The 72,089-nt window shown below is 45.9% G+C and overlaps 2 long non-coding RNA genes across 2 annotated transcripts in view; both read right to left on the reverse strand.

Moving 5' to 3' along the window:
* Positions 1 to 22,243: 22,243 nt before the first annotated feature.
* Positions 22,244 to 49,579, reverse strand: LOC116449560. Its single transcript, XR_004242434.1, has 7 exons — positions 49,178 to 49,579; positions 45,319 to 45,407; positions 42,192 to 42,268; positions 33,737 to 35,215; positions 25,756 to 25,955; positions 24,595 to 24,717; positions 22,244 to 23,979 (listed from the first exon to the last, which is right to left on the reverse strand). It is a non-coding gene; the product is annotated as an uncharacterized LOC116449560 (long non-coding RNA).
* Positions 49,580 to 64,455: 14,876 nt separating this feature from the next.
* Positions 64,456 to 72,089, reverse strand: part of LOC116449642 — a 15,202-nt gene continuing 7,568 nt past the window's right edge. Inside the window, exons 2-4 of the long non-coding RNA XR_004242480.1 lie at positions 71,582 to 71,726; positions 67,862 to 68,022; positions 64,456 to 64,504 (exon numbers count right to left, since the gene is read on the reverse strand). This is a non-coding gene — a long non-coding RNA (uncharacterized LOC116449642). The remainder of the gene's footprint in view (positions 64,505 to 67,861; positions 68,023 to 71,581; positions 71,727 to 72,089) is intronic.

Raw genomic sequence — 72,089 nt, forward strand, 5'->3', positions numbered from 1 at the left:
CCCTCTCCCAGCCTCTCCCTGAGTCAAAAAGTCACATTTAACACAGGTTGAGCCCGTAATGATCAAAGGTCCTGAAGACAAATTAACCCAAATGTCAGTGCCCCTGTCAATCTGTCCCTCCCCAGGCAGGGCAGCCACAGCTCCAGCACAGGGAAGTTTCCATATCTCTGCTTATTTATGCACTGAACAAGAATATTTGCCCAAAGCGAGCCAGGAGCCAGAAAAACAAATTTGGGTGCACAAACTGGGGCGTGTGGGAACAAGAAACTCCAGAAGGAAGAGCAGATAGATCCATTCACCAGAAAGCAAAGGTTCAAGGTGGACATGGCTTTTATCCAAAGGAACTGAAATCCCCATAAAACAGGACAGAAATGTTAATTCTTTGAGTAAAACCTAACTATTTCTCCAACATGCAAAAGACAGCTGTGATTTGTGCCACAATGTGGAGCGTCAGCGATAGGGATTACAACTGCAGCAGTTATACACTCACTTTTAATGACCAAAGAGAGAATTTGGCCATCTCCTCACAAGTCCCATTGCTGCTAACTTGTCCCATCACAGCCTGACTCTGTTTTCAGTGACTTCTCAATTCTTTCTTCTCATCTTCCCAAGGCAAATCTGCATTCTGCAGCGTGTGCCCGTTCAGTATCTGCTCTAAACACAAATATTTTCTACTTCATGGGAATTACCTGAACCCTGAGAGCCAGCTGTGCCACCACAAGTACAAAAACACCCGTGCAGGTGCTGTTCAGATCCCAAAGCCTGCAGGAATGCTGTGCTGGGCCAGAACAGATTCACCTGGAGAGCCTCACATCCCCCCCGTTTAACACAAGGCTTGGGACCCCGTTTGACCAGGCTGATACACGTTAATAAATATGGTGATGGGCCAGCTGATCAGCAATGACATCAAAGTGTTCAGGATGGGAAGTCCTGGAAGGTTTGACTGCTGTGGGAGGGCCTTGGAGGAGCCAAACACAGCACTGGATGTGTAATTGCTGCTCCTCCTGTCAGCCAGGTACCAGCAACAGCCCTTCATGCCTTTCATTTAAGGGCTTACCCCCAACCAATTTCTGATTTAGGCAGAAATTTAAAGTTCTACTGACTGCCATCCCCATCATTGAAGTATTTTACAGGCCTTGACTTTTCTCTCCCTGCTTTTATAACCCTGGGTGTTGCTTTCCCACAGAGCCACACAGCCCTGTGTGGCCTGAGCCAATAAATCTTCATTACTGAGACACTGATACTCAACTACAAGCACCTTCCAAGGAGAAAAAAAACCCCTTACTGCCACTGAAGACAAGGATGGCTGGCAGAGCATGATTTAAGGTAATGAGCAAGATTAAGAACCACAATTAGACAATAGAATATTAAAGGTGAAAAACTGCCAGGCAGCAAATAAACCCATGGCTGAAGCAGAGCAGATCCTCCTGAGTCACAGGCCAAGGGACTCCTTCACAAGTCTGTCATGGAGAATAATCACAGCAAAATCCCTTTCAGGGTTGAGGTGACACCTTTGCAGATGCAAGATGAGCAGATTTCCACCTCTCTGAGGAGGGAGCTGGTGGCACTGAGCGCTCAGGGAGTGACTGAGCAGCACCGTTTGCAAATAAAAAGAGAAATGCAAGATGTTTACAAAACAGGTGAGCTCTTATCCCCTGGGCTGGGAAGGAGGAGACAGAAAATGTGTTGGTAACACTCCAGGGGACAGTCCTGGAGCCTGAGCCAGGCTTAGCTGGTCCTTGGGCTGGTGAGCAGAGCAGGGTCTGGCCCAGGAGGGAACAGGAGATCACACAGGAGGAACTAAACCTTTGTTAAATGCTTAATGTAGGTGCTGGTTTACGCCTTTTCCAGAAGGCAAGAAACCAAAGCTGCTTGGGATACTGGAAGAGCTCTTCTCTTTTGTAAACATCCTGCATTTCTCTTTTCCAACCTTTAGAATGCTATGATTCCAGCCCAGAAGCTCCTGTGCTCTTACAGACTCCACACTTCCCTGAAAAGGCCCACCCCAAATGCAGAACCCTCTCCCCACCCAGCACAAACCCTGCAGTCACCAGGTTAGCAGCAGCAATCAGCAGAAATGAGATTTTCCTCAAATCCAATTAGAATATTCCTCTCCAAACCCGAGTAATCCAATTCAAACCCCACAATGCCAAGCCACAGAGTGACTCAGTTTTACTGCTCTGTGTGGAGACACAAAAACCTGTCTGCAGCTCAGTGAAAGATGCTGCTCTTTGGAGGCAACAAGAATTTCTGTTAAATACCAGGAACTTAGAAGTAAAAGAAGAGGAAACCAAGCGTGCTTTACATAGAATGGGAATTTGCAATTAAAAAAGTTAAATCCTATTACACATCATTTTTTCCAATAGGCAGAAACACAAAGAACTCAATTTTCAATCTCATGTATAATTTTGTACGTCTTTGCTCAAGACAGATGAATTGCAGTGTATACAAGGACTGCATGGATGATCAAGAAGTGGGAACAGAGGATGAGATTAAAACAAAATTGCTTATTTAGCCTAGGAAATTAGCTGGATCTTGTGCCAGTAAATAAATAAGGAAGAGGGAAGAAACAGTTCTACTGTAAGACAAAGTTACACAAAGGAGAAGTGAACTGGCTGAGAACCAAGGGTGAAAACTCAAGGTTTTTAACAATGGCAAAAATTAAGTTCTGGAGTAAACGTCACATTGTGGGGAGGAGGAAAGGAGTGAAGAAGTTCTGTGACCAGGCTCCATTGGTCACCCCCTTACTTCACTCCTGCATTTCTGCTGTCTGCACACACAGAATCTCTGCAAACCTGGAAGATTATGGCCTTTTAATGCCTCCCCTTGAACTCCTTGTTTGCTCCCAGAGGTCGGTGCAGACACAAACACACAAACACAGCCCAGCTCAGGCAGGAGAAATGCCGAAACCAGAAAACAGCCCACGAATTAAAAAGGCTTTGATAAAATGTGTCATATCTGGAAAAACCCAGCCCTAAAAGGCAGGAACACCTGGTACCAGGGATCAGATAAACAGCCCCAGCCAGGAGCAGGCGATGCTCAGACCCAGTGGGGTGCAGTTTAACAAATTCTGATCCTGCTAAAGCAGCCCCCGGCCAGGGAGCCCTGCTCTCCTCAGGATGTGGAAACCAATCTTTCTATACTGGGTTAATTAAAATAAAAGTCACTGTGACAAGACTCTGAGTCAGCCAGGGCACAGAGATAAAACTTTATAGAAAGACATCAAAGACATTCCTGTCTCTTCTGTTAAGACAGAAAACCACCGCAACAGAACTCTCCAAAGAGGAAAAAATGCACTCTACTAAGATAAAATATATTTAAAACATATAAATAAACCTACCTGCTTGTTATCTTCATTCTCCTCACGCTGTCTGCTCATTCCAGCAGCCTCCAGAGGCCCAGGAAAGTCTCTTTTGTGACCTCGGGGTGTTGGTCAGAGCCCTCCTCACTGCAGAGAGATTCCAAACTCCAGCTGAGCATCCCTGGGCTGCCCCACCCTCCTCCCAGGTGAGCAGACCCCAGCCCCACCTCTCAGCCCTGCCAGCCCCTGATTTGCCACCCAACAGCTGCAGAATAAATGGTGCTAAAGCCACGAACAGCTGCAGGGTAAGTGGTGATAGAGCAATAAACTCAGTAAGCACCGTGTCACAGAGATGTGCAACCCACAGAGAAAGGGCTGCCTCGGGGGCTGCGGGAATTCCCAGTGTTCGCAGACAGAAATAAACAATAAAATAACATTTTATTTACAAAATAGTCAAAAACAGCTGTGCAGAAACATTCCATAAAGGGAGCAGAGCTGAACCTTACAGATTATAGAGCTTCCCATGTGCTTCTGGGATGAATTAAGGATTTTTCCAGTCCTTAATACACCAAAGGCAGACACGAGCTGTGCCCAGGCAGGGGACGCGTGTGTCCCTCAGCTCTCTGGGCACCCCAAGGTGTGAGCACTCAGCCACCTCATAAAACCTCTCCAGTTCCAGAGCCACAGGGCTTGAAATGCCTCTGTTGCTGCTTTTTAGAAGCCAGCAAGTACCGACTGGGGTCCAGACTGGTTTCAGGTGTGATAAAGCATAGATGCAAACCAGAAATTTGTATGGCTTCATATTAATCGAGCTGGGCAGAAACCCTGAGAGTTTTCTTACACATAAAAAACCCCACAGAATTCACATTTATCTCTATGAGATAAAGATGAGATATTTGCTTTACTGCCTTCCCCTCCTTTCCTGCTACAACTGCAGCATCCCATGGTTTAATTACTGCTAAAATTTTTAGTTTACATCTGACTTTTCCAAAGCCCCACAAGAATCCTCTCTGCACAACAGCAAAGAATTCTGGGGTTCACTGGGGCTTTTCTGTGTTACAGGGATGGAAATGAAGACTTTTAGGACACTCCTGCAAATATCCTTTACAGCTACTGTGGGGTTAACTTGAAGCTCTGACAAGTATTTCCACGGGCTGGGAAATGCTGTGATGGGAACTGAGCCTGAATTCCCAGGTGGTCCCAGCTCATCTGCATCTCTCCCAGAGATCTCTCAACTGACATCTTGAAAAATGATGATGATCTGCTACAACTTGCCTTAATTAATTGAACTGTTCGGCCCCCTCCTCCCCCACATGAAACACCTGATGTGCAGAGTCAGTAACGGAGTAATTACAGTGGGAGAGCAGGGACATGGAGGCAGAGGGCAGGAAAACACAAGAGAGCGATTTTTGTTAAAAAAAATCAGTCATCCATAGCAGAGAGCCCTGGATAAATTTAACACATAAACCCCGTTTTTGCTGTGTCCAATAAACCAGCATTTGAATAGAAATTGTTCATAAAATAGAGCAATATTCTGCAGTATCACTTCAATGGCTTCCCACTGCCATAGGGCAAGGATGGATGGGATATTGGGAAGGAATTGTTCCCTGGGAGGGTGGGCAGGCCCTGGCACAGGGTGCCCAGAGCAGCTGGGGCTGCCCCTGGATCCCTGGCAGTGCCCAAGGCCAGGCTGGACATTGGGGCTTGGAGCAGCCTGGGACAGTGGGAGGTGTCCCTGCCATGGCAGGGGTGGCACTGGATGGGCTTTAGGGTCCCTCCCAACCCAACCCACTCCATGATTCTGTGACATCAAGGCTTCAGTACAGAACTCCACTGATACTTTTTCCTCTTCTCCCCACACACGCTGAACTGGGATATAAAATCATGCTCAGAAGTACAAAATTCCAGGGGAGTCCAAGCAGATCCCTCATTTCTGCCTCAGGATACAGGACTTTGTGATCCCCCTGAAGACTTCCAGTTTATAGAGTCCAAATTAACCTTCCAGGATGCAAATGCTTAGAACTGTAACCTAAACAGTTCAGAGCCACTGGAAGCATCCTGCTTTTAATTAAGGCCCTGTGCGTGCAGCCAGGCCTGCTGCAGGCACAGGTGAGGCTGTTAATGATGTTGTGCAGGGAGCAGAGCTCCACACTCCCCGGGAATGATTTATGAACTCCGGCCACACAAAATCCTCTCCCAGCTCTGGCACGCCGAGACAAAGGAGGTAATTACCGTGCCCAAAGCACTTCAGCCTTGTTTGTGCTCTGGACACCACGAGCACAGCACAGGCCCTAAATCACAGTGTTGTTATTTAGTCCACAGCAGCCTTTGCAGGGGAGATTCCGGTGTCATACTTTGCTGGCAGCTCCTTTGGGGCCAAATGCGATGTAACAGATGATTCCTGCACTGAGGAGATTCCATACATAACAAACTTGCTGCTACAGGAGAATTCACTGCTCTTTCAGGCTCCAGCAGCAGTTCTCATGGTTCTCCCAGTGCTTGTAGAACATGAATTACAGAAAAAAATCAGCTGAAGAGCTGGGTTCAGTGCTGTGTACAATTAATTTATCAGTGCTCCTAACACTCACATCTTTCTTTGTACTCTTCTCAGCTCTGGAACATCTTGATATGCCTGAAGTGAATATGAAATAATGTCTTCTAGATAACCTGCATTTATTTAAATTTCTGTCTCCCTCTCCCTCCCTTTTGTCTTGTCACCTTTCCAAGCAAACAGATAAAACACGAATGTGTCAGGGAATAAAATCCCAGCAGCAGGATCTGCTCGGGAGAGGCCTGAGGTGTGAGTGCCCATCACAGTGACTCCTCACTGTGGCACGTGTGTACATCACTCCCCGGAGTCTGCATCTCTCCCAAACCGACAGGAATAGACAAACACCTCAAAGGGGGAGGAAAGCTGCAGTTTTAAGGTGAAGCACTGGCAGAAGCCTTGGGGCTGGTGTCACTTGGTGCCTCTTTGCAGGGCTGGAGCAGAGGGAAATGAGAGGCAATCACAGCATGAGAGGCTTCAAGGGATCCTTTCTCCGCTTCAGGAGCTTAAAAGCTGAGCCTAAAAGCCTCGCCTGAATAAGGCTGAGAGCTGGCACAGCACCTTCCCTGCTCACGCGTGACTCACGTTCCCTTGGCCAGGTTAGCCAGGGCAGTGCCATCCCAGCGGAGCGGGGCAGAGCAGCCGGCCCGCGGTGCCAGGGCTGGGCTCACCCCGGCTCCGGGCACGCACAGCCTGAGCCTGGCCCCTGAAATCCAGCAGTGATTCGCTCCGATCCGGCTCTCCCGGGGGGAACGTCAATAAGCATTTCCCTGAGCTATGTAGGTTTAAATACCAGGGTAATTCGAGCGGTCTGCAGGTGAGGGGATGAGCAGTGCCCAGCTGATCCCGTGTTTACCCAGGCGCAGCATCCCTCAGCTCTTCTGTTTACCGCCACCTTGGCCGACCCTCTGTTTGCTCATCCAAAGCAGCCGTGTGGGAGAGGTTCGGCGTGGCCCAGCCCTGCCCTGGACACCGCAGGTCACCTTCCCTGCCTGTCCAACAGGCTCCACTGAAGGTAATTAGACATAAGGAGCTCTCTTCCCTTTTTTCAGAGAACATCATTTGCTGCTTGATGAGCTGTGGACGTCACTCCAGAGGCCATGAACAGGGGAGGTAGTGAAATCTGGTAGAGTAGAGGAAATGGGTGTAAAACACAGGGAAATGAGAGCAGGTTACATAAGATTAAAAATAAGAGGGTTCTAAGAAGATAGAGAGTGCCTTTTTTTGCCAAGTGGGGTTATATTAACTACTAAAGCATGAGAGCAGCACAAGTTCTCTGTTTTGTTCAAATTAACAAGAATAAAAATCTCTCCTGGTAAATTCATCTCTCAGATGCTGGAAATTCATCACAACACACCATTAACCTCTCATTTTGTCTTTCTTATCATAGAATAGAATCCCAGACTGGTTTGGGTTGGGAGGGACCTTAAAGCCCATCCAGTGCCACCCCTGCCATGGGCAGGGACACCTTCCACTGTCCCAGGCTGCTCCAAGCCCCAATGTCCAGCCTGGCCTTGGACACTGCCAGGGATCCAGGGGCAGCCCCAGCTGCTCTGGGCACCCTGTGCCAGGGCCTGCCCACCCTCATGATAAAAGATTTTTCCTAATATCCCATCTAAACCTACTCTCTGGCAGTTTGAAGCCATTCCCCCTTTGACTTGTCAAAATGTATTCTCCTCTCCGAAGAATTACCAGAGAGATTTTGATTTTATACCCAGTGGGTGTGAGGATGTTTATGTGGGCAGAAGTTGACCAAAGGCAAACTGAGCAACAGATGCAGAAATCAAAAGTGAAAGAGCACCTGGAACACACCGAACTCTCTGAAGAGTCTGTGGCAGCTCTTTAAATGTTGTAGAACCACATGGGATCACTTGGGATCAGCTGCTGGTGGGGTTTGTAACCTCCCATCAGTGAAGAACTCGAGGGTGGCATTGCTCTGGAAATTCCTCTCTGTGCTCTCCTGGTGGTTTATGCCTTTATTTTCCAGTGTGAACCCCATCCTGGGAATCTGTATGACAGTGTTACTGGACAGCAGCAAATTGGTTCTATTAATCTAATTTTATTTTGAGCTCCTGAGAACTGTATTGTGCTGGAATAGGTCACCTTGCCCTAATCAATACTGATCAGCTGCCAGGCTCTTGGAGAACACAGCACTTGACTCTTACTCAAGCCTTACTCCTTCTGCCTGCATGGGGATTTGCTCTCTGTTGCTTTTCAAGAGGACAAGATGCTCAAAAACCCAGGTTATAATTTATTTTCATCTTTAATTCAAGCACAACTGGTGCAAACCCCCGGCAAATAAAGGGCAGCCCTGGCAAAGGCACTCAGTGCTCAGAAATAAGAGTTGATACCAAACTCTGCATTGATAGAAGCAGAGTGTCTGCTACCTTGATGTTGCATTTATAAATTAAATATCTTCATATAATTAGGTTTTCCCTCCTCACTAAACTCCAGCCTGTTTGCTTCTGCTTTTATTATTTCTGCTTGGCATTGAGCTGGGGCTGGGCACAACTTTAGGGTGATGGGTTACCAGTGTCACTCAAGGGATGCAGCAGAGAGCAGAGGTACCGAAGGAGTGCAGCACCTCCTGTCCTGTGAGCTCTTGTCACCAGCATTTACTGTTCAAGGCCTTTGTTCTTCTGTCCATGCAGAAAATAACATTCCCCAGTGCCCTTCCAAAATCTTCTGTGTACTTTGCTCTCCTCTGAGCCGTTTTAATGCCTGTGCACCCCTGCAGCTCCTGCCCCCTTTGTTATCCCAGGACTGTAACCAATGCTGTCCAGGAAAGCAGAACCAGAGCAAACAATTGATGAAAAAATATTTGGCAGATTGCTCTGCTCTTCTCTTCCCCTCTTTCCAGCAGGGGAATTAAGTCACCTTTTCTTTGCAAAATAATGGTTTTATAACAGAATCCCAGGATAGTTTGGGGCAGAAGGGACTTTGAGGCCCACCCCAGACACCTCCCACTGTCATGAACCACAAATCTCATTCACCAGCACCAAAATGTGCAGGGAAGAGAATTCCCATCCCTGCCTGAAGCCCTGGGTGCTGACACGGAGCAGGATTTGGCTGCACCCCCACAGCTGATCCATGTGGAGTCCAGCCAAGGGGGCAGCTCTTGCTTGGGCTTTTATACATATTTTTGCTCACACAGGCAAGAATTATGTTTATTAATAGAACAAAGTAAGTAACCAAGTGTTCCCAATATGTCCAGGACGACCAGGAATGTGGAGACACCAGGACAACTGCTATCTGCAGCTGAGTCAGGTGGATTAAACTCAGGAGTGAGGTGCAAGTTATGCAAGCAGTCTTTCCTAGAATTAGGGAATATCCTGAGTGGGAAGGTATTACAGCTGATGATGGGGTCAGTAGCTCTGACCCAGGAAGAGATGACCGGTCCGGGGAGATGGTCCCTAAAGGAATCGCCTTCCCGACGTCCGGTGTCTTCCTCTCAGCTGCTGGCAGAGGGGCCCTTGCAGAGGCTGTCAGCTCTTTAGTGATTATCAGCTCGTGATTCCAGCTCAGCTCTGCAGGGCAGCCTCCGGGCCAAAACCAGACCAGAGAGAGAGACGAGAGGCTCGTGTGGCTGGTTCCACGCGAAGGAAGCTTTATTGTCGGTCCCCTCTGGCGAAGGGGAAAGCCAGGGACGAGAACTCTCTCTCCACAGGGGCAGAGGGCGTGCTTTTATAGGGATACAGGGGATGGGTGAAGGCCAATGGGTTACGAAGGATCTGCATAGGGTCTCCTAAAGGATTGTGGGTCTGTGTTTTCTCGCCGTGACCACAGAAGTGGTTGCCTTTCTAGGGAGTCCTGCTGGGCGATTGCAAAATCTTTTCTCTCAGCAGAGATCCCTCCAGGGCAGGGGCTGGGCACACCCCACAGGAAGGGACCCACAGGGATCAGAATCCAACACCCCAACAATCCCACCCTGTCCTGAGGCGTTGTCCAAGTGCTCCTGGAGCCATGATCACACTACAATCAATGAGGATTTATTACCTGAGTGCCCAACTCTGCCTTTGTTTCTGGGGTTGGCATCTCCCCCCAATCCTGATCCTCACGTGCACTGAAAGCACACGTCCTTTCTGCTGCTTGCTGGAAGACATGTCAGGAGGTGTTTTACTTGGAAACACTCGGAGAACATATTGGAAAACCAGAAAACATAAGGAAAAGCCTGCTCTTGCCAAGAGATTTTCCTTTTCCATCCCACTGCAGAGCGGCACCCCCCGCCCTCGGCAGCGATGGCAGATGAGTGAAGAACCTTGGGGTTTGCACAGTCTGAATGCCACAGCAGCTCCTGACTGTGGGATTCACAAAGAAATGGGTTCCCTGCTCTAAGTCTTTAACACCCATGTTAAAAGTAAAAACCAAATATTCATATTTTTGTAGACTTCTTAAAAATAAAAAAATAAAATAAAAACTCTTTCAGAAGCCTAAAGCTGAAACCAACTCCCAGCTTCAGCTCCCTGCCCCTTGGACTGCAGTAATTTCATATAAATACTGCAAAGGAAGATTTGTTACTACCCCTCATCACTCAGCACCTGCAAGTTTATTCCAAATCCCAAAATACTCTGGAATGTGAGCTGGGTCCTGCAGGAGAGCAGCAGGGAAGTGGGCACTGTCCCCACCTCCAGGGACCAGGCTGGGGCTGCATTTCCCTCCAGGAGCAGGGTCCAAAATCCCAGAATCCCACAATCTCACAATCCCAGAGTGGTTTGTGTTGGAAGGGCCCTTACAGCCCATCTCATTCCAACCCCATGCCATGGACACCTTCCAGGTCCATCTCCCAGAGAGGACTGGAATGGAAAAGTTTCCATCCATTCTCAGGCAATATTGCAGCATTTTTCAAGCAAAACTCAGCTGATGTTGCTGCTGTCACATGAAAAACAGTTTGAACTCCTTGTGCCTCTTAGGCAGAATAATCGGTGTCTTAAAACTGGCAAAGGAAACAGAGCCATGGAGAGATGGGAGGGAAGGGATGTGGGAGCTGGAGAACAGGAGCACAGCATTAATTACACACAGCCTGACAGGTGGAGGAGAAAATTCTACACTGCTCAAAAGGTAAAGATTTAAGAGATGATGGAAAGCAGGGAAAAGTGGTAATTTCTTTGAGCTGTTTAAAGAGTTTATCAACCTCTTACCAGAGTTCCATGTGTCAGAAAGAGATGGAAAACAACCCTGGACAAGAGGGAAATCCAGAAAATGCACAGAAGTGAAATTCAGGAGAACAGGAAGAGACAAAAGGGAAAAAATAAGAGTGTGAAGGGAACTTGAAACTATTTTAGAGGTCAAAATCAGCTGGAAATCCTTGAGATTCCAAGGAAAAGATCCCCACAGCTGGAGATACTCTGGCCCTCACCTGCCAGGGAGGGGTTAAGTACAAAAAACACCTGTGACAATTTCAACCCAATATTTTCATTTAAAAATCCAACATGCACAAACCAATGTTGTTTGTGGGAAAGGGCTGATGCAAAAAGTCCTGAACTGGCAGAACACAAAGCTGAAAAATTCATTTCATTCCAAAATATAAAGAAAGAAAGTTAAAATTCAGAGTTGATACAGATCAAAGTGCCCTGAAATGCCCAGCAAATTGAGCCTATTGCTTGCAGGAGAAGCAGCAATAAAGCCTCAGTTTGGGGAGGGAAAGTTTCTGAAGTGTTTTGCAGGACAGGAAAACAATTTCACTCAGATGCTCCTGAGGGAAGGCAGGGGAGAACTGGATATTCAATTTATAAAAGCAAGAAGAGAACACATTGCAATGTTACCTTTGGCTATGACAGAAATGGGAACAGGGCCAGGTACAGAGGAGCAGCTCCCAAACACGCTCCCACTTTTTATGAGTGACATGGAAAGAGCTTCATTCAGTCCCTCCTGCCACTCAAAGCCCTTTGCATCAGTAGTTAAATGCCAAGGTCCAAAAGAAAGGGTGTGGAACATGAAATGTGGTAAATTAAAAACCTCCCACAGAGAATGATCAGGGAATCCCAAATGGGTTGGGTTGGGAAGGACCCTAAAGCCCATCCAGTGCCACCCCTGCCATGGGCAGGGACACCTCCCACTGTCCCAGGCTGCTCCAAGCCCCAATGTCCAGCCTGGCCTTGGGCACTGCCAGGGATCCAGAGGCAGCCTCAGTTGCCTTGGATAACCTTATTGCCCCAATATTTTGTCTAAAATCCCCTGTTCAGGCTGCATTTGTCTCAAACTGGTGAGGCAGTGCTGAAAGACTTCACTCTGAGGAGGGAAATGAATTCACACAAACATCCATCACAGAGACTGGAGAGAGAGTTACCACTGGTATTTTGGGAAAGGGAACTGCTAAATGACTCAGGGTGGAGAAGGGCTATAAAAAGCAATCAAAAAGACTGTGCAGGGATCCCTGGATAGTTTAAAACAAATATTTTAACTCCACTCTATTTTGAAAGTATCTTAAAATAATGTGAGAGTGGGTATTTTTATGGTGAAAGCAATGGCACATCCTGCTAATCCAAGTTATTTGTATGCAGACAGAATGCCAATCTTGTGCATTATGGATTTGGAAATGTCCTTCCAGCTCTGGTTTATTTAACTCCTTCTGTACTCCCTAAAGAAGATCCAGAACACATCCACTGTGCTTTGGTCCCAGAGTTATTCCTGCCTTTCAGCCTGGTGTTTCAGGCACACAGTGGCAGGAATAGTCACCGTCTCCCAGGGCTGATGGAGAGGATTATCAGCATTTAAGCGCTCCACATCTACAAGGAACCGCTGAGAAAAGCTCTAAATAAAACAGAAAAACTCTGGAAAAACCGGAATTTGGGCAAACTCCAATGCCAGGCAAATACACCCCAGCTGCAAAAGGAGCAGAGGGGAAGCTTGAATGGCAACAGCAAAGAATGGAAAAGAATTTAATCCCAGGGATGCCGATCCCAGCACATCAGTGTTCCTGCTTTCCTCTTGTCACCTTGGGAGGAGCTGGCAGGGGAGGGATCCTTCCCACCTGAGCTCAGGGTTCCATCCAGACTCCTCCTGGAAGGTTTTCTTGCATCCCCATGTGCTTTCCCAGCTATTTGAATTTCTGTTTGATATAAAATCTCCTCTTGATTTCCTGCTCCTCTCTCCTGTTTTTCTGTATCCACTGAATCTGTATGCGAGGCCCGACGCGCTCCAGGCTCTTCCTGAACAGATGAGAGACAGGAAAGTTCTTTGCTGCTCTCCAGATTTCTCATGGACAAGCAGCACTTTTGGCATTACAAAAGGGATCATATAGATTGTGAAAAAGGGGAATTAAATACAGCTTGGAAATTGGATAAAGGAGCCTTGTTTTACCAGGGCAAGATTTTAAGCAGAGGAAAAGAAAAGTGAACTGGATGAGCGTTGTGATTCCTGGAAAATTCAGCAGGAACAAATCATATGTACCAGAAGGAGATCAGAAGGATTAAACTGTGTGTCTTCACCAAAGGGTTGTCCAGGCTGTCCAGGGCAGTGCTGGAGTCCCCATCCCTGGAGGGGTTTCAAAGCTGTGTGGATGTGGCACTTGGGGACATGGGGCAGTGGTGGCCTTGGCAGGGCTGGTTGGACTCAAATCTTAGAGGCCCTTTCCACCCTAACTGATACAATATTTTGATTTCTTTGTTTGTTTGCATAAGATCCATCCTGTGACATATAGAAGAAACAATTCTAATTCTTCTCTTTTTTCCCCTGGTTGGCATGAAGAGATCCCCAGCATTTACAGAAAAAAACCCATCCAAACCATTCCCAAGGAAGATCATTCCATCAAGTGGGGTTGATTTTTACATGTGAGTGAAGGTTCAGAGGCACCGACACCTCAGTACGCACCAAACTTGTATTTTATCAGCACAATATATTCAGCACTGGTACTGGAATATTGAATAAAACATTCTTGAAACAAAAAGCTTTGTGGAAACATCTCTGTTTGCTCTCAGGTACCATCAGAGGTGAATGACAGGACTGTGTTTGTCTGTTCCAGTCTTAAAAATTGAAACAAAGAGCAGTTGCAAAGAAATTTAGGGAAAAATGTCCAATTTGCCCACACATGACTTGAATTCCATGAATGGATCTGTCTCTTGCAGCAGGCACGAGGCGATCAGCCTTACATAAATGCCCTACATCATCCGAGTAGTCACTTTCTGATCTTCCAAATCCAACAGAATTATTTATAGCTTGCCATGAAATATTCATGGAAAAGTGTCCATTGCCTGAAATTTCTGCTAAAGAGTAATTTAACTTGGGTTTTTGCATTTCTTGCTATCAGAATAATTTAGGTCAGGCAAGAACCAACAATATCATTTGCCTACAAACCCCTTGTGATGAGCATTACAAAGCCTTTAGGTTTGGAGTAGGTATTTTGTAATAACTGCGGTGAACAATGGGCCCAATCCAGCTCAAGTCAATTATTGGCCCAATATTTCCATTTATTTCCGCCTGATGAAGCCTTAGAAGCATTTTTAATTACCACAGCTAATTGTCCCCATATCCAAATCACTGTTACACAGCATCAGATCAGGCAGCAGCAAATCTGCATTTCCTGGGGCCAGGAATAAACCAAACCCACCCTGCCACATCCCCTCCCAGGGCCTGCAGCCTGCATCAAAATCCCCTTCTGGTTTGAAACTCCTCAAATAACGACTCCAAAGGCACAAGAGCAGCGTGACTCCTGCTTTGGGGCTGAATGCAGCCAATGCTGGCAGTGAAAATTGGTGGTGTAACCTCAAGTGTTGTTGAACAGGGGCCAAATAACTTCATCTTTGTGCTGACATATATTTCACATTAGCACTGAATAAATCCCCTGGCTAAATAAATATTCCTTTTTCCACATCTTTAATATTTTATAGATTTTTTTTTTTTACTAATATGCTCATCTTTACCGGCAGATAATAAATATGCAAAAGTCCTGCAGCAATAGAAGGGGGGAATGTTAAAGTCCAATACAATAAATACCTATATGTGTGTGTAAATGAAAGCTGCATATCCAGATATACATTTATTTGTGTCCTACAAGGAATTCCTTTCTCCACAGGCTTTGAAGTGCCATTTTCACTCAAAGGAGTTGAGATTTTATGGCCACCAGATGTCATAAAAACATCTCCATTGCCACTCGCCAGCGGGAGCTGCTCCCACCCCTCACTCCAGGCTCTGCTTTGAGCCGCTCTCCTCCTGGACAGGGAGAGCTCTGCGGATAATGGAATGTCACTCGGGCTGGGAGAAACAAGGAGTGGAAGTGTCTCCCAGCATGGGAAGCTGTCCAGCACCTCGGTGTCCCCACGTGGGCCCGGCCTGTCGCAGCTGAGCTGGGGTGGCACAGGGACATGAGCTGCTCGCTCTCTGCTGGGGTTTGGCCAAGCCACTTCTGTCCTGGTCCCCTCTCCAGCTGCTGACAGCCCTGGAGATCAGCCCACGTGTGTCTGACCCCGGCCTGGGCAGCTCCAAGGCCACCCTGACCCTCCTTGTCCTGCCGTGGTCACTCGCAGCTGGACAGAGGACGCTCCGTGGGGTGACAGGAGGCAGCTCCATGCTGAGCATGCCCCCCATTCCCACCCTTCCCACCCACCCAGGACCATCATCCTGGCAGGAACACTCTGCCTGACATCCCCAACACAGCCATGGAAAAAGCCCCATGGCCAGTTCAGCTCCTCCCTTGGATTGGATCTGCAAGGAAAGCAGGAGAGTGCCACTGTTTGTGTATTTCACTTTCCAGACACCATCATATTGTAAAAAATCATCTAAAAAACCCCCAACCAACCCTATAAATCACCAAATACTATTGAAACCTACATATAAGAATTTTAAGAGGGTTTTCTCATGATAAATTTAAGTATCTAAAGAACTCCTGTATCTAGAAAAACACATGACAAATATAAATATTACATAGCAACTGTTTAGACAGTCAGACAGAAAAATGCCTTTTCAGAATAGCACTGCCTGTCAATCGAAATGTCACATTTTTCAATCAAATTAAAACACACCTCTGAATATTATAACACTAATTTTCCAAAATTCCCACAGCACAGTGGTTCCCAGACATTCCTCCTGTTCCTGCTCTCCTTTTGCTCCTGTCAATTTTGCCTTCCTGCATATTTGATGTGTATTTATAATTAAAACGCAGCCTTTGCTGCACAGCTAGCCCAAAAAGGTTCTGTGCATCATATGCTACGGAGATGTAATGGATAAATAACAGGATATACCTCCTTCCCCTCGGGAAGCTGCTCCCACACGATGAAAAGGGAATCAGAAAAAAGCACACCAATGTCAAGGAGTGGAACAAGAAGAATCAGAAATTACCTGCTCCTGCACAGGGCTGTCATTACCCTTTTAAATAATGCATCTCCCCCAAATTCCTGCGGATAATTAAAAGGGAGAAGCGTTCTCAGCAAGCAGGTGTTTTCCCCACTGCTACCAAATAATTTAGGGCAGAATGTAATATTTTGACAGCGTGGATATGTGGGAGTGTGAGTGGCTGTCAGGCAGGAATTCCCCTCCCAGACAAAGCTGTGTGAGAGGAACAATCCAGAACAACATCAAAGGGTCCCCACCCCGAGGAGGTCGAGCTGAGACCAGGATGTGACACACAGCATCACATCCAGGGGATCTGCTTGTTTATTTTACAAAATGGGGGGAATTAGGTGTAATTTCCAATTCTGTCTTCTCAGCCTCCACAAAACCAACCCAATGGAAAGAGCTGGGAGCTGAAATTGTTTGATTAATAAGACACTGGGATGTTGACTTGGATTTAGCTTGCCAGTGGAGGCTCCACACATTTCGAAGGATTTTATACCACCACTGAAACCTTCATCCCTTTTGTCACAATTCTGTGATGCAGCCGGGTATGAACTCTAAATTTCAGACACCAAGTGCAAAGCAAGGTCAGGTGTGCCCAGGTAATCAATATTTTTGCAAAGGTGAGGCAAAAGTTCATAGGAAAACTTGGGATCAGCTTGGGTTCACCAGGTGCAGCCTTTCAGCAGGAATGCATTCCCCAGCTCCAGGTGCCCATGGCACCAATGGCACTGGCAATGGAGTTTCCAGACCCTGCATTTTATTGTTCCTTGTGCTGGAGGCACTTGGACATCACACACAGGGCTGACATTTGCTGTGACCTCGGCAGGGAATTTCCTTCCAACGCTTTTCCCTCCTGCGAGTGGGACAAAGGCATCATCAATATTCAGGGAGAGCACCACGTTTGCCCTGCTGAGTGGTTTGCTTTCACATTTCAGCAAGACAGACCATGCTCAGCCCAAGCTGCTCTGGTGCATCCCAACCTTTTCCTGCCCCCATTCCCAGATTGTCACCTCCTGTCCCCTCAGAGCATGTTGGGAGCACCCTGGGCACTCCTGGGGCTGGGATCTTCTCCTCCTCCTCCTCCTTGCAGGAGCTGCCTGAGAAACCATGGCCTGATTTAACCTGTACTCATTCCCTCAGTGCTGGCAATAAATATTGGGAATTGCTGGAGAGCACATTCCCGTGGGGAGGAAAAAGAAGTGTTTCCATATGGGCTCAGCCGGAGTTGCCTGGGCTCTCCTTCAGGAGAATCTGCCTGCAGATTTAAATAGAAAATAACCCAAATTTAAATCCCAGCATTCCTCTGATTCTCTTCTTTCTTTCTGCCTCTCTCCACCCCCTTTCATAATCATATTTAAACCCTGAAACCCAAAAGAGCTCTCTCCAACTCCATGTAAATTCACATTCCTGGGAGTTTTTATTCCAGTTTGTGACAGTGTGATTTGGTGCACATCTAAAGCTCCACCATGTCACTTAATCCTTTTCTACTTCAGCAAAAGCACAAGTCACAAGTGGGATTTGGTGGGTTAGAAAAGGACAAATCAAAACTAAAAGAACATTTCTCTACCTATTGGAGAGGAAAGGGAGGAAAACAGTTCACTTGTGATAAAACCTGCTTTAATCTGCAATTATTCATTAGAAGAACCTGCATTGTTACAGAGATAAATATGTTAAAACTTCTTCTAAATATGACACGCTTTTCTGTTCTTCATTTATCATTTTTGTATGAGAATTGATTGTCTTTACATTACACAGCCCCATCTGTTCAAACACAAAGTTACTGTTAAATAAAATGGCATTCAGGAATTCAGTGTTAATGGCAATATTATGAGTGCAGGAAAGCTGTTCCTGCATTTCCAGCTCTCCATGCCTTCCTCAGAGGACTGGTGCATTTCTTATGCATACAGATTTTGCTTTAAATAAAATAAAAATGGTATTTACCTACTGACAAAGCCAAGGGAAAGAATTGTTCCTGCCACCAGCCTGACTGCTAAAAATAAAGGCAGAGAATTCTAATCTCAAGAGGCAGTTAAAAGAAACAAGGAAATTCTTCTGCAACACAACAGCTTTTCCTTTCCCTTTCCAAATTCCCCTCCACACAGACACTTTCTTTTACAGGATTTTTGCAGGAGGAGGGAAAACCCCCATTTTAATTTCCCTGCAGTAGCAGAGATTGCAGCAATAAACCCTGACCCAGCAAAGAAAAACAAACTGAAGGAAAATCTCTGGATTTCATGGAGTTTGCCCAAAATAAAATCAGAAAACATCTGAGGTGGAGGGTGCTGCATAGCAACGGCGGGGAGCAGAGCAGCACTGCCAGAGCCAAGGCTGTTTTCCTGGGAAAAACCCCAAATCAGCTTACCTGGCCTGAGCAGTAATTAAAACATGGGATCTTCATCTCCACAGAAAAACATCATCGTGCTCAGAAACTCCTCCTGCCCCGGCACTGGGTACAGAAAATATCATTTCAGTAATTCATAAAATTAGAGCAGCAGGGATGAGGTTTAAAGGAATAAAGTAAAAAAAGAAGACACAAACCCAGTGCCATGGCAGTACAGGAAAATACCCATTGTGGGGAGCAGGAAAACAAATGGGACATGGGATAAAAAATCAAATTATGGACCCACTAAAGCCAGATTCCAGTTATATGCATTTAAACTCAGCAGTTAGCTTGGGAAGATCAGAATCCAAACAAGTTAAAACTTTCCCTTCCAACCCAAACTCTTGGATGGCTGTGTGATGCCATGTCCTGGCGTTCTCCGGGATCACTGCTTGGGGCAGCCCACAGACCCAGAGCTCAGGGGATGAAGGGAGGGGAAATGCTTGGCTGTACAATAATGTAAAAAGGGCTCTAAAACCCTCTCCTTGCAGTCCATGGACATGTGAACGCTCCCCAAAGCTAACACACCTCTGCTCTACAGCAAATCATCCCTGCAGGCCTGCATAAGACTCAATTCTCCTCCTTGCTGGAGGGGCTGGCCCAAAGCAGCTCCACCACTCTGCGCTCCTGCAGGAAACTCCCCCGTTCCTGACCCCCAGGAAAGGGCCAACGAGACCCCCAGGAAATCCCAGCCAGGAGCTGCTGCTGAGAACGAGAGGGGAATGTGTTGTTTACAGGCTATAAAAGGAGCTGTTTGCTGTGGAGCTGTGCTCAAAAACAATCTCTGCCGAAATCCAAGTCCCAATTCCCTGGCAATCCACGCTGACCTCTGCCACCCCCTCCTGCACGCAGAGATGGCTTTGCAGCAGAGAAGTGCCTCTGCTTGCTAAGCAGCACCTCCTTAGGTTAACACTCCAATTTAAATTTCTGTTTAAATCCACTTCCCCGTGCCCTGGAGTGACTGAGTGGCCTTGAGAAACTTCCCACCGATCCCAGCTGAGTTGTGAGGGAATGATGAAGCTGGAGTTAAGAGCCCTGTGATGATGCCAGAAGAAAAGCGGTGCCTGCAGCAGCTCCTGTGAAGGATCCAGCATTGCCTGGGACAGAGAATTAAGCACAGCTCCCAGCACAGTTCCCTGGAGAGAGCCACTGCTGTCCCAGCCCATTAGGCTCGGAAAACACTGGGGGAAGCTTTACACTTTATGTCCTTCTCCCAGCCATCAGCTCAGCTTTTTCCCTCCTTCTCCATTTATAAAAGATAAAATCAAGAGAGCCAGGATCCAAAGGAGACTTATTGTGGGTGAAAACAATAATAAAGCCTCTTGTTCCCCATCAGCAGCCACGGCAGACGCTGCCCGGTGCTGATCCGGCTCCTCCAGACCACGTGTGCCAGAGCAGTTCCTAAAGATTCAGGAAAAGGTGATGAGTCAGTTCCTCTATCTTGATCAAATTCATCTGGAACTGCAACAGCAGCAAAATGCACTTTTATCTCCAAGAGGGGGAGAGAAATAGAGGGCACAGATTAGACACAAAGGACAGACCCAGCACATTCCCAAACCTGAGACTGTCATTAAGGCACAAGGAAAGAAAACCAGTGACAAATGTGCTCTGCTGTGAGGTAGATAATGGAAAAGGCAAAGAAAATGTACATTATGCACAGGACATTATAATTCTTTCCAGCACAAAGTTTGCAGTGTTTCAGTGTATAAAAAGGGGACGATTCCTGATGAAAGGCTGAGTGCGCTTCAGCCCCGTGGCGCCGGGAGCAGCTGATCGTGAGCACGCTCCAGACTTCCAACTGGATAAAATACAATGGGAATGGAGAAGAAAAGTGGATTAGACCGTGAAATATAAGTATGACACTATTAAAGAATATTATGATACTTCACAGTGTAGAAAGAATAAAAAGTGGAATCACTGGGTTGTGAAAGTTCTTCTTTCCTCAGATAAATTCCGAGTGTGGTGTCACCTGACAGAGGCAGAGGGAAGCTCTTGCTTCAATAGTTTTTCTAATTTGCTCAATTCCTTAAAATACACTGGGAAGCTGAAAACCTCTGACTGAAATTTATGGAGGCAGAGAGGAGTCTCAGTGAGGTAGAAGCTGCTGTTGGTGGTCCCCCAGCCAGTCTGGGCTTCATCACCCAGGGACCCCGCAGGTGATCCCCCCCTGCACCCACGGGCCCCTGTGGGAACTGTGGAACAGCTGCTTCATGCAGAACTTGGGATTAAAAGAGAGGGAGGAGATGCTGTGGTATCCAATAAACACCAGCAGCCCTGAGCTCTTCCCACAGAATGGGAAATGGGTGCACTGGCCTGGACAAACAGGGATAAATAGCAGTACTCCCCCTACAACAGAACCTGGCCATGTGAATCTCCCAAAATACTCACAAAATATCCCTGTCCAAAAGAAATCCCAATCCCAGCAGTGTCTGAAGGTGCTCAGGGCCCTGGGAGTCACCTTGAATTAGCCAGTCACAAAATAAAAGCCGTGTTTTGGCCTGCAGTGTTTTAAAATGACTCGATTTGATCTTGAGGGATTTCTTTTCCCCCTCAGTGTTCATCTCTCCTGTTTTAAAGGCACCTCCAAAAACATTTTCTCAGAAGTCATAAGTATATTTTTTTATCCACAAGAATGTTTTACCATGTGAAAGGAATGCAGAGCTGCCAAACCCCTCTGCTGGGTGGTGGTGATGCCAGAGACCCTTCACCACACAGCTCCTCCTGAACAACAGGTAAAAACCTGCCTCTGCTGGGCAAAAACCACTTGTTTATATAAAAATCACCTTAAAGGCAGCCCCACAAGTGGTCCTACAGCTGTCAGGCCTCCAAAATCCTTGCAGAGTTCAAGCACTTTCCCAGGGCAAGAAGGAAAATGTGCTTGGGAAATAATCAAGGCTATGTATTTAAAAGGAAATTTAGATTATAAACCTTACAGAAATAGATAAAAAGTTAATATATATATATATAATATACACGTTATATCCACTCACCTGAAAAAAAAAGCCAATATAAAGAAATAAATAAAATATTGAACTTTCTAATAGCTTTTAAAAATTATTTGAAGCTCCCAGTTAAAATAAAACAAAACAAACTCTTAGCAGGCAGCAAAGGACTGGAATACTTCAAATTGAAGAGATCTAAACAAGATAAATAGGAGGCAGAAGGGAATGACACAGCAGCTCATTAGGAATGGTTCACAGAACAATCTTATCAGTGAAAACATTTTCCCCCTTCGTTTTAAGAAAGCATTCATTTAATAGGAAAATTAATTCTGAGCCTTGACTAAATGAAGCCTGGAGCCTTTCAGCAAGGATGGAAGGAACTTGTTGGGTGTTTGATTTCCAATTTATGCCCCAGACAAGTCTGGAAATAACAGAAGTTTGATTCAGGTTAAAAATCCATTCTTCAATTATTTCCCTCGTGGGAGCTGGGGATACCTGGTTCACCCTGCTGCTGCTGTGGGGAAAAGGAAATTGGGGAGCATCCCAGGGAAAACAGGGAGCTGGGAATGAACATCTTTAATGGTATTTCTGACATTTCCTACCACAAAGGTGCTGGTGGAACTCCAGAGCTGGTTCTGTGCAGGCTGAGTTGGACTCAGAGCTCCTGGTGGGTCCCTTCCATTCATGTCCTGTGAAAGGCCTTGATTGGTTTTGTTTGCTCTGAATAAAAAGTGGGATTTTGCACTCTGTCATTTTTGGACACTGCAGCATTTATTTTTTCACAATCTGCCATCTAATTTTTATTTTTTTGGAACTGAAATACTTGCACCCACTTGAATTTGAAAACTCCAACATTTCATTTTCTATTTTAAATATGGGCTTTTGCAGGAGTGATGGCAGAGATTCCGAGGGGGTTGAGCTGGGTTTTCATTTAGATAAGCTGCCCGTGGCCAGAGAGGTTATTTACCTTATCCCCACCATCTCTGGGCCTCAGCTCTGCAGCTGGGGCTGGGACAGCTCCTCGGGAGCATCAGCAAGTCTAAATCTTGTGCTGCCAGGGCAAGGGGAGCAGGGAGAAATTATCTGCCATGTCAGACCCTTCAAACATGCAGTAATTCCATAACCATTAGGTTCCTCCAGGCCATTAATCATAACAGATATTGCAGTTCTTGTCTCCCTCTCCCACGAAACCCAGGAGGAAAGCAGAGCAGGCTGCAGGAAGCCCAAGGAATAACAAATTCAAAATTAAATGTATTATTCTTCTCCCATAAAAGTTATTCATCCCATTTTAATCCTAAACTGTTTGAACAATAGTATTTCCCCAACCTCCTGCCTCCAGTGAAAGCTGCTACAGATACAAACCCAGCAGCAATTGATCCAGAATTAATCAAACTATAGGAAAGGGTGTAACTCAGTCACTGCACTTTATGACAACCCAGAGGAGCCAGAACCTCTATTAGCATTAAACCAAAGAATGATCCATTTCTTGCACTACTTCTTGGTTTAGGACTCGCTTTGGGAGTGCCCCCAGCCCTCGAACGCGAGCCCTGGGTCTGCAGTGAGGGAAATGCTTCACATGAGGCTCTGATAAAAAGGTGACTTTTGCTGCAGGACAATCCCTGCTTTGCAAGGTCAGAACACAATAAAGGGGCAAAAACTAGAGGAAAATAAAACCCCCTGGAGATCCCCAGTTCCTTTTCTCTGTACAGCCAGTGGATGATCCTGGAGGGCTTTTCCAGCCTTAATGCTCTGTGGGCATCCAGACCCTGCAGATCTTTCCAGAGGAACTGTTCCCAGCCTGGGGGCTTCAGGCAGGGAACATGAAAGGGGGACCTTCCCCACCACCTGAAATGTTTGCTTTAGACTGAGAACTGGCACATGGATGCACACCCAGGGAGAAGCTTTACCTCCAAACCACCACAGGTTGTTCTTTCCTTTAATCCTATCTGGCACTTTGGAACAATTCCCACCTGGAGGTGCCCAGCCCTGTCACTCCCTCCCTCAGGAGGGGTGGATTTAAGGCAGGACAGGTGAAGTGACTGCCCAGGGCCACGTGGCACAAGCAGTGGTGAAGGGCAGGTGGCAGAGGGTCCCTACTAAAGGAGTAAACCAGGAGTAACTCTGCACATTGGGAATGCTCAGTTCTGCTCGCAGCTCTTCCATTCTGACACCGTGCCAGGGCACCAGCCTCGGCTTTGCAGGCAGCCAGGGAGAAAATGCATCCACAAAAGGATTAAAACTTCCCTGAGACTAACTCCTGGCTTCTCCTGCATGTTCCAGCTCACATTTCTCTCTTGTAGGAGGTCTCTCTGCTCAGCTCACTCCCAGCAATTACATTTTCTTCTTTGATACACGTTTCAGGTTGCATTTTGATACACATTTTCTGGTGAAAGTCGTTATTTTCAAGCCACTCCTTTGAAAAGTCTCAGGTGACATCACGAGCAGTTCATGGCAGGCCCCTTTTCATGCCACCATTTCCCATTTATTCCCATTGCAATGACATTTCTCCTTGTCCTTTTTTGTGCAAGATGGGCAGTTCCTGGGGGAAAACATGCAAATGCAAGGCAGGCTGAGTTAAGAAGGCAAAGAAATTCCTCCATTCACTCCTCAATTAAACACCACACAAATTAGAGGCAGAGCTTCAGTTACTGCACCTCATGAGCCAAGGCAGGGGGTTAAAACTCTGCCCACAATCCCAAAGCTCCAAAGAAATATTTAAATTTAAACAAAATATGTCTATGTTTTCACCAACAGGTGCCTTTATGGGGGAAAACAAATGCTTTTACTTGTCCTGCTTCCCCCTGGCCTTTGAAGGCAGAGTTTCCTCACAGAGCTCCTCTCCAGGATGACTGAACTGGGAAAACAATTTAATTTTTTTTCTCCCAGCTTTCTCCTGCCCCTCGTTGAAAATGGCATCCCCTGAAACAAAGCCTTTCAGGAAGGCCTCCGAGGAAGAGGCTTTTAAATCTTCTCTGAAAGACAGAGATTTTGAAGTATTGATTTTTGATAGTTTTGTCCTCCATCCCAGGTTTTTTGTCACGGACATCAAACAGAATGGCTCTGCCTTTTGCTCCACTTAGGTGGGGTCTGGGCTAATTCCTGTCATATTCTAGAAGGTGCAGAGTGAGGAGGGAAAATCAAAATAAACATTTACCCCAGAACCTTGTGTCTTGAAAATGTGAATTATGTTAAACACAGCCAAGCCTTACTGAGAGTTGCATATGGGATGCTTCAGAAGGTATCATAGTATGGAGAACGGCTTCAATTTGTTAAATACCTGTTAAATCCATCAGAAAAAAAACCAAATCAAGCAACATTTTCTTCTGGGGGCTCTTTGATATAGGGACAGTGTCCAAATCAACATTAATTTTGAAATATTTTCACTGAAAGTATCTATTTATCCCTTCCATTATTAGAAATGATCCAGACCTGAACACAAACTTCCTTAGTTCCACTTTGGTTCTAGATGTGCATTTTTAAAGCCATTTCAGATGAATGTCAATGGTAATGAACTTAACGTTTAATCCCTTTCTTGTGAACAATGGAAATTAACTTGTAAAGGAGGAATGTTTCTAACTCCTGATGGGGAACCTGAGGAACAAAGCGTTTCTGGCTGTTCCCTGCAGGCAGGCTGGGGAGTGCTGGCACTGCCCACGGCAGCTCAGGGGCTCTGAATTCATTCCATGCCCCACAGGCTTTCGGTCTGTTGGGTTTGGGTCTCAGAACCCAAACATTTTCCAAAATAATTGCAAATCTGTGCAACTGCCAGTGAGTGACAGCCTCCCCGGAGCCTGGAGCCAAACGGCAGCCCATCCCTTCCACACTGGCCCCTCCGCCTGGAGCGGCTACAAATCCTCCATCCTTTTTGCAGCAAAACAGGAAAGGAAAAGACACAAAGGAAGTGCCAAAAAGCTCAACAACCTGCAATTTTTGATTTTATAGAATCATAGAATCCCAAAATGGTTTGGGTTGGAAGGAACCTTAAAGCCCATCCAGTCCCACACCCACGGGCAGGGACACTTTCCCCTATCCCAGGCTGCTCCAAGCCCCGTCCAGCCTGGCCTTGGACACTGCCAGGGATGGAGGTGCTGGAAACTTCCACCATTTCCCTTCTGCTGCAGCAATTTAGTTCACTTCTAAAGCCTCTCTCTGTTTTCCAGCCCAAACACAGAATGAACAAGCCCAGCCCAGGAAAAGCTCGCGGGAGCCTCCGGACAGCGCGGCACTGCCAGCACTGCCCTGCAGCAGCTCATCAAAGGGATGCTGCTGTGCCCTCAGCAACGGCTTGGAAAGCTGGCAGGAGGCACAGGAATACCTGGAATCCATCCCAGCCGGCAGCAGCGAGGGGAGCATTAAACACCGGATCACTGGCAGGAACGCAGGGCTGGACTCGGCGAGAGGAGTGAGGATTTCACCCTGGAAGTCACCGGGAGCTGGGCTGGGGATGTGCTCAGAGCAGGGCCCAGAGGAGCCATCGCTCCCCCAGTGAAGCACCGGCTTGGAAGCTCACACAGCCTGAAGAAGAGCAAAGCAATTCTAGAAACTCAGTTTAAACAAGCTCAAATCTGTCCTGGGTGCGCTGCCAATTCCTCTTTACACATTCCTGCTTTGTAGAAAGGGAAATAAGAGCAAAATCTGGCCCCCAAATTGCCAACAGCTCTCTGAATGCTAATTTAGGCTTTTCAAATATCCAAGGACATACAAAAGCACAGCTCAGGTTTGAAAAACAACCAGAATTGGCTTTAAAATGTCTGCACTCTTTTTCTCAATGTTCCCCAGGCAGAGCACAGCTCCTCCCTATGGCCAAGGCTCCATCCCAGAGGGAAGACTGGATTTTACCTGTGCTGGAGCCCAGGCTCACACCCTGGAGCTCCACCGTGGTCTTCTCCATCCAGAAGCTCCTCCGGTGTCAGCAGAGTTTCCCTGGGGAGCAGTTCCTGGCTTCAGGAGGAGTTTGAAACATCAGGGGTTTGTCACATCTTGGAGAAGGCTCTTTTAGAGTTATTCCAGCACGGCTACCAGAGCCCAAACACTCAGTGACATATTCCCAGAGCTGGAGTGACCATGGAAAAGCCAGTGGCCAGCAAGATGGAAAGTTTCTTTTACAGACTTCTAATTTTTTTATTGTCATCATGACAGGTCTTATCCCTTAGCACTTTATATCAGCAGCTATTTTAATTAAGCTTCCCAATTTCATGATTTTCATTTAATTCAATTCTTTTACTGAACCAGTGCCAGCTCATGTTTTAAAAAATTGATGAGCACCTCTTTGAGATCTGTACACCAGGCAGAAGCTGTGCAGCTGCCTTAGGATTGTCAGTCCAGACACAAAAACTCACATCGTGGCAACAGACATACCCAGGAATTTTATTGGCCAGCATAGTAACCTGCATGGCAATTAACCAGCAATTAAGTACTTTAAAATACATTCACCTGACCACTTGACAATGGGTTGATTGCTTATTTTGAATTTTAAACAATTGAACCATCCCCAGTGCCAGGTGCTGGTGCTCCTGGGCACGAGGCCGCTCCCTGCACTCCTGATAAAAGCCAAACTCCCCATCCTGTGCCAGCACTGCCCAGAACACCCCAAAGGCACGGAGCAGGGGCCACGTGCTGCTCAAGGACAATCCCAGCCCTGCCCCTCTGAGTTTGCATCCAAAAGTCACATTTCTGTTCACAGCAGCCCTGCCTGCACAGAGGGAACCTTTCCCACCTTACTCTGTGTTGCTGGCTCGGCACAGGCTGTTATTCCTTAGGAATGAGGGAGCACTGACTGCAGAACGAAGATAAATTTTAGGGCCCCATTTGAAGGCTCTGAACATGTGCATGATGCACATTAACAAATGTCTCATATTTTATCAGCACAGCTCCCCTCTCCCTGCTTATTTTGCATTTCGTTTTCTTCAGTGAACAAAACGGGGACAGAATATTCCAGCTCTGGGAGGGAGCAAATGTCCCATCAAGTAAAATAGGCACTTCTAGATGAACTTGTTCTCTCCAGACCAGTTCCTCCACAGATAAATAAACCACAGGGAAATTCAGGTTATCAAACCATTCTCATGGTTATGATAGACTAGAAATGGAAAATATTAAAGGAAAACTATCTCAAACTGTTCCAGAGTGACTGTAGAAATAAACTGGCTTTTTGAAATGATAAGATACACAATGATATTTCTCTTTAAATTCTGATTTTCATGTTTATTTATTAACAACAAGCATTTAAACTTCCATGCCTTCACCTTGTATCCCTTTCTAAAATAATGTGAAACAGGATTTTCCAAAGAATTTACAAAAAACATTGGAGGGAGCAGGAAAATGGAAAAGGTGCTCTCCCACAGGCTCACAGTGCCTTTTTCCAGCAGGTTTTCTCTCTGTAGCATCCCGTGATCAAAATAAGAACCACAGAGGCACCTCCAGACTGCAGAGAACTCATTACTGTGACAGATTTGCAGGATCACATTATAAGGACTTCTAAAATATCCGCATTTCTATTGGAAAATAGGAAACAGCTGTTGAAAATGAGGGAGAAAAACTGAGATGGAAGGCATTTTACCCATGCAAATTCAGGTGAAATTACAGCAGATACATTTATTTCGCTGTTTAGGAATGCAGACAAACAGCTCGGATTCCTGGTGCATCATACAAGGCGTGATTAAAATCTGGCCATCAAAGGACGAGGTTTTCCTGCCTTTCTGTGGAGCAGGGAGGGAAGAAAGGCACATCTTGTGTTACCTGAGCTGGGAATGGCTCCATGAGTTAATGGCTCTTCACTCCCTGTCCCAGCCAAGGGATTAAAGCCCCTCTGCTCTGCCAGACCTAAAAGCACTTTCAATCTAGCAAATCTGTGATAGCCCTCACTCCCTCTTGGACTCTGCAGTAAAAGCTTTCCCTTCCCTCATTCCTTCAGAATTCCTGACTATTTTACCCCAGGTGTTTTCTGGCAGGAGCCACACTTCCCAGGTGCTCCTGTTTGAATCCAGGGTTTGAGCCATGAAAGCCAGGCTCCTGAAGCTTTTATGAGCCAGCAGAAATCCAGGGACAATGCCCCATTATCATTCCCAAAGTGAATTTCAATTTTCCAAAACTTTTTTGGTGCCCAGATTCCAGGGTACCGCAACAACCAACTGCAGCACTGATTCTGGGATGTTTTAAGCTAAATCCCATTGACGACTGATAGCTGAGCTGGTGGTTGTTGGGGAGCTCTCCTCCTCTGCCTTCACATCCTCCCCTCACTCTTCTGGGCATCCCATGAGTGTCCTGAGGGATCAATCAGCATCACCTGGGCACATTTCACATGGAGGGAGGTGTCCCTGCCAGGGCAGGGTGGAATGGGATGAGCTTTAAGGTCCCTCCCCTCCCAACCCATCTCATCCCAGCAGTGTTTGGTTCTATCAAGTACAAACATTGTGACAAAAATCAGAAATGAGCCTCTTCCAAAAATAATAGAGAGAGGGAAAAATAACCCCCAGCCTCTCCTGATCCCTCCTTTCCCCTTCCCCCAGGACAGCAGCTCTCCTGTTGGTGTGAGAGGAGCAGGAGGATTCTCCCGACCTCTGAGCCCCCATATCACGCAGCTCCCCGGGCAGGCAGAGGGGAGCTGTAAATTCTCCCTTCAGGCCACCTGGCAGAACTAATCTCTTCTAATCTGCTCCCTTTATGGCACCTCTTTGGGCTGACAAAACTACGATTTATGGACTGTCAGTAAAGTCCACAAGGCCAACATCTTTCTCCAGGAGTTCCCTTCCTCCAGCGGCGTCGAGTGGCGAGGGAGGGAATTTAAAGGCAGCATTTCCCTCGCTGCTGCACAGTGTTCCATCAACAGCAGTCTTCTAAAGCAATAAAGAATGCACATTGATTCGGAAAATTAATAAAAAATTAGGGCACTGCTTTGTTCAAGTGGTTTTCCTGTAAGGAAAGTGGAGCATGGCATGGGAAAGTACAGCTGGAAGCACACAGGGAGGCGTTTGTGCACCTGTGACCCCGTGGCAGACCCAGGGACCTGCACCACTTAATTCTTTATCAAACTTATTAGGGTTATTCCCAAGTGACCTGGGCTCCCCTAATGCAGGGTGAGAGAGAGAGAGATCATCCCAGGGCTTTGTGGCACTCACTGATTAGTCCCAAACTCCCACTTTATTGACCCCCTCCCCAGCCTGGTCTCCAGGGAAGAGCTGTGTGCTTTTTGTGGAGCAGTTACATTTAGAGGCTGAAAAGAGAAGAGGCCCTTGAAGATTCAGAGGATAAAAATAATTACCTTTGATTCCAAAAATCAATTTCTTTTTTAAACAATCTGGCAAGACTGTGTCCAGCTAATTAGTTAAGGAAAAAATTATTTATGTAAGATTAGTACTTAAATGTCTCAATAAGATATTCATTGGCATAATACTGAGAAGGGCAATTGTGAAGTATTAACTGATTTGGCACAAACAGACTGAAAAGACAACAACTATCCTGACTTGAAGGGAGTCAGCAAGAGCTGGAGAGAGACTTTTTACAAGAGCATGGAGTGACAGGACAAGAGAGAACAGCTTCACAGTGACAGGGGCAGGGATAGATGGGATTTTGGGAGGGAATTGTTCCCTGTGAGGCTCTAGGTAGACCTTAGAGCCCCCTTCCAGTGCCTAAAGGGTCCAAGAGAGCTGGAGAGGGACTTGGGACAAGGGCATGGAGGGACAGGACACAGGGAATGGCCTTGAGCTGATGGGGGTGGGTTTGGATTAGAAATTATGAATAAATTCTTTAAGAGTGGGGAGGCCCTGGCACAGGGTGCCCAGAGCAGCTGGGGCTGCCCCTGGATCCCTGGCAGTGCCCAAGGCCAGGCTGGACATTGGGGCTTGGAGCAGCCTGGGACAGTGGGAGGTGTCCCTGCCCATGGCAGGGGTGGCACTGGATGGGCTTTGAGATCCCTCCCAATCCAACTCATTCCATGATTCTGTGACTTTACAGACCAAAACTGAGTTACATCCAGACCAAGTGATTGACCCAGGGTCACACAGACCATCTGCAGCAGAGGCAAAACCAGCACCAACATTTTCCAGAACAATTCAGTCATTAACCACCAGCTCATCCTTCCTCTCCTCATTCCCTGAGCCATTCTTTCAGTATCACAGGACAGGGGCTGGAATTTAAATGCAGTTACACACCGTGTTTAGCATCTCAACCCAAAGGATTCCATTAATCTGAGTAAAGCCATTCACATGCACACAAGCTTTTGCAGAACTGGTCCCTGGGTGAGAAATATTTCAAAACGTGCCCCCTGCAAGGGGAGAAGCATGTGCCCCCCTCTTTTCCCTTACATGTGTATTTTGCATCTGTAAACCATAAATGTATGATAAAAGCACTGCAAACCTCCATGGAGCTCAGAGGCAAAACCGATCGGTTTTGCTCTGCCAGTTTGAAAATGGTTTTCTTGATGAAACTCATGAGTCTGCTGGAGACTGAGACACAGATGGATGAGCTGAACATATGATAAACCTGCTGCATGAGTTTGTAGTTAATTGCCCATCATCTTTTTTGTCTCCCCATAAAACATTTCACGCCCACCTTGCACAGTAAAGGTAACCTGAGTGTCATAAACCATTTGTCTCCCGAGCTTTCCCCGCTGCACTCCCCGAGCTCTCATGGTGAGAGAGCCGTGGAGACAAGACAAATTTGCTGAACCCTTTTACAGATGAAGTGCTCTGCATCTTTTATCAAATGATCTCCATTCTCTAATGAGAAGAAACACCTCCCAGAGTCATTTGCATGCTAATATCTTTATTTCTAAAACAATAAGCAGGCTGTGACTCTCCGAGCTGCCAGTCAGCACAGACACTGCATTTCCATGAGCCAGGGGTGGAGAGAGGCCAAGAAACCAAGTCCCTTCCCCTGAGCACAGAGGGGACTTTGGGCTGAGCACAAAGAGGGGCAGAGGGGTCCAGGACAAGAATCATTACCTGGGTGGGGGGCCCATCACTGCTGGTGATCCCTGGGAGTTCCTTTCAACTCAGGTTATTCATAGAATCCCAGGATGGTTTGAGTTGGAAGGACCTTAAAGCCCATCCCATCCCACCCCTGCAGGGACACCTTCCACTGTCCCAGGCTGCTCCAAGTCCCAATGTCCAGCCTGGCCTTGGGCACTGCCAGGGATCCAGGGGCAGCCCCAGCTGCTCTGGGCACCCTGTGCCAGGGCCTGCCCACCCTCCCAGGGAAGGATTTCTTCCTAACATCCCATCTAAACCTACTACTTTCATCTCTAAACCATCTGCCCCTTTCCTGTCACTCCATGTTTTTGTAAAAAGTCCTTCTCCATCTTTCCTGGATTTCTCCATTCTTTCCTGAACTGTATTTTAAATCCTGCCCTGCCTTCACAGCTGCTGTTGGGAAAACAGTTCCTGCAGGACCAGGGTGCCAGGCAGGTGGAGCTGGTACTGCAGATCCCCTCAGAGCTCCTCACACCTGTGGGTCACTGGTGCATTCCTGTCCTTCTTTTTATTTTCACTGGGGGATGAAAGCTTGCAGGAGCAGGTCATTTGAGGGCAGCACATCAGCCTCACTCGGAGCAGTAAGAAAGGCAAAACACTGTCACAGCCACCACGGTTCTAAACCTGCCCCCCAAAAAAAGCTCTCCTGGTGCTTTGCCTGGATGCCACAGCACAGAGAGGCTGCTCTTCCCTGCCACAGCTGGGGGCAAACAGTGTCACTCTGCTGTGGTGTTGGGATTTTCCTGCCTCCCAAACGCCTCTGCTTGTCTGAGCCGAGTGCTTCTGGCAGGCAGCAGCCACGGAACAAAGGGAAAAGGAGGCAAAAAAAAAGCTCTTCCTTGCACTGAGTCACTTCAGATTGAAGCCTTTCCTCCCTCGCAGCACTGCTGCCAAACAGGCCCTTTGGAAAGCCCCAGAGCCTCCAGTGGTGGCAGAGCTTCCCAGGAAACAGCTTTTCCTCAGCAGTCGGATCCTTGGAGGAGTGAGGAGCAAAGCCTAACGGGGCAGTTAAAGGAATTAGCCCCACTTTCCCTGGCGTGCTTTCCAGTTCACGGCCCTGCTTTACAGGACTTAAATCTCTGGCAAACAGATTTTCCCTGCCCACAGCTCCCTGCCAGGAGCAGCAGAGAGCAGAGGAGCTGCCAGCACAGGGCTCGCTGCTCTTGAAAAGCTGCTGGGAACGAGGAGGATGCTGCTGAACACCTAATTTTGGAATTTGCTGAACACCAGCAGAAATGTCTCAGGGAAGAGGAACAAACTCTACCAAGTCACTGTGCAGCCTCTGCTGAGGCATTCACAACAACACAGATAGCAGAAGTGGGACCTCTGTTTTTTATATTGGGACCTATATTTATACCATTGACTGTATTTAGTTATATTGGCAGCTCTCCAGGGGGAATCACACAAAGCCTTCACCTTGCTAATGAAGCTGACATTTTTCATGACTGTGCCATGAGGACACATGGTTGATTTTAGTGATATATTTATGGGTTTACATCCTTCTATCTCTCAGTACATTAAAATTGCACGTTTGCACTGTCCATTTGAAATTCCACCTTTTTTTTAGCCTAAAATGTAGTTTTATTCTATGAAAATAGAGAAGATTATACAAAGGCAAGAATTATATTTATCTAAGACTATGACTGTTATAAGCACTTGAGAAGTGATGGAAATGATTAAAACCACTCCTGTCTTGATATAAGGTCAAGAATCGAAATAATCTTGTTAGCAAGGAATTAGGCAGCCTCTCCCTCTCTCAGGTTTCCGTGGAAGTGCTTCAGAGATGCCCATTTTTCCCCATGGAATTGAGAGGAGCCATTCCACATGATCTGTTTTTCTTTCTGACTGCATTAAAACAAACATTCAATGGAAGGAGTTTTCCCCCATCTCTTTCAAAAGGCTGCCACCATATGGGGGATTGGTTTTAATACAAGGCTTTGTTTGGGGTTTTGCAAATAGACCTTCGTGGAGCCTCAGCCCAGCCTCTGGAACGAGAGGGCCCTGCAGGACAGCCCAGGAGGGGAACAACACTGGGAACTGTGACACAGAAACAGCTCTGTCCCACAAAGGGCTCGAATCACCTTCCCCTTTAACAATCTGCACTTACTGCTAAACCTGTGTTTCATCTGTTTGTGTGACACACAGCTCTGTGGATTTGGAACATCAGTTCTGCTCCAGGTGAAGGACTGCTGTCACTGACTTCTATTCCCTCATCTTGTCACCTGCTCTGTGGAAGGTGTCCCTGCCCAGGACAGGGGTGGATTATCTTTAAGGTCTATTCCAACCCAAACCATTCTGCCATTCAGTTTTTCTATGGAAATATGAGCTCACCTGCCCATCAGGAGTGTGAAGATACCCTGGATCCAGAGGAACTGCATTCCCAATCCATGGACAGCAGTGGGCGAGCAGTGAAAGCTCTTACTCTGAGAATAAACACAAACGAAGGTAAAACAGAATGTCTTTCTACTGGAATTAAGACAAAGAAAATGAGAGAAGGTGAAATGAGGGAAGCATAAAGCCTTTACTTGCATTAGAATTTCTCCACCAGATCCAACACTGTTCTACACTGGAGCACATCAGCTGAAGAACTAACCCTAAGATCATACTTGAATTTGATAAATAAAATAAATCCCCATCTCTTAGTAGAACAGATTAAGCCAGAGGTTCTTCCTATCAAGCTACAAACGTCATGTGAAGATCAAGCTCCCATCTCATGTAAGTGTTTGTTCAACAAAGCACGGCAGGGCCTTCTCAGGGAGATTAAACAGCAAGAACCTGCAAATAATCTTGTTCTCAAATTTAATTCTTGCAGACAGGGCAGTGCCACAACCCTTCCCTTGTCCAGAGCTGGAGCTGGCCACCCGAGACAGGCAATTCCCAGGATTACTTGCCCTGTGGATCATGCCCCTGTGTCTGTGCAGGGCAAACCTCGGGGCTCTGGGCACCTCTGTGTTTGCAGAGCGTGGCTTTGGAACAAGAACTGTCAGACTGCATTGAGGTAAAAGTGTGAATAACCCAGACTCTGGCAGTGTCAGGCCACCAATACTTCTGCAAAGCAAAAATCCATAATTTTCATACAGACACCACCCTATACAGAGAGGAATTTATGAGGAAGCACAAGCCTTTGGGAATCCAATTCCCTCTTCTTTACCATTCTCCCAAGAGAGTCACTCCAGTGTTCAGAGAGTGATGAGGAACATGGAGTTTGAGGCAGGAACATGGACAAATACAGGAATTGGCCTCACAGTGAGGAGGAAGTGGGCTCACATCACCCCTGGGTCAGTCCTGGAGCTATTCTGGGAACCACAGCACCACAGAACCACAATAAAAACGATGGCTTGATCTGAAAAATTCATTCCTTGGGCCAAAATTATATGAATGGGAAAGTGCATTTTCCTGCCCCTTTCTTGGCCCAGGAAACTCTTGGAAATAAAGTGTTGTAGCTCTTCCTAGGGATCCCTCTGGCTTTAAATACATATTGGGGGAGATATTTCTGTGATTGTATGGAAAAGCATTTCCTGTACACTGAAATTGATCTCTATTGATCCTCACAGCTGAGAACATGGCCCTGTTCTCCCTCAGGTACTGTTCCCTTCCTGCCTTTCTGCCACACCTGCCTGGATGTTCCTGTCCACAACAGAAACCTGCCTGGCCCTCTCCAATGTCAGGAGGCATCACTAGCGTTTCTACTTTATTCCTGTAGTGCCACTGGCTTTTACCAACAATGATATCCCAGTCTGGAGTTTTACTTGCCTCATAAATTCAAAGTTTCCTTTAATAGCAGATGTGGAGCTTGCAGACACTCCTGCTCTGGAATAGAAGACAATAAAAGTAATAAATTCAATGTACTCAGCCCATGTTACCTGGATCTGGCTCTACCAGCTCCCTTAAAGCCTGGTGCTGTTGGAACACTCTGCTGGTGCCTCCACTGCAGTCAGGGGGTAAAAAAGGAGGGGAAAACAAGGAAAAGAGGTATTATCCAATGCCAAGGAATGACCTGAGCATGCACAGCTCCATGCTGAACTCCAGCAGCTCGGAAGCAGAGCTATGAAACACTTGGGCTGCACTAATGCGTGGCTTTTCCTCACACACAAACGAGGATTTTACCACAGAGCAGCTCCTGACACAAGGAAACGGAAAGATAAGGAGTGAAAGGAAAAGTTATTACATTTAAAATGTTATCATTAGCAACAACAGGTTTAAAAAAATATCATAAATGATTGCCTGCCATGTCCCCTTTCCACTGCCATCAGGACGAGCAAACATTCCCGATGGTCCCCGTGGCTGTGGAGCTTAAATGAGGTTTTATCTCCCATAAGTGTTTATTTCACTCTCCATAAAGTAAAAGGCACCACAGTTTAGAAATAATGCATTCCCAGCTCTGAGTATTACGGGGAACCCATTATTTTTATTGCTTGCTGTGTAAAGGATATTTCATATTTAGGGAACGGAGCTGTTCCCAAATAAATAAGGAGGCAGGAGCTGCATAAAAACCTTGGTGCAAAATACCCATACAATTATGTGCCAAGCAATGCAGGAGTACATTGTACCTGCTCCCAGAAGTTTTATAGCCCTGAGAATAATCCCTTATTTGCATGTGCAATTACTGCAATTGCGTTTGCAATTACATCAATTGTCCAATTACATCAGCTGTGTTTCCAATGAGCTAAAAGAAAAAAAACGAAGTACACATTGCTCTTTGCTGCAATAAAAATGGATTTGCATATAGAGAAAAAAGGATTTCTGTTTGCTGGGAGATTAAATTAGACTACCTTGGGGTATTTTGCTTTTCTTGCATGAAGTCTGAGCATTTCTGTGATATTAAAAAAGGTTGGAGCCGTTTCATAACTTGAGACTCCACAGTAATTTCTTCTCTTGGGCCACTGTAATTACTGTGCAGTTTTCCATTGTCATCAGAGAAATTATTTTACATTTACAATTAATAGGACACAGTCTTGGGGCCAGATCCCTTAAAGCTTTCTTTTTCTCTCTAATAACTTAGATCATTAGGAGTCACATATGTTTCATTTCTCAGAAGTGTGCAAATAAAAGAAGTCTAAATTCCAAGGTAGAATTCTATTTCCAGCATAACCAGCACCTGCTTTTTCTAGTAACTCCACAGGTGGTAGGAAATCCCTTAATCTGCTCATCACCAATTTCCACGTGTGAAATGAGAGCATCTGAAAGTGCAGCACCAATCAGAAAAATACAGAAATGGAACCCTGGATTTTCTGAGTGTATGGAGCACATCCAGGATTTCCAGCTCTTACTTTAACAGCTTAGGAATATAAAAGTTTGCTTATTTTCTTCAGTGCTGCATAAAGGCTGTGATTTTCCCTGTGCTGCATAACCAGAACTGGAAATTTGGGGATCAGCAGAGAGGAATTTCAGTGAGATATTCACAAGCCTCTCCTCGTATTTGCTCTCCCAAGTCTCACGTTGAGGTTGTGCAGGGGACAGGGGGAGCTGGGTGCTGCAGGGCCACCCTGGCTCCTGGAAATCCCTTTATTTTGGGCTGTTTTGTGTTTCTGCTAAACCCATGACCAACTGATGCTCCTCAGGCCTGAGCAGGTGAAGGTGACATGTCCAGATGTGGCCAAGCCACCATCCACATGTACCTGAACCTGGATATTCATAAAGAATTTCCAGCAGGGGATGCTGAAACCCCTGTGCAGCTCCTGCTCCCACAACTACAGCACTACAGGGATGAAATTCTGCCTCTAACCCCACATTAAATTCTAAATGTTGAAAAAGAATATAAATTTTGTCTGCTTTGGCAAATGAATGTTGCACCTGGAGGAAGCAGAGCCTGCTCTCTCCCGAACAAAACAGCAACAAAACCAACCCAGCACCTGATTTGCTTTTCCTCTCCTCAGAAACAGATGGAAAAAAGCACTGTGGGGAAGGGAAGAGCTGGGTGTGGGTGTCATCTGTGTGTCAGCTAAATTCAGATTCCTGGTGTTAGATCAGCCTAACCAGGACAGACAGGTTCTCTCTGCTGCCTCTACACCTCGAGTTAAGGAAATAAGAAAGGTGGTTTAGCATGGCCAGATCCTTGCCTGGCTTTGACACTTTTAGACAAATAAACATTAATTTAAATGACTTGAAAAACTGACTCCTGCAAAAACTAGAAAAGCTTATTTAATTGTTACTTCAGGTCCAAAATTAAACAAATGCCTCTGTCACTGAAGAACAAGGAATGACAATGTTTAGCTCCTGTCAGTTGTTCTGTTTTAACCTCGTCAGAAGTGATTCAGTCCCTGGTGCAGGGATCTCCTCCTCCTGCACAGTGTTTACCTGTTATTATTTTAATGCATTGTTACCTTTAATATTCGCTGGTTTCAGATGTATGTTTCTATTTCCAGTGCCCCTCCAAGCCTGGCACACACTGAAGTTCAACAGAAGGCAACAGCAAATACAGATTTGATACCAAAGTTCAGCTATTTCCAGGTCAAAGCTGTTCCCCTCTCCCCTCACCCAGCAGACACCTCAACGAGCTCTGGTCTAGAGAGCTCATTCAAACCATGAATTAGACCTTGCCAGGAAGCTTCCCACTGGGGAGAATGATTTTCTTACTTTAAAGTAACTTTCCTTTTACTCTGAAGTCATTAAAAGTGGTGGGATCGAACAACTCCCAGTTACTGTGGAGAAACCAGGAGCTCTCAGTCTCAGCTGAGTTATGGCCCCTTAAGTGGCGTTTCGGAGCACTTTAAGTAATTTTTGGACTTCAGCTGTGTTGGAGAGGTTTCCAAAGAACCCTTTATTAATGGTGAGAGTCTCCCTGTGCCCTCTTCAGACAGCGGGGATGGTGCTCCACACGCCAGCACTGGCCCTCGAGGCGTGTGGCTCTCTGGAGATGTTCAGGGTGCAGCCTCTTGCTTCCCTTAAGAACAGGAAAAAACCTCAGCATAAAAGAGTTAATGCAGAATATAATTTTACTTAGTCTGACAAAGGTCCTGAGGAGTAAAAATCAGGTTTTATACAAGAAAAAGGGGTAGGGTTGGATGTGTTTCTGAAAACAATCATTTCTCTTGGTGGTAGTGTTTATTCTTGTCTCCAGTCACATTCTGCTTTCCTGTGTAATTTGTGTGTAACTCTATATAGGGCTGAGATTTCAAACCTAAACAGCAAATGTCATAAATAAAGACCTCCACAGAAAAAACAAATGCAGCAGCAAAGTGCCTTAATTTGTATTTGCCAGTTCTGGGAACAATTGCTGTGGGATGAATGCCTGGCTCTTCCTGCCAGGGAAACTTTGCTATTAATTCCTCAGCCTGAGAACAATTCCCCACTTAGCAAGCAGCTCTGGGGTATAAAAGCTGGGACGACGTCCGTTTTACAGTCAATCATCCGTGAGGGATGGGCCAGCAGAATTGTTGGCTGTTTTCTTGGAAGATGGAAACCCATCCCAGAGCCAAAGCCAGTCATGGCAAACATGGTAAACATCACCTGAAATTCATTAACATCTTACTGCACAATATTATTGTCATTGTTTCCCCTTGCCCAACCCTCCTCTCCCCTTTTCCCTTCACATCACCAGCTGCTTCCACCCCAGCATTCGGGGCCCACACCAGGTCTGCGTTTGAACCCGAGACAAATGGGTTAATTGTGTTTTAATTGGTTCCACAGTGACTGCAGACACAGAAGCTCTAGAAACCACTGAGAGCTCTTGGGACAAAAATAAGGTGGTCCTTGCTTTAATGTTAAATTCACTTTACGAGCAGCAATATAGAAGGGAGGTGTTCAATTAAATAACAGGACCTCTCCAGACACTGAACATTTTGCTTTGAGCAAATTAACTGGATAAACTTAGACCCAAGTGTGGGAGAACTGGAGTGATACATAAACCCAAATATCTAATGGAATTATGGTTGGAAAAGCCCTTCAAGGCCATCAAGTCCAGACTTCGACTGATGCCCACCCTGTCCCCAGCCCAGAGCACTGAGTGCCACATCCAGGCCTTCCTTGGGCACCTCCAGGGATGGGGACTGGGCAGCTCTTTCCCATGCCTGACAGCCCTTTCCAGGAAGAACTTCTACCTGAAGGATTCTTGTTCCATCAGCCTCATGAGAGCAGCAGCTGGTAACAGAGGTTTGAATCACCACTATTGTATTCTGTCATGTCGTGTTTGAGATTTGTGGAAGAATTTTGTTCCAGAACACATCCTGGGGATCGTGACAGCGTTCTTGTCATCCCAGAGCATGCAGGGAATTCACAGAAGATGATTTGTGCAGAAAATGTCCAGTGAAAAATGATGTTCAGATTTGTCTTGTCAGAGCTGAACCAAAGCACTCCGAGCGTTACCCACCCCACAGTGACACAAATACCAAGTCTGTCACTTCAAACAGCTGCAAGCCAGGAGATTGGGTTATTTAGGAACAGCTCCCATCCTTGCTGGAATCACACTCACTCCCCATCCAAGCAGAGCAGGTAAAAGGAGGAATTGTTGGATATTTGTACTGAGCTGCTGCCCACAGAGCTAGGGATAAATCCAAGTAGGAACGAGGACTGAAAGAAAGAGGCCATTGGAAAATGTGCAGGATGGGCTGAGAGAGAAAGGAGCTGGGCTGGGAATGCTACAGGTCCTCAGAGAGGGAACATTTCATGGGGGATGGCCCCAGATCTCCAGGGATCTCACATATGCCTGGACCAGGGCATCCACGATGTTTTTTCCCTTCATTTCAAGCTACACGAACCTTCTCTAGTAGTGGACAGGGACCTTCCCAAGGGCTGCTCCTCCTCTTGTTGTTCTCCCACTGTGGAGATGGATAGAATAGTCTGAGCAAAAAATGGAATTGTTTTTTAGGCACGAAACACATGTGAGTTGAGCTCAGCTGCCCTGAATGTGACAAATCTCTCTGCCCCCTGTATTTGTAGTGGGGTCTCACCTTGTGCCACCTACACCTGATTCTCTCTACAAGGTGCCTGTAGCATCTGTTCCCAGCTAGGACAGATTTCTGTATTGCAAACATCCCAGCTGTGTTTACTCTGGAATATCTATGTCAAAGCCACTTCCAGGCACCTGCAAGTCATAGCTTTCATTGATATTCCTTCTTGTTGGCACAGAAAGGTATAAAAACACTCAGAAGTATTAAAGTTGTCCTGGTGCACCTGAGTCAGCTCCTGCCCCATTTGTTTCCCTCCTCACAGAGTTAGTGCTGGAGGAGGTGAGGCCACTGCTGGATGAAAAAAGAGCAGGGAAGTTGTGCAGTGCAGAGCACAGCTAATCTGGGATGTGAGGGAGCAGAGCCAGTGCCCGTTCCTGCTCCTCAATCCCTTCCAGCCCTGACAGATGCCATCCTCAGGCGGCGCCTCGGGAGCGCTGGAGCCGATTCTGCTGGAGCTGCAGTTGCTCACACTCTCTGTGTCCCTGTGACAACTCCTGGGCCTGCTCACAACCCAACAGATTTAGTGGCCATCCTTCCCCTCCAGCTCCCAGCAGGCTGGGCTGGGCTGCTCACCCCGGCAGGGAAGTGCTCTGAGGAAATAAAGAGCCTGAAACCCTCAGTCCACAGAAATTCAGAACCAGCTGCCTGGAGGCTGCCAGAGGACACTTGGAAGCTTTTCCATTTCCCAGGATGACTCCTGCTGGCTGCTGGGCCAGGCAGGGCCACGACTTCCACAGCAGTGCTGGGATAACACCTGGACTCAATGGCCCTGGAGGGCTTTTCCAACCCTAACCATTCCATGACTTCATCTGACCCATTAAATTGTTCCCATGCTCACTAGACCAGCACCTCCAACAACTGTTTTCTCATCCTTAGGTAACATTTTTCTTCCCAGGACAAGAGGGCCTTTCCCACCCCTGTGGAAATTACCTCCACCTGATAATTGTTAAAAATAATGTGCAGTTTAGGAAACAACCTGAAAAATCAAGAGTTCAATATTAAATGTCCAAAGTTGTCCAGCACTGAAGATTTAAACAGAAATCATGTGGAACATTTATGACTGCGTGGACCAAGCTCTTCGAGGATTTCTTACTTCTGACTCCATTTCAGCAGCACTAAATAGAGGAACATTTAGCGATGAATTAAACATTTGTAAAAAGGAAGGAGTTTAAAATGCTATGCATTAAGAACTTAAGTTGACCGTTCCCTTTTCTTGCCCTCCGCCTTCTGAGCTCTCTTATTGGAAAAAGAGATTTCCATTAATAAAATAAATTTATTTCACTGTGCCTGTTGAGCAAGAAAAAAGCTTTGTGCAACTCCCAGCTGTGGCTTTGAGATACTGCTGCTCCCCACTTCTCCTCCCAAGTTCTTGGCAACTTCTCCCTTATTAACATGCCTATTTTTATAATATTTTTACAGTGTCTCAGTGTCACAGTGCTCACTGGGTGCCCTGCAGAGGTTTGGTGAGTGAGCACCGTTGCATTTGCAGCTTCTTTTCTCACATTTTTGATCCTCGAGGTCACCCCTGAGCACAGAAGACTGAGCTTGGTGCTGAGATTGTTTGCCAGAAATAACTATCAGCAAGAACTGGAGAGACAGCCATGAATCTCAGGGCTCCAGGGAAAAGGAGGACCTGGTTATTTGCTGTACAGCCCACAGAGGCAAGGGCGGACACACATCAGCCAACCCATGTCCTTTCCAAACTCTTCCTTCATCAGCTGTCACAGAATAATTTTCCAGGCAAATCCCAGCAAAAAGTACGGAAATCACTTCTCCTACCACAGCACAAGGAAAATGTAAAGCCTGTGTTGTCCCATCCAACTGGTAGTGACAACTTTAGCACCCAAAAATAAGTTGCGAAAAAGGAGGGAGAGGAAGCACCATCTGAGCTGACTTACGTGAGTGCTTTTTTCGGCTTGGAACAGGAATTATCACCAACAAACCCCCACGCTCTGACAGCCAAGGCCACAACAACCTGCAAAACAAAGCAAAGTGACATAGATTGAAGTTTCCTCAAAATTTGTGAAGGAAAAAACTGTGGCACATCCACTGGCCCAAATGAAATTTTGCTCCAGTCCTTTGGCCAACAACCAGGTGTTTGTATCACCTCAGAACTCTGGGCACACACGATGCGAGGCCAAGCCCAATAAAACTGATTTTCCACCTGCAACTGAAGTGGTTTGTGATTCTTTTTGCTGGTTTGAAGGCAGACACTGAGCTGTGTTTGTTCAGCCCCACCACCCTGTCACCTTCACTGTCAAACTCAGTCACTCCTGACAGATGTAGGACAACAACCTCTCCCAGGAATCCTCTCACAAACAGAGAGATCAGAAACACTCAGAGCTGTTAATCTACCTTTTTATGTCAGTGTATTGCTGCTTTTCCCCTCCTTTAAATCAGCACTTTATTCCCCCCAGCTTCTGTGCTTTGACAGAACTGCTCCATTCAGCAAAGCACCCAAAGCCCCCCTTGCTTCCCTGTGATCTGCAACTTAACAATACATATGCAAATGAAATTAGTGCTGGCAAAAATAATTATAGTTGCTCATGGGAGGATTAATAACTGAAGTCTGCCCTGCTTAAGCTGGGGTTTAATTCTGTTGTAGGCACTAAAGGAAGTTAATTCTGCGTTCAGTGTTGTGTGTGGCAGTTTAGAGGTGGTGAGTGAATGCAGAGGTAATTAAGCGGAGGGGAGAGGAGGGGGTGTGGGGATACATCCATGAGTCTGGCACAGAGAAAATCATGGAATCACAGGAAGGACTGGATTGGAAGGCACTTTAAAGACCATTTAGTTCCAACCCCATTCCACGCTCAGGGAATGTTCCACTAGACCAGGTTAATCAGCATATCACCAAATTATGTATTTATTTATATATCTATATAAAAAATCCACTAGTGTTCATTGGCTGGTGGATGAATGAACAGCACAACCCTTTTCTCCTGGATACACACCCCCCCTGCCATCCATCACTTGAAAGGGAACAGGACTGACTCATTCCTACCAGGTGTAATGATGTTGTATAAACTGTGCCCTCAGGCTGGGAGTATTTAATAAAAGAACAAGCTCCTCTTTATACAATGTTTGTGGTATCAAATCACATTTAGAGCGGGTGTAAATCCCTCCCTCGTTATGGCATCGCTCTGCTCTGGCTGGGGAAAGAGGGCCAGGAGGGACACCCCCAAAAAAGCAGGAATCCAGCAGCAATTCCAGCCAGGGAGCACAAAGAACAGGGTGCTTCCCTCCCATCCCACTGGAATTCTCCTCCTTTGCAAGAGCTGGGGTGGGAAAGCCCTTCCATCCTTTCTCTCCATCCTTCATCAGCACCGGGACATTGAGCAGGGCCCCATCCCAGCCCGGCCAAACTGGTGCAAATCCCTGCTAAGGTGAACACCAGGGAAAGCCCCCAGATCGAAGGGATATAAGCACCTTACAGACTGAAATCCCCTCTCAGCAGCCCTGCTTTATCTGGCTGTTTACAGCCCTGATGAGCCGGATTAGCTGAGTGCAAGCCGTGGCTACAACAGCTGCTTTTCACCTAGGATTAGCATAAAAATCAATCAGCCCCCCTTATGGAGCCAGCAAACTGAAACTGGGAGAGCTCCAATAAAAACAACATCCAGGTGGAAATTACGAAAGTTTTATGGAGCCAAAGAACACATGTCCAGGTTGGACATTACCTGCTGCAGACGTGTGCTTGCATTTGTTTCAAATCCACAATTTAGTGCTTGTTCCAGGGCTGAAATGAGGCAAAGCTGATGTTACCTGATTAACTTGTAACTTGATTTTAAATTGCTGCACACTTTTAAACACGTTAGCTTCCCAGTGTTCCACCAGAGATGATACTTTTCCACACCAAGCTGCTTTTTTTGCTGTGATATCTTCTGGGAAAACACACTTTATTAGTGGTTAGGACATCTCATTCAAGCCCACAAAAAGGGTCTCAGAAACATCCTAACAAATGCACTGTAAGTATTTCAGAGTCATTTCAAATAATTGATTTGGGCTTTTCTTTATGGTCAATGTCGTGGTTGAAATGAAGGGAAGAATATCATCGATAATCCAGTAATAACGAAATTACTGCTATGTAAAGCAGCCAGGTGGATGATAATTTACAAGAGAAATGTAACAGATTCCAGTGTCAAAACACTACATTCAAAATATTCTATTCTTATGTGCAACCAGATAATATTATAGAATTATCAGGTTTCTAAACAGCTGTGATATGGTCTGACTGCATTTGTGCTGATTTATTGTAAAGCCACAGAAATCAGAGCATTTGGTTTGGAGCCAAAACCTGCAGGTGAAGGTCACAAACTCACAGCCAACGTAACACTTCTCCAAAATTGTGTTAAACTTAAATTTGCAGAGTGCTCCGAGTCACACAAGGTTCAGCTCTTACAGCTGCCAAACCTTCCCAGTGCCTGCTGAGATGTTCTGTGTCCTGTCCCCAGTGCCAGCTCCCATTTGCACATTACTGCACAGGAACAGAGAGGGAAAATCCCTTCCCATAACATTGTAACTTCTCATTTTCTCCCCTTAGGTAAATTTAAATTTATTGGCGACTCACAGGCGTGTCCTTTTATTATTCTAACACCAGTAGTGCCTTGGATCACCACAGAAAAATCCATTTTAGCTTCAAACCCAGTGTGTCCCACAGAAATCCTCATTTGCTGCCACAAATATTCCTGTGAATTTTGTGTGTGTGTGTGTCAGGCACCCAGAGATGTTCCTGTGTTCCCACATGAAGAAAACACTGCAGAATTTACTCAAATTATAAGCAGGAAAATGGGTTCTTATTTAGCTCTTACTCAGCTGCCTTAGTTCATGCCCCTCATTCAGAGAATCAGCTTTTCCCCTCAGAATAAGATTTACTGCATTTAGACCAGCCAGGACTTCATATTAACTCCCTTTCATGTCTTTACTTTTTTCTAACTGATTAAATTTAGCATTTGTCCTTCTACCTGTCTCATTTAAATACTTCTTACCTGCACTACTTTCCCATAATAACCAGAATTATGGACTTACCTCAGATACTCACATTAACCATCGTACATGGAATTACGGTGTTTACAACAACCACTCAAATTACTTCAGGATCAGATTTTCACAACAACCTCCAGAGGGAAAAAAAAAAAAATTCACTGTGCAATCCTAAATTCAGTAGTTCTTTATTAAACACTGAAACCTTCAGAAGTGTGGGTCAGTCTCCCCAATATCCTCAGTTAAATATTGCTAAAATTCCAGCTTTCAGGTATTTCAGTGCAGAGATACAACTCCTGCAGCTGTTCCCTGACCAGACTCTGAGGACAAAAATAACTTGTGGAAGGGACAAGTGCTCAAGCACATGGGTGGGACAGCTGCGAGCTCATTAAATTTTAAAAGTGATTTGGATCAGACACTAAAACTCCTGTTCACAGTTAATTCCACTGCTTAGTACGGCCCCAGAATGGTGAGATGGACTTTGATTTTCCTCTTTCCTAGGCAGGCTGACTAATGGCAGTAAAGGAGAGTAAATCCAGGATGAGGCTAATTAGCGGTGCGCAAAATGAGGTTTTGTAGGAAGTGGAGCGGGGCTCTTTGCTTTCTCCTCGGTGCCTGGCACCAGGCAGCGCTAAAGGAGCACGGCTCAGCCAGGGAAGGACAGAGCTCGGTGCTACAGCAGCAGCCTGGCTGTTATTCCTGTCTCACCTTCTTGCCAGGGCTGCAGGCAGGGATGAGCATCCCCTGGTGCTGCTCAGAGCCCGGAAAGGCTTCCTGCACGCGAGATTAAAATGGCCTTGGGATTGGTGCAGAGCCCCTTCCAGACTGGGGATAATTTGTGCTGCCCTCCTGTTTCTGAGAGATGTTTCTCAGACCACAGGGAGGCCAGGAGTGAGCAGAGAAAACTGTTCCCATCTCCCACATCCTCAGATTTCCTGAGAACGGCTTCCCAGTGCCAGAGGGCAGGGTTAGATGGGATACTGGGAAGGGATTGTGAGGGTGGGCAGGGGCTGGCATGGAATTCCCAGAGCAGCTGGGGCTGCCCCTGGATCCCTGGCAGTGCCCAAGGCCGGGCTGGACATTGGGGCTTGGAGCAGCCTGGGACAGTGGAAGGTGTCCCTGCCATGGCAGGGGTGGCACTGGGTGGGCTTTAAGGTCCCTTCCAACCCAACCATTCTGGGAGTGTTTCCTCCTTTCTCACAGATAGAGAAATGCCAATCTCCTCCCCTGAGGGCAGCAGACAGCAGCAAGTCTCTCTTACTTCCCTCCCTTCTCCCTCACTTTAGGTCCAGGCCCTTCCCAGACGGAGCAGAAGCTCTGCCAGGTCCCTCTGCCCAGTGGGACAATGCCAAAAACCAAAGGCAAGAGGCCAATCACTAACTTTGCAATCACTTTCTTCAGAGCCAATTCCTCCTGCCAGTGCAGGAGACCCTTTCATAGCTAATTGAGCTGTAGGTGTTTCATTTACTTTGCCTTTATCAGTGATATAAAACTGCTGCAGATTTTGCCAATATCCATTAACGAGAATAACTTCAGAGCTCATTTTTGTCTGAGATATCCAGATTGATTCCTGAACACAAGCCCACCAGCTATCTGCCAGCACTTAATAGCTATTGCTTCTTTCTTTTTTTTTACCCCACAATATATTAAAAAAAAAAAGTTTTCCTCACTTTATTTTTAAAGCTGGAGCTTAAAGGAATCCCTTTTCAGAGCATTTCAAAATCATTTCATCATCCACCATCAGTACCCACTACATTTCATTTATTTATTCATCTCCTCACTGTCAAACAAATGCACCTTCACAGTCTTCTGCATTTATAAGGACAAACTTAAAATGATTTCCTCAGTTTTCCACGTGGTGTTTCTCATGGTTAATATGTTCAGACTTTCAGACAAAAACGCCTGCATTTATCTCCTCTGGCCAGGTGGAAGGTACTTATCCAACTGTGCATGAAATAAACAAACATACCCATTACTGCCTGAGGAAAAATGTTACAACGCAACTTCCAAATTGCTGAAGATGCTGGAAAAAAGGCTTTTTTAAAAAACAATAGTGATATTTTTGCAACATAATGTGAGCAGCAGGCCAAAAATCTGACCTTTGATATCACCTGATACCTTTTCTAGTGAAAATGCCCTGAATACAATCCCAGAATCATTGAGGTTGGAAAGACCTCCAAGACCATCAAGTTCCCACCTTGTCACCAGCCCAGAGCACTGAGTGCCACCTCCAGTCCCTTCTTTGCCACCCTCAGGGATGGGGACTCCACCAATTTGAGCCACACATGCTCCAAATGACCCTGATCCTGAATGTCCTCACTCCCCTGGATAAATACACTTGTCAGAGGTGTTATACATGGAGTGTTACCAGCAGCATGTCCCTGTCATTCTCTGCTGTGTTACTGCACTTCTCACTGGGAGAGGGTGTAAAAAAAAATGTCCCTGTGATTTAATGTTGCTATTTAATTGCATTAAGATTATTTCTTAAAACCTTAACAAAATAGATGTAGTACAGATGTTAAATGAAACTGCAGCGTGGCTGTAACTGAGGGCTGTTACCCAGAGAGGCATTAGCAGCAGAGGGTTGTGGTATTTTTTTGTGCCTTGTTAAAACAGCACAGATAGGAACATTTTCAGGGACATCTTGTCACATAAATAATTGGACCATTACTTTCATACATTGTACACTATATAAAATGTTAATAAACCTTCTAAAATAGCTCTACGTTACAGAAATGTATTTTATATTCCATAAAATATTTGGAAGGTCAGGGGAAGCACCTGGGGACGAGGGATGCTGCTGGAGGCAGGACAGGACATCACAAGTGGAAGCAGCTTCAGCTTAAAAAAGCAAATCAAAACACGACCCTGCAGAGAGCAGGGGCTCAGAGTGGGCTCAGAGTGGGCTCAGCCCAGAATTTCCAGTCATTATTGAATCAGAACATCATTTCTCACCTGATAACATCTATCAGGTAAGAGATATGAACCCCAGACAGGTCCTAAATATGTGCTGTGATTTTCTGGAGTAGCCAAAGAGCAAAACGATTCAAAGTTTGGGCTGTTTCTTGTTTGACTCAGCATGTGAAAGTCATTGTCCTCATTGTGCTCTCCTGAGGAGGGCAATAAATCAGGTATAAAAGCCCACAGTCAGAGTTTCCTCCCAGTGCCGCTGTAATTTACAGAACCCTTGCAAGGCTGTGCAAGTCACTGGGGTTTGATTTAAGAGCACCCATAACCCGTTGAAGCCACAGGAAAACTGTGTGTGAACTCAGCCCTGTCTGGAATAACCCCTTCCAAACTGTCCCAAATCCAGCTGGGGATTCCAACACCGCAGGAAGCAAAACCCCAAGAACATTTTAGTCACCAGAGACTTTCTTATGGGATCAGAGAATGTGTATTTGAGGTTGGGCAACCACCAAAACCCCACACTGCTCCAACCAGGAGTTACTGGGCATTCATTTGTCACCAAGGGCACCTCCTGAAGGCCTGCACTGATGTGCCAAGTGCTTGGCAACTGCTCAGGGACAGGGCAGAAAAATGAAACCGCCACAAAACTACAAATTATTACTGGAATTCACTGGAATTTATATTGGTCTCCCTTAACAAGGGCAGGTGGGAACAGCAAACAGGAAAATTATAGAATAACAGAATCATAGAATGGTTTGGGCTGGAAGGGACATTAAAGATTATCTAATTCCAACTCCCTGCCATGGGCAGGGACACCTCCCACTAAACCAGGTTGCTCCAAGCCCTGTCCAACCTAGCCTAAGTATCAGATATAATATTCTAACCCCCAGACATCACTCACTCCCCCAAACTGCAACACTTTGCCAAGGAAATTGTGAAAAGACTCACTCCAGCCCAGGGAGGGCCGTGTATCACTGGGTACTCACTGGGTACTCACCCAAATTTCCTGCAGACCAGCAATTCCTGCTCCTGCCCCTTTGGAGAAACAGGATCTGCTCTGGTGTGAAATCACCACACAAAGGAATGGTTTAGAAAGGCACAAAATCCACGGGTTGGGGTTTTTTTCCCCTTGAAAACTGAAGATAAACACAGCCAACTCCAAGCCAAGGAAGAGGAGGGATTTCTTGATTTAAACTATCCATTCTGTGCCTGTAAATGAATAAATATATATTAATTAATCAGTTTGGTAAAAAGAGGAGGACAACAGAGACACGGGGCTCTCTGCACTGGTTTGTGAAGAACAATCTCAGCTGCCTGCAATGTTTCAGCACAATTTCTCTTACTGGCTGAAACAAAGCTCAGGCTTTAAGGGGAAAAGAGCCATCAGGACCAAGCCCAAGTACTGCTCCAAAAAAAAGGAAATTTCATTACTTTTGAGCACATTTATTTTCCAGCAAACATCTGATGGAGACAATTGTTCGTGTCTGATGTCAGTGGATTTAAGCTGCAAGTGCTTGGGGTGTCCTGTGCAGGGCCAGGAGTGGGAATTGGAGGATGCCTGTGGGTCCCTTCCAACTCAGGATATTCTGGGATGTTTAAATCTGATATTTAAATCCCTGGATTGCCCAGCTGGGTGCAGAATCCAGGCATTTCACCCCTGTTTCCCCAGCCAGGAGCCCTCAGTGAAGCTGGAGGCATTTTTATTCTGTAGGGACAGTGAACTCTTCACTCCCGCTTTCAGAACATCTAAAAAAATTTTTCTATTTTCTTTAAAAGAATAACAAAAAATATAAAAAAATCCTTTCTCTAACACCCCCTTTTATGGTGCTTAAAGCTCTCCATCAGCTCCATGAACACGCCGAGCTCGGATCCGGGAGCACGCCCAGGGGACAGGCAGGGATATAATTCCTGCTGTTGTTATGGGCTCGCTGACTCACTGGTGGAAGTTGCTGGAGAAGGCAATAAAAGCCAAACTGGTAATGGCTGCACTGTAGTGAAAATGTTCAGCAATTAAATTAAAATGGAAGATCTTTTATATGTGCCACATTTGCATCTTCTCACCAGGCAACTCAAAAAAACCCATAAAGAACTAAAGAAAATATTCAAAGTTTACTTTACAAAGTGCTGAGAAAAAGAAAGTCTTGGATACACGGTTTTATTTATGAAACTGGAGAAACTAAATGTGGTTTTGGATAGGAATCTTAAAAGTGTTGAAATTAGGCATTTAGGCACTGGGAGAAGTGTTCCAGAAGTAACACACCATGCCAAGATTATCTACTTAATGAGGTTCCAAAAATAAACTGAATTAAAATTTTGAAGTTTGAATAAAGTGCATTAAACACTGGTAAATTAAAAACATGCAAATTAAGTAGGAGTTCTGCCTTCATAGCAAACATACATGGTAAACTTCACCTGAAATGGACAAAAACTAAAAGCACCTTGAGCATTCATCACATCTCCAGATCACTGGAAAAACTATTTTTCTGCATTATACTCTCATTATGGTCATTAAAATTAATGTGTAACTATCAGAGAGAGAAAATGTTAGGAAAAGGGAATCTGTAATAGTCTTCTAGGAATTGCATTAACTAATTAATCTTGACAAGCAACAATTTCACTCTTAACTCATAATGATTTCAATTTGAGCTCCCAAATACCTTCCTGCCAGTCTTTATTTCTCATGAGTTAAGTGCTTTTTTGGACAAATGCTGATACCTGCTGACATTCCCTTTCACCCTCTTTTAGCTTAAAACCATCCCCCCTTGTCCTGTCACTCTCTACCTGTGAAAAAAATTGTTCTCCTTCTTTTTTCCAAGCCCCCTTTAACTCCTGGAAGGGGCTCCAAGGTCTCCCTGGAGCCTTCTATTTTCCAGGCAGTCACAGTCTCACACCTTTAAATCTCACACAGGTGTCTGACAGTGAAGAACTGCAGGCTTATTTAATGTCCTGCAGAAGGTAAATACAGAAGGAAATACCTTGCAAACACTGCTTGCACTTACTGAGTTTGTTTATTCCCAGCTTCCAGGGTCCCAGGGCTGAGGATTAGCAGCAGCAAAGGACAAGGACAAAGGGTGTGGGCTGAGTTCTGGGACAAACAAACCCATCCGAGGTCTCAGGGGGAAAAAAATCCAAACGAGCAGCTCTCTGTCTAAATATTGGCTTTCAAAACAAATGCTTGCTCAGATTATTCAGGTAATTCAAATTATCAGGGCATTGGCAAAGGGAATTCCTGGAAACTTCGGCTGTCAACTGAAGGAAACAGAGTGGGACCCTCAAAGTGGGCTAAAATGCTGCAAAGCTGCACAAACACTGTGTGAGATACGAGTGTTCACAGGCACTAAAAGAGCTGGGTCTGGCTGTGCTGGGCTGTTCCTCTACAGCCCTGAGCTTTGTGCCCCACCAGGAATCTGTTTTTCCCTGGAGCTGGCCAGGATCTGAGGGAGCTGGGCTGGCCCTCAGGCCTGACCTTGGCTAAAGGCTGGATCCAAACCATGCAAGCCATCCTCCAAACGGGCTGGCAAATAGAGCTGGGGTCAGAGGGGAAAAAACACACAGGGGTGCTGGAGACTGGGCTGGTGACACCACCGAGTCCCTGTTCCACCCACGGGTAACTGAGCATCCTCCATGGTGCTGAACAGCTTTCCTGAAAACATTCCTGCCAGCATGGAAGGGCTGGATTCTATGAATAATATGTAATATTTACTAATGGCTGCTAATTGCAGAATTAGTGCCAGGGTAATGAGACTTGCAAAATATAATGGTGTCCCTGGAAGACACACCTGCTGCTAGCTCAGAAGTATTCCTGGTTTTTATTGAGCTACCACTCAATTCAGTGCACACAAAACCTAAAGCTAGACAACAACCAGCTCCCTCCTCTTTTGTGCTTTAACAAGGAAAAGTCACCAACTCTCAGTGAGACAGAAATGACACCAAAATCTAAATCTATGTCTCCATCAGCTTCAGGCCATTCTCCTTTGTCCTGTCACTGCAGGACTGTGTGATAGGGCACACCATATACATATTTAAAAATGCATTTATGTACATAGACATACACATAAATAGCTGTATCACAAGAAGTGTCTCATAATACAGAAATTCCCAAGTGCCTGGAAGCCAGCTCATAAAATCCTGATGTATTAATTTGCAATATCTTAAATTTAACTTGATTAAAGTATTGCTCTCTTCACTGGGGAGTTGCTCAGAAACGTGTCTAGGCATTGGACACCCCAGGCCTGAGTCCTGTTCTCCCCTCAGGAAGCACTTAGGACATTTTATGGATTAGACCTCTGCAATTCCAGAGCTCTGTGACCTGGTACAGCCCCAGCCTTCCCGAGGAGCGTTTGCTCAGGGAAATGCAGCCACACAGGATTATAGGGCATGGTGGTGTAAGGCCTGAGCCCTTCACATCACTCCTTCTTCATGCAAGGCACTGCTGAGGAGTTCCTGACTTGTTCCTTGGGAAGGAGCTTTGACACAGCATCGGAGCAGCAGCTTCCCAGGGATCACTCAGCACACCTGAGAGAGAGAGGGGCCCAAGAGTTTTGGAACTCAAACACTGGGTCAAGCTGAATTTGCAGCTACACATGCAAGTACTGCTCTGCTAAGTGCAAACAAAGTTTACCTCTGGAATTCCAAATGAAATGTGCCTAATGTGAAGGCTATACATAAATTCTTAACAATTGCAGCAAGAGTTACATCCCCTTCTTCAAAGGGGTTTGTGCACTGGGGGGAGAAATTCCATGTGATTGCACAGACATCTGGGCACTTTTGAAACTCTGCTGTTGTATCATCATTGATCTCAGCCTTCCACTGTGACATAAAACCTGGTCTTGGACATGAATAGCTCTGAGGAATAACAGCAGATTTGAGATTGTGCACATTGTATTTAATATTAAATAAAGCTCAACATTTCCCTCTTTCTTCCTCCGCTGCTTTATAGATCCAATAACCTTTATCTGCATTCCAGATGGCAGGAGAAGAGGAACTGATGTTTGCAAGGCATTTGCAAATGAAAGCATTCTATAAATGTAAGGTAAGCTATTATTCCTATAGTTCCTTTAAGCTGATAATACCATTACACCCCCAGGGATGCTGGACAGCCTCTCATAATGAAGTATTACTCAGCATAGTGAATAATGGAATTATGCAGAGGCAACAGTTTCCTCTTCTCCTTGGACTAACTGCACTTAAAGTGGGTTTCTCTGTTCTTCTCTCAGACACCTGTGCTGCTCCCAGTGGGACATTGTGTTCTGGGAAAACAAGCACTCCCACAAATATTCAAAATGCAAATAAAAAAACTTTGCTGCTTTAGATTATACTTTGAAACATGGCATCAGGAAATAAAAAAAAGAAAATGGTTTTATAGCTTTAAACTGAAAGACAGTAAGTTTGGATTGGATTCTATAAAGGAATTGTTCCCTGAGAGGGTGGGCAGGCCCTGGCACAGGGTGCCCAGAGCAGCTGGGGCTGCCCCTGGATCCCTGGAAGTGCCCAAGGCCAGGCTGGATGGGGCTTGGAGCAGCCTGGGATAGTGTCCCTGCCATGGCAGGGGATAGATCCTTAAGGTCCCTTCCAACCCAGACCAGTCTGAGGTTCTGGGGGTCGTTGTGGTGAGCTGTACCCAGACATCAGTGTAGGGACACACACAGAGCCTGTGTCAGCCACAGGCACAGAGGGATGCTGGCTACAATTTTTGAAACATAAATTAATAAGAGGAAATAAATAAGAATCCAAGAGAAATCAAAAGCACTGGATTGCAACAAAAGTGCATCAGTCTGATCTAAATATCCTCGAAGCCAAGCAACCGAACCTAGCCAAGTCTTCCAGCTGATTTTGGGAACCACCAGCTGCTTATAAAGAACAGGCCACTGAGGGCCCATCAGTAACATGAAAAATTTAATGAGCTCGCTTTGGGCATTCCTGGCATCTTCTTCCAGGGATGAGAACTGCAAACTTCTGTGTCCAGATTGCTGATGTCCAAATGGCTTCTCCTCAGAAACTGTCTAAGCTAAGAGTACTTAACAGAAGTTGATGAAAACTCAAGTACTGCAGATGCCAGCACCTGACCTGGGGCCAGCCAGGCTGGGGAGAGCCAAGCTGCTGGACACCCTCAGGATCCCCAGCTGGAGCCCAGCCCTGCTGGCTGCTGCAGCTCAGCCACCCCTCTGGTTTCTGCCATTTATTTGAAAGGATGCTGGTTTGGGTTGGGATGCTGGACAAGGGGTTTACTCATCTCTTAGTGACCACCACAGGGCTCACCTTGGCTAAGGAAGAGATCAGATAAACACATGCATCAGAATCCATCTCCATGCACACAGTCCTGGCTCTGCTCATGGACACAGTGCTGGGGCAGAGACATGTGCTGCTGCTCTCGGAGTTACAGCAGATAAACCTCTGAATTCAGTCTCCTGCTGATCGACAGAAAAGTCTCAAAAGTAGCACTGGGATGTGTTTTTTCCCTGGGGGATGTCACTAGGGGTATTTCAGCCAGCATGAAAGCAGATTGGAGCGTTCCACCCTCTGTTTTCACTCCTTAATCAGAGGTACTCAGGTGCATCTCACCTGGAGCAGGCAGGACCTGCCCTCACTTCCTCAGAGCCGAACGAGTGCCAAGTTCCCATTTCCAAGTTCCAGCAGCACAGCCTCCCTGCTGTGCTGAGCCTGCACCACATTTGGGCTCAGCAAACGCCGTTTGATGCTGAGCAGCATTGCCCCACAAAGGCCAGAGCCAGCAGCGATGAGAAATGAAAGCGGAGGCGCCTTCAGGCTGTGATGAATTTCCAGCCACAGCAGGTCAGGCTCTCTGCTTCCTGCTGTCACTTCCACCAACGCCTCGCATTTGCTCCTACATAATCCTGCTGCGCCTCTCCCCAGCTGCAGGGAAGGGATTTTTACATTTAGGACGTCTCTGCAGAGATTTATGGTTGCTCTCCCCTCGCAGGGCTCAGCCAGCCTCACTGCACTCCCAGGTCCCCGCAGGCAAGGGACGACGACAAGGATTTTACAGCATGAGGCTGATGCCTCCAGGAGACACAAATTAGAGATTCAGGAGCCTATTTGGGCCATATTTCTGCCAGGCCATCCCTCTGCCCGGCCTTCCAAGGGACAAGGACACGATTTAGCACCTCTGGCTCCAGACAACAGAGGAGCGGAGAACTGTTCCTTTTCTGAGCATCCTCGCTGTGAGGAGAGGCTGAGGTTGAGTTGTTTTTCCGTTTTCCTTCTACTTACACAACCTGTATTTAAGTTTGCCCTAAACAAATTGCAGATCTAACTTTGCCCTAAACAATTACTGCAAGGGACAAAAACTCCCTCAGTGCCCTGAGAGCTAAAAAGGGAAAAAGGAAGCCAAGCACGCCTGTAAATATATTTGTGACAGACACACAAATTTTCTAACAACATGAAATTTTGGACTTTTTAAATAGTGCCAAGCTCAGAGTCAGAAGGTTACATAGGATTAAAAACAGCAGTAAATTCTTCTTCTACCTTAAGGTTATTGAAACTTGTGCCTGTAGATACATTACACAAAGTTTTCTGTAGTAAATGCTCTGTTGCCTTTCTCTCTAACTTGTTTTTCCTTTGCCTTTTTAGTGCATTAAATAATTTTCAAGTCATTAGATACAATAAATTCTTCTAGATGTTTACCACATCCTTAGAGGTCTGCATCCTTATCTTCCTCCACAATTTTCCTTTATTCAATCTGAAATCTAAATCATAAAAATAATAACCAGGAAACGGCATTAAAATCTCATTGTCTTCTCTGCAAAATCCATGACATTTAACTCAGCTCTCCATGACCACCTGCTGTTGTACATTTTCCCCACAGAAAAATGTCTGAAAATTATTTTATGAGAATTTTTGGTTTCATAAGAGTAGAACTGCAGAGTAAAAGAGCTCTAGGAGGAATTGCACCCCTAAGACCAGCCCAGTCCCTGCAGCAGCTCAGCCCTGAGTTGTGCCATCACTGAACCTGCCATGCTCACATGAGACCTCTGCCTTCCTTCTCCCCTCAGGATGGGAATTGTCCTCAAATAGACCATAGAGATATGGTGCCATGGCAGCTTTCAGCATGACAAACCTCAGAGAAAACAGTCAAGAGATTCAGAGCTCCCTTGTATAAAATGTATTTCTAAAACCTGTGAAGTTACCTTGAGCGAGTAAAACTGGATTTTCAGCCATGACAGGCAGCAGATTCCTGATCCATTTACCTCATGGAATGAAACACCATACCAAGTATGTCAGGAAGAAAAACACAAAGGGATTATTTTACAACTCACAAAGCCAATTTGAGACCAGGGAAGTGACCACCCAGAAGGTGTGGTCAGCAGCAGCCCCTCGTGCAGAGTCCAGTTGAGAGGACCACCCTGTCCTTGGGCAGCCCAGGAGCACAGAGCTGTTTCTCTCAGCAATTTGCTCAGCTGAGATTGGAGAGCCACAGAAAAGAAGAGCTGCCTGATGTGAACAGCTTCCTGACAGAGCTCTTTGGTGGGGCAAAGCGCTGGCAGCCAACAGCCATAAATCCCAGCACTCCAAACCACCCTGAGACACACAAAGCGCTGGGCATCCTTTGCGTATCGCAGGTCTCCAAAGGAGCACACACAAGGACAGAATGGAAGGAGCTGTAACAAGAAGAGAGATTTCAGATATATTAAAGAATACCTGCAAAAACCCTGACTGTGACACCCCTCCACAGCTGTTACAATTTTGATAAGAAATGCCAATTATCATTTAAGTGATGAGAATTTAAAACCAGACATCACCAGCCCTAGTCCTGTACTGAGGTCAGTACCCATTGACCTCCACGCAGCCATGATTGCAGCAAACAGGAACTTGGGGTATAAAGGAGTACACTGTAGTTTTTCAACACGAGTTTCCCATTTCATGCCCATTCCATTCTCAGACGCAGAATTATTCCCACCCCCACAGAGATCTACCACATCTAAAAGCACAGCATGCAAGCAAATTAATTTTTGAATGTGGAGGAAATCAGGGACTCTTCACTGCAAATTTCAGAGCTGAGCTCAGTTCTGAGGTGCATAATAAGATTCACAGCACTCCTCTAACAACACAGATCAAACATTTACTGCAGATGCACTGGAGGCCATGAAGAGACCCAACTGCAGCAGCTCCACGTGCTGCTCTCTCCAACACCTTCCCATTTTGCTGCTGCTGCTGCTGGAGAAAAAGACCTCGTTCATTTGAAATATGTTTGTCCTACCTTGCTGCAGGCCAGCTCTCTTCAGGATTTCCTTTCTCCTTGTGGCACCCTGGCTGAATTTTAGAGGTGATCTCTCTGAATTCCGCTCTCTGGATGCTGTCCAGGAGCTCAGCACAGCTCTCCTGTGCCAGCGTTACAGATGTCATCTGCCAGTGGAACACATTGTGCCAGCTCCTGCTGTTTGCAGATGTTCTGTAAGTGCTCACCAGTGATGAGAACCTGGAAAAATCCAGCAACAACATTTTGGGATAACGGGTGGCTGCAGTTTGCAAAGTGCCATCCAAGGTGGATAATGGACTTGGCACAGTACGAGCTGGAAGGGAGCAGAGTCTTCACACAAAGCAGACTGGAGGCCATTCAACCATCCCAAAAAGGCTGGCACTGGGATCCATCGTCCTCTGCAGCCAGACAATCCCAGGGGAGCATCACATGGGCTCCTTGAAGGAAAAGTTCACATCTTCAAGTGAGATCAGCTCCAGTTTTTAAGTTTTTTACAACAGATCATGGCTTAGTACAGAGCTGAGATGAAGCCCAGCACTCAGCTCCCCCAGGAGAAGCAGCACAGCCTGGCACAGCACCCAACAGGGCTGGGGATCCAACTCCAGCTGCACTTCACCAAGTGCATGTCCCATCGTGGCCTGTCCCACTCACACCAGCACAGTCTGATCATTAAGCAGCAATCATGCATCACCTCTGATGCTCTGCTTCAGCTGCAGGCGCCTCTGCTGCTCCAACTGTTATGTGCTAACTTAGAAACATGGAATCCCACAATGGCTGCATTGGGAGGGACCTCAAGCCCATCCAGCACCACCCCTGCCATGGGCAGGGACACCTTCCACTGTCCCAGGCTGCCCCAAGCCCCAATGTCCAACCTGGCCTTGGGCACTGCCAGGGATCCAGGGGCAGCCCCAGCTGCTCTGGGCACCCTGTGCCAGGGCCTCATCACCCTCACAGAAAAGAATTAATTCCCAATATCCCATCTAAATCTACCCTCCTTCAGCTTAAAGCCATTATTTGTTACTTCATAAGAAACTTTTTATATTCAAACACCACCTTTCCATTCTGCCTCACTGCACTGAGTCAAAGAACCCCTAGACCAGCCACTCCCGTGCCTTGCTCTGGCCTCTCATGCAGAGCAATTTTTTATCTCCATTATTTAGCACTCACAGCATCAGATATTGTTTTCCAACACAGAAAAGGAAGAAAACCAGTGAAACAGGGAAGAAAGGGGAAAAGAGAATTCCAGGTCTGGGTTATTACATGCCAAATTTCCACCCAGAATAAATTTTCACAATGGATCACATTGCAAATGCTGACAGACTCTTAATTGGAGCTCCACAGAGCTCACGCACAGCTACAGAGCAACCATTTGGAAATGTCTTGTTTAAAATACATTGAGGTTATTCAAAGCAGATATTGATATTCTCGTGTAGTACGAGATGCCGACAACGCCTCGCAGGCACCTCCGAGCAGCAGAATCCTTTCCAGCAGCAGGTGGGATGAAATGCTGACAAATGGGGTGGAAGCAGCACACAGGAATAAACTCTATAATATCCTATTTGTTTCCCCAGCCTGGCTGCTTGTGTTGTTATTTTTCACGAGCTGGCAGCTGAGAGCAGCCGAAGCACAGCCCAGGCCCGCGGCTCCGTCCCACGGGAGCTTGGCCGCAATTTGGGCTCGGTGTGCTCTCCCCAGGAAAGCACAAAGTGTCCGTGGGGACACAGCGCTGCCTGGGGCAATAAATGCTGATGAATAAAGCTCTGCTCTCCCTTCAGAGCAGGTTTGCAGGGCAGGTTTATTAACAACAGCACTGCTGCTATCTCGGAGAGGGAAAAGCTGCCAGCTCCCACCCGGCCCTGTCCCGGCTGCTCCCATGGGTGCCTTGTGTTTGCTGGCACACGAGGGACAAACAGCTCCTGTCGTGCCCAGGCCCAGCCCCGTAGGGCATCAAAACTGCTCCTCTAAGGATTGACTCAGACTATATCAGGTGTAGTTACATCTGGGAAGATCCAAGATATAAAATCCTTACTACAGAAGAATGAAGCAGCAAAGTAAAAAAAAAAAAAAAAACAACAAACCAACCAACAAGTTTTCAATGTCTGTAAAGTATAAAAAAATAGCTATATTGTTCTCCCATGCAGGGAGGACTTAAAACACCTGATGAGAATCTCTTGAGGAGAACAAGCCCTTTGCAGGGCTCTGATTCTGCACAGTTCAGGCTCAGTGGGAGCTTTGCCAGTTCCTTGGCTTGGCTGTATTTTGGCCAGGTACCACAGCAGGTTTGCTCATCATTTATCATTATGTTGTCTTAGCTCGTGTTGCCTTAGCCACGAAATGAGACAATAAATATTTGCCTCCCTCCCACAGCTGGGGGGAGGTTTAATAAGCTCAAGCCTGTTGGCTGGCTGTGGGAATGCCAAGTGTGGAATCGCCTTGGAGTGGAGGAGCAGCACAGCAGTAAATGCAAAGCTCAGGTAAACTGTGCTCCAAATGGCCGCTGGGAGGTTCCCTAATCCAGGACTGTTAAATCATGGAAAAGGGGTTCGGTGGTGTCATCACACGAAGAAAATGAAGATGAATTTACCACAATATAGACACGTAAAGGAGTCAAGGGCACATTGCCCTGAGTGCCAGATGTCCTTGAATGGAAGGTAAGCTCTAGATTAGGATTTTTTTTTAATCTAGAAATCACAGAATCCCAGAATTATTAAGGATGGAAAAGCCCTCCAAGGCCATGGAGTCCAAGCTGTGCCCAATGTCCACTTTGTCGCCAGCCCAGAGCACTGAGTGCCACCTCCAGGGATGGGGACTCCGAACCTCCCTGGGCAGTCCCTTCCAAACCCTGACCACCCTTTCCATGGAGAAATTCCTGCTGATGTCCAACCTGAGCCTCCCCTGGCACAGCTGGAGGCTGTTTTCTCTTGTCCTGTTGGCAGGAATGCTGCTCGCTCCCAACACAGAAAGGTAAAGTCAGGCCAGAATCCTTATAAACAGCACTCTGCTTTCTTTAGTAAAATACTCTTTTCCATTTTTCCTCTAACCTGTCCATCTAAGCCTTCTTGGCACCTCATTTCTCCACTGCAGCACTTCCTCACAAATGCTGTCCATGGAGAGAAACCTGGATTTGCTCAATCTGAGCTAACAAACAGCATTTGTTACAGATCCCAGAGGGAAATGTTTCTCCTCTCAGGTTTGGGGAGGGATGGCGGGGACAGGACACAATGGACATTGAGCATCCTCACTGTTTCTGTACATACAGCAAAATAAATTAAGCTGAGGAGAAAATGAAGCACTTTTTGGTGAATTTCCAGAAGGGGGTTATGAATAATGCTCTTTGAATTCCAGGATGAAAAGTCACTGAGCACAAGAATCATGATTCTTCTGTGAAGCTGATTCTTTCAGGAAAGGAAGCAGAGAACATTCATCCTCTCTGTGCTGGATGCACTGAAAAACTCATCTTTAGGGAAAACATGGGTACATTTTCACCTTGCTAGAGAAATAGGAAAGAGAAAATACCCTCATTGTCCTCTGCAGTCCTCCTCAAAAACCCATGGGCTGCCACAGCACAGAAAATCTTCCAGGCACCCACAGGCTCTGCCCTCCTGGAGCCACGTAGCTCTAAAGTGCTTCACCATCATTTCCACAGCAACCAAATTGAGATTTACAACTCGAACATCCAGAAAAGCTGTTTCACAAGTGATTTAAACCCACATCTAAGCACAAACATTCAGAACATTCCCAGACCCCTTATATTTAGCGTGACACAGTCCAACCAACACAAAATCCAGAATAATGCAGTCAAATCTATTTAATGTACTGGGATTCCCAGTTTATGGGTTGAAGGGTTAAAACATCTTCAGCCACTGCATTACTCAAGCACAGAATATTAATGGTGCCTCAGAGCAAACATCACTTATCTTGTCTCTTACCAGTGCAGATTTTAAGTCTCACTACAATCATTTGATTACACTACAAGATGTGCATTTAATGCTCAATATTACCTGTGGGTTTCTGAAACAAAATCACATTTTATGCGTTTTTACATATATAAATTGTTCTTTTTTGCTGCTGTGGTAGAATTCCTACTCACTCAGAAGCAGTTTGCCTTTGAGGGGAGCAAGGACAGATTATTCCCCAATGCTAGTGTGCCCTTGCACAGAATTCAGCTCAAAAGTTGCCCAAATATTTTGGGTCAACTTCAGAGAAGTGTTTTCTACTTTGCAGGATAATAAAGTCGTTTGCAGTAACAACTATGGGACTAAGTGACAAATACAACTTAATCAAGGGAGAATCTATTTCAAACAGAAGACAAATTGCCTCAGGCCTTGGTAATTATCTCTCCCGGATTAATAATCAACTCTAATTTAATAATTAGCTTAATATTTCCTTTTTGAAATTTTCAATAATTAACCTGCAGTCTCTCAAAAATAATATTCCCAGGCACTTCACAGAATCACGTTATTTAATGAAAACAAAGTTAGATGAGCTGTCACTGGAGAAAAAAATCAAAGGGTAAATCATAATCCTTAGAAGGCTTTCACAACACACAGTTTTGTAGGGAACAGGTACCAGGAGTGCTGTCATTCCATGTGTGGGACCAGCATGAGGAGGTGCTGGAACGCCTAAAGCTGGGCTTTAAAACAAAGGCAGATTAACCCCTAGGAGCAGTGAGGGCAAAGTGCAGTCCCACATCCCAAACCCTACTCCCACAAAGCACAGACGTGGGATGCCCTGCGTATATTTGGGAGTTTGTTTTCCATGAGAGTCCACTCCGTGTTCTCTCCTGGCCAGCTAAGGCAGTGCATTAGGAAAAGCTGAGTATATAAAATGTTTTCACACCAGAGCAATGCAGGGGCTGCCGAAGGTTAGGAACGAATCAGATGATGCTGGGAAAGTGCTGGCCCTTCTGCAGTGGTGTCTGGCCATTTTAAATACATTTGTGGCTGAGCTACTGAAGGTCATCCCTGGGTATTTCAGTATTTTCTTGTCTCATAAAGGAGCTTCAAGACACACAATATCTTATATATGGAACAAAATTTGCTGAAGCATTTAAAGATCCTTAGCTCAAAGCACGACCTGAGCAGAGGCAGTCGGGGCACAGACCCTCAGCCTGTGGGGGCTGACCTACTGCAAGGCCTGGGGGCTTCTCCAACATTTTCCAGACCTGCCTGACACTTTTCCTGACACGTGTGGAGGTGCCCATCTGAAGGGCCTTTTGTTCTACAGCTTTGACATCTACTGATGTTTCCTAGAAAATCTCATTCTGAAAGCGAACTACAATGCAGAACTCCACCATGGCTTTTCTGGCGTCACACGTTAACTTTAATTCTGCTGAGAAATGGGTTTTCCTTTCATAAAATAACAATCCTCTCCACCAGCATGACATGAAGTGCTCTGATTTCACGTGGCCCTGCCAAAGCCTTTCATTCCCAGAGCACAGAGCGCTCCCACGCTGTTCCGAGGAGATTGGGAGCCAGAGCTCAGCATCCCTGGGTGTGGCACGGGGACACAGCAGAGTCAGGGGCCATTCAGTTGCAATAAATGTGCCTGTCTCACACTGGCATAAAGTAACTGCAAATCTGAAAACCTGAGGTAGAAATAACAGGCTGAAATAACAGCGAAATCTCTGCCCAAACCCACCCACAGGACTGAATTATTCCCTCCTTCAGCTTTGTGAAATCAGCCCAGATGAGGTGTTTTGTATGAGATTGGCTGGATTGTGTTAACTTTTTGTCATGGCTTATTTCAGGGAAGTTGGGCCTCTAAAGTCAGCCTAAATTTGGAACTTTAGTAGTACTTGCAAAATTAAAATGTACTGGGCAGAGAAAGTCTGTTTATCTATTTTCTAAGATCATTATGAAGATTTATCAATCCAGAAAGTCAGCCACCACCAATTTTATAAATAGAGAAAATAATAAAAATAACTAAAAAATCGGTCTCCTTGCCTTTTAGGACTTCTAGGTGTCTTTCAAACCTATCTTCTTTTCATAAACTTTGTTCACCAAAACACAGCACTTCCTTTGAAGGAAGCAGGGAAAGAGCTGTTCTCACACTGCTCCAAAGTCACCTTGCTCCTTCACTTTGCCTGCTTACTACTTTATTACTCTTCTTACTCAAAGTTTGCTGCTTTGTTATTACCTGATTTTAAGAAGAGCTAGTCCAGAGCTGGGAAATCAGATCCAGTTGATGTGGGGCAGGTGCACTAATTCTTTAAAAATCAGACCCATACCAGTGACCATATTACCTGGTCCCAGAGCAAACCTCTGTCCAGAAAAAGCCTCTGTCTTCCCCACCACCAGAGAACACCACAGGCTTGCTCCCTGGGGTATTTCCTAGCACAGCCTTTTTTTGTTTTCCCTTTTCAGTCAATTTGTTTTCTTTCAGCATTGAAGTTTCCTTTCCCTTCTATTTGAGGATGGAGAGCACAACTTACAACCTCACTCAGCTGCTCCTTTGAACCTCCCAGCCCCACACACCAGCTCTGTTCCCATTTTCCTTGCTGTGACTCACCAGCCTCTTCTGGTGTTTCCCAGGTCACCTCCACTCTGATTTAGGAGAGACAAGAGCAGAGAACAAATCCATTGCGCCCAGGTTAATGGAAGAGCTTTCAGGGGGAAGGACACACGATCAGCTCACAAACCTGCCAGGGCATTCTGAAGCAGAATTCCTGCTTGGATGCTCCTGGGAGCTGAATAAACATCAGGCCCACCCCAGCCCCTGCCTGGCAGCAGCAGGAAAGTTTGCTTTGGTCTTTCATGGAACCACAGCTCCTGTGCAGCTCTGGGGTTTAAATTCCCAGTTGTGCTCATCTCTACAGCAGCCCCTGCCACCCCACAGAAACCAGCCCAGTTATTCCCAGCACACAAGAATCAAGGAAAAGCAGGACTCCAACTCATTACAAATCCAGATAACTCCTGTGTCCAGGAGTTACTCCTTAGTCTGCTTTAAACTTCACTTCCCCACTGAGCTGTTTCTATTGCACAGTGCTCCCTTTGCCCAAACAGATCTGGTATTTCAGGATTCCTCACAGAAACACAGTTGCTTTTGCTTTTCCATGTTTTTTTACCTGTTTATGTTAGTTTTCCTCTTCACGTGCACTTGCAGCCTCTGAAGGGGAAAAGTATGCAGAAAAAAAGGTGAAAATGTTTTTAAGACCTCTAGCAATCAATAAAAGCAAGGCTCTAGAAAGCAGAATGTTCCCTCCTGCACTGCCTGCCCGGGAAATATTGATAGTGTTGTGGGAGAGCTTTTTTCCTTCCTCCTGCCTTTTGAAAATACTGATAATATGAATGTTCCCATTAGCAAGAAATATGTCACATCAAAATTAATGGTATTGGCCAATAACAATGAGACTCTGGCTGTCAAGTTAACTCAATTGCAGGGCAGCAGAGCAATTCTGCCATCCAAACCTTATTGAGACAGAGATGAATGCAGGTGATTCTCCCAGGCTGCAGAGCCTTGAAAAGCATGCCCTAGATCCCAGTGATTAACTGGAGCCTTCCACAAAACCCTTTTAGTCCAGTGCTGGGCACCATCCTGATCCCAAACCTGCAGCAGCTCCAGGGAAAATGAGGGAAATGGGAATGCTGTTACTTCACCTCCTCACTGGTTAAAAAGGGTCAGGATCTGCTCTGGGTGTTTGACCATCTTTCTTTACTCAGTTTTATGTCTTAAAAGCAGATCAGTGTCTTCAACATAATATCTGACTCCTTTTTCCTGAAATACTCAACAGCAAGTTAAACACTTGCTAAGACAATGGAGATAAAAGATATTTTTGCTCACCTTTCGTATTTAAAAAAGAACTCTCAAAAGATAAGAATGTGTTAACAGCTTTCCTAAACTGCAGCAAGACCAGACTGGAGGTATCAGCTACAACCTCCAAGAGTGACATTAAATCTTTATTCTAAAAAAGGTTATAGACAGATCAATGCTCTGGGGTGATTAAGTGACTGAATCATTTCATATGAGCAGCAGATGTTTCACTGACGGGCACTGGACAAAGGGAATCTGAAATGAGGTTGCAAACTGAGGTGTCCACAATGACACTGGCACAAACCTTAAATATTCTGGGTACAATAAGAATGTGACATTGTGACAAATCAGCAATGCCAGCAGCTCCTGTGGTATGAAACCCAATATTAATGACCATAAAAAACCACAGCTATCCATGCTCCAGACAGTTCAGATTTTTCCTGAAGTTCCCAGTGGTATTTTGAGAAGTGCCCAAGCACTTATCCCGTTGATGTGATTAGATAAACACTTCTGGAAATTATATTTGGTGCCTTTAAAAACAAGTCTGCTGGAGCTGGTTTGATGAATGCAGTAACTTTTAGTTCAATCTAAATCTCCTCCCAGACTAAACTGCTCCTCACCAGGACTAAACTGCTTTAAATATTACAGTTTAAATTCAGAATTTATACCTGGAAAAAGTTCTTCTGTGCTTAGGAAACAGGTTGTCTCTTCTGGCTCCAACTCTTTTGCCATCCCAGCCTAATTGTGGCCAGAGTTTCCTGCGTTTCTCTCATTGCACTGGGAATCCTTGATGACTTCCTTTAAATTTCCATCAGCAATGTTAGGCATGGACTGAGCCGTGTCAGAAAAGATCTTTTCTCAGTTTCACTCACAGTGACCAACATCAGTTCCCATTATCCACCCAGGCAGAATTCACAGGCCAAATACAGCAATTAACGCCTCCCAAGGAGGCAGCCTGGCACAGCGAATTAAAATCACATTTGACTGAAGACTATTGGAGCTTTGGCTGGTTTAAATCAGCACCCCTGAATGTCACTTTGGAGGAGATGGAGTGCTGACCCCCCAAATTTGGCAGCAAGCACAACACGTTCCCACAAGAGCCAGCTCTGGAACAAGACTCAGGATCCACCCCCACGGAATAAACACCTTCCCTCCACCTTCCAATGGAAGATCACTATATTAGTAAGTAATAGAATGAATTAATAAAATGAAATCTGAGAGCAATGGCTTCAAAGAGAAGGCTCAGAGCATCTCCTTGCTGTTCTGTGAGTCTGCTCCCTCTCAGAGAGCTCCTGCCCCAGAGGCTCTCGGGGCGTGTCAGCTCTCCCTGGCAGGAGCTGATCCCAGGGAGCAGAGCTCGCTCTGGAGATCAAAACTTCCCCCGGAGCCCTCCTTTCCCTTTGACATGCACCACAATCCCCCTGTTGTTTATGGGAAAATTGCTCCACCAAGCCCTGCGAGTGACACTGAAAATATGGGGAAAACAAACAGTAAATTGTTATGAGGAAAACACAGAATTAGATGTAAAATTATGGTGGACTCACTACACTTTCAAAAACCTATTTGGCTGCTACCACTAGAGAGTGATCTTCCAATATTTCCCTTGCTTTAGAACAAGCAGAGTCTGTTTTGCAGTATTTCTGCAAAAAGAAAATTACTCCTGATTATACTTTCTGCAGGAATCTATTTTTGAATCTATTTCTTTTTTCCCCCCCTCAACTCTTCTTTTTGAAGTTCAAATATGCTCCTTTCAGGCTGACAGTAAAATCAGGAACTGATTGGAGCAGTTCTGAATAACAAAGTCATCTCAGAAGCCAAGAGACAATGTGAGAGGTACAAATATAAACTAAGGAGCTCCTAGTCTTACACCTGTAGCACAGCACACAAAGTCCAAAAGAATCAAATTATAATTTAATTCTTCTTTAATCAGTGAAATATATTCTTTTTTATACCAAGTGTTTGAGGTTTTTTGAGCCACATTTGTTTCATGAGCCATAAAGAATAACTGGCTTCTACCTGAGAATAAGATTAAAACAACCAGTTATTAATTTATTTATTATTATTTACCCATGGGTATTTCTTGAGTAACTGATCACTATTTAGGATCTGTTTGATTGCTCTTTGACCCTGCACTCAAACATAAATCAACTTCATCCACAGATATCATTGGGACTGTTAGAACTGAGTGAAGGGATCAGGGCAGTGCTTTAGAAGGTGTCATAAATCATGGAATTATTAAGATTGGAAAAGGCCTTTAAGATCATGAGTCCAACCATCGCCACCTCCAGAGCAATGGAGTAAGTACTAAAACAATACCAAAGTTGTAATATGTGAGAACTAACTACTGCTGTTGCTTCATGAATATTTGATGTTAATATTAAAATATTATCATCACCTCTTCCAGACCCAGCTCTTCTGAAATGCCAACGAGATCAAGGTGATTAAAGGCACCACAATGTTCATTAAGGCTCAAATACCAGCACCAATGGTTTCTTTTCCATCACAATTGCACTGAATTATTAAAATACATATTCCATATGTTGTACATTAAAGTTTTACCTGTGGAGACTTTGCTGGCATAAAAATGCAGATTTTAATTTTGGTTAACAATACAAAGGAAGTTAAGACCCCATCAGAGAATGTTATCATTCAAAACATTTTTTCACCGCCATGTTAAAACTCAGAATGAACTGGCAAAGCAGCTCTACTCACTCTTAAGCACAGCAGCCAAAATCCTCCACGGAGAGCGAGCAGGAACTTTCCCAAATAGTTTTCAAGGCACCACTTCCACATTGAGAAAGTATCTCCATGATTTTCATCTGAAATATCCACAATTTTCATACTTATTTTGTGCATGGCCTTGTGAACATCCCCTAATTTCAAAGGAAAAAAAAATCGGTTAAATTTACAGAAAAAACCTCGCTATTTAACACTATTTATATAGAGATTTTTGAAGCTTTTGGATCCCTCAGCTCTGAAATGTTGTCAGACAGCTCTGAGTTACACACATTCCTGAAGGAATCTATTTCTCTAGTTAAATATTGGTGTAAGAGAGTGATCCACTTCCCTGGCTTAAACATACCTTTTATTCCAGCTGAATCCTGAGTCCCTGCTGTTACCACAGTGACTGTTACAAACCTCTCCCCATCTCCTGCAATTCCAGGAGTTTGCTGGACAGCTGTGTCTGGATACAGCTCCTGCCTGATGGGGGGACACTGGCATTCACTTCCAGCCCCAGTTCTAACACCAACAACTCCACATTCCCCATTTTCCAAGGATCACGCTTCCTTTTTGAACAGCTAATGGGGCAAAGATGAGCACTGGTACTGTAGGGATTTACTGGGAAAGGGGAAGACCCCAAAGCAACAACTGTGGTGAGTGGAGCATCCCAGCAGCGCTGGGTGTGCCCAAAGGTGAAGAAGCAGCAGCAATTGCAGACAGAGAATTCCTGAAGTGCAGCAGGGCAAGGCACAAGTGCTCCACGGAGGGGAAGGGCTCTGTCAACTCAGCCCTGTTCACCTGGGATCGAGCTGCAGCCTCTAAAGAGATCCCCTGGGAATTGCTTCAAGTTCCTGCAACAGCCACTTTATTGTCATTTTACTGCATTTCTCAAAGCAGCCAAACCCAAACTGGTCCAAGTGACTGGCTTGGGATGGCTGCAGCCAGCTTGGCCAGCTCCTCAGGGATGGTGCTGGAGTGGATCATGAGTTTGTCACTTCTTCACTCGGAGAAATGCTCCAGCTGGGATAAAAGATTCCATTTCTCTTGCTGAGCTCTGTGAGCATTAATGCCTTTGTGTAGTGGTGCTCTTTCTTTCATCTTGAGCACATCTTTTATCCCAAAACTGTTTGGGGGAGATTAAAGAAGGAGACAGGAGGTTAATCAGACCTGACAAATTTGGTGGCCTTCTGGGACAGAGTCACAGCGTTGGTGGAGAAGGGAAGAGCGACTGACGTCAGCTACCTGGACTTGTGCAAAGCACTGGATGCTGCCCACGTGACATCCTTGTCTCCAGACTGGAGAGACTGGATTTGGCGGATGGACAACTCAGGGATAAGGAATTGTCTGCTCCAGGTGCTGTCCATGTGCAGGGAGAGCAGTGACCAGGGATGTTCCTCGGGATAGGGACTGACGCTGTTTGACATCTTCCACAGGGACACAGACTGTGGGATCAAGGCACCCTCTCCAGGTGTCCCAGGACACCAAGGTGGGTGGTGCTGGAAGGAAGGGATGCACCTGGAGGGAAGGGATGCATCCAGAGGGGGCTGGACAGCCTGGAGTCACTGCCTGCACCCGTGCTTTGTCTCCTTAGAAGTAACTCACTGGAGACAACAGAAACGTCCTCGCTGGATTGTCACACCCCCTGAATGCCACAATTCTACCCGTTCCCACTGCCATTACTCCTCCTTCTGTTTTATTCCTCCTGCTCTTTTGTTGAATTGTGAGGTAGAAAAATTAAAGGCCATTCACAATTCAGAGCTGCAGAAACAAAAACATCCTGAGGGCTGCAAAGTCTAGACAGACAACAAACGAAGTCTGGGCAGACCATCTTTTCTCAGGGCTCTCTTTAAAGGACTCCAACATCCCACTTTTCCACCAAAATCCTTTTGACCTTAGTTTTGTACGTCTCTAGCTCAATTTCTAAAGACTTTTCTACAACTGTGCCTGTCACTGGAGCAAAATAAGTCCCAGGGTTGTGCTGGGATGGGCCTAGAAAAATTTGAAATGGAAAAATTCAATGGGAGAAATGTGGTCAGTCTAAGGGGCACCAGGGCTGAACCTCCCCAAGGGCCTTGGGTACTTCAGACCCACCAGCATCAGACCTGACTAGACAGGAAAATCAGGCAATCATACCCCTAGGTAAGAAAAACCCCAGGCACAGCTAAAAATCACTTTAACCCCCACTGTGGGCACTCAGAACTCCATAGAATTTTAGGGTTTGCTTTTTTAATTGCCTTCAGAGACTTCTCAAAAAATCTGAGCTAAAATGAGCTTTTTACTCCCAAGAAAGCTCCCAGAGAATGGGGCATTTCTATAACTGTATCTGCTGCAACTTGTGTTTTAAGGCAAAAATATTTTCTGAACAAAAAAAAAGAGTTTAGTGCAGTACATAAATGGCTGAAATACAGCAGCTATTACAGGAATGGAAAGAGGACCACAATGCCTACATAAATTGATAGATCCATTTCTCAGTGAGATACACAAGCTGGTAAAATAAACCATGTATTACAGTAATGGCAGAGCAGAGGAGCACCTGGAGAGGTCTCTCTACATAACAAATGTGTATGAACTTGTCTCTGCCATTTCCCAACACACAATTACTGATTTACCGTTGAGTTCCCAAAGACATCCTCACAAATGGGAGCTGCTGGGGAAGGCTCTGCTGTTAATTCAGTTTTTATTTGTACCCAACAGCAAAGAAACGCTGGGAAGGGCTCAGCTCCTCCCTCAAACTCAGGGTGGGCAGCAAACACGGGCTAAAGGAGCAGCTCCTGCTTCTCTCACCCAGGTAATCATCGTTATCATGCCCAGTACCAAACAAGAACATTCCCCTCGGCTGTGCTGGGCCATACATTAAATGGGGATGTTTCACACACTGTTCTCCATGGGCTCTTTTCCCCTTACAGGATTTTATTTTTCTGAATGGCATTAGGCCACACAGGATAAAAATGGGATAATTAACACATTACCCGGTGCTTTCTCCACAGAAACCACACAGCTGCATTGACAGGCCTCTAACACATTCCCTGTTCATTCCTGACTGCAAATCCACTTGTAGAGTGCTTTATTTGGGAACTGGCAGCATCCCTCACTCGTGGAGTGGCAGAAAAAGGTCACCAGCCAGTGTGATATTGAAGATGAGGAACCCTCTGCTCCTGCACTGCTCCTTGGTTTTACCAGAGCACTGCTCAGAAGCTTCACCTGGGACCAGGGACCTGCTGAAGTTCCCATTTGTAACTCAGAGCAGCTGCATTTCTGGGTAATTATTTACACATCATTTACAGCACAAAATTTGAGTGTAAGGGGACTGAAGGCAGGGCTGGGTCAGCCTGCAAGGGCCAGCCCCACAGCCTGCATGGTCAGAACCCTTTGGCCAGGACTGGAAGGGACCAGGAGCTACGCAAGGGGCCGGGCTGAAGGCACCACTACCCCAACCTTCCATCTAATGCTGGATGGGGCAGCTCAGCTCCAGCAGCCCCAGAGCCTGGCTCAGGGATTTGGCACCACTCTGGAGGTCTCTTAGAAGGGAGTGACCCACACCAGCCCTGCAGGAGCAGCTCCTCCACTGCCAAATCCCACTGCAGCACTCCCGGGATTGTCCACAGCAGGGAAGGGAGCAGGGAAACAGGACCAGCCGTGAGTGAGCGAGTGAGTGAGGACAGATCAGATCTGTTCCCAGCTAGAGCTGGACCACATCAACGTTTGACTTACCCTGGGCTGGGCTGCACAGCAGGACCAAAGTTCTGCCTCTAAATTCTGCCCATCCTGCAGGATCCAGCTCGGTTTAGTTGTCCTCAGGTCCCTGAGGGTTTGGCAGGAACAAGGCTGGTTCTTGTTGCATCCAAGCTGATTTATCCTGCAAAAATGTGGGGAAAATTGCAAATAAACAAGGCACGAGGCATTCCAATTTGCAGGAATACACAGAAAGGTGAATTCATGGGGTTTTCCTTTTGCTCTATTATAAATGAATGTGAAAACCATCAACTGTTCTAGTTGAATACATTTTTTTTTTTTATTTTAAATGCTGCTTTCTCTCTACCTCCAAGAGCTTGCTGTTCTACAGGATATTGTTATGGCTCAAAACAATTTCTGTAAAAATGGACTGCATTTCTTGGCAGTGAGGAGCAGAGTACTGCAGAGAGAAAGGCAGCAGCAAAGAGGCTTTCCTGGTTCTGGCAGATCTGCCAGCAGCCACGGGCAGACCTGCTCACAGCAGCTG

Source organism: Corvus moneduloides, chromosome 11, assembly GCF_009650955.1.
Source record: "Corvus moneduloides isolate bCorMon1 chromosome 11, bCorMon1.pri, whole genome shotgun sequence".
Taxonomy (NCBI): Eukaryota; Metazoa; Chordata; class Aves; order Passeriformes; family Corvidae; genus Corvus; species Corvus moneduloides.